This window comes from Rutidosis leptorrhynchoides, chromosome 1 (genome assembly GCF_046630445.1).
Source record: "Rutidosis leptorrhynchoides isolate AG116_Rl617_1_P2 chromosome 1, CSIRO_AGI_Rlap_v1, whole genome shotgun sequence".
NCBI classification, from domain to species: Eukaryota; Viridiplantae; Streptophyta; class Magnoliopsida; order Asterales; family Asteraceae; genus Rutidosis; species Rutidosis leptorrhynchoides.
In genome coordinates, this window is record NC_092333.1 from 62,075,922 (window position 1) to 62,148,010 (window position 72,089).

Genomic DNA, 72,089 nt, shown 5'->3' on the forward strand with positions numbered 1-72,089 from the left:
TTCGTATATACAATTACCTTTGTTTACTCTCGACGATTCATGAACAATTATATGTATGTATATATATATATATATGTACAAGTAAAAACGACTTTCCTATAGTAAAACCCTATTTGCTACAGTAAAAATTACTTTGTTACAGTAAAACACTATTTGCTACAGTGAAACCGTATTTTGCTACAGTGCTACAGTGAAAACGACTTTGCTACAGTGATTTGCTACAGCGAACACTATTTGCTACAGTAAACACTATTTGCTGCAGTAAAAATACTATTTGCTGCAGTAAAATACTATTTGATGTCGACGAACTAGCAAACAAAAACGAAAAAGGCGGCCATGCGATCGCATGGCACAAACCCTGAAAACTCATGCGATCGCATGAGCTACAGTAAATCGAAAAGTACTATAAAAGGCCAGTTTGTTCGACGATATAATTCATATTTTATTTTCATATGTAATTTAAATTTTAATTTATAATTATAATTATAATTTTAATTTAAGTTTAATAATAATAAAGTATATTCGAGGGTGTTTTAATTCGGGTTTCAAACCGCTTTAAGCTAAGGAAATATTGGGTATTGTTCGGGGTATTGTTCTTGAATCCAAGGCCAACCATACAGTCGTCTACCATCATTACGTCTACGCAATTTGCCAACAATATTGAGTCTCAATATTGAACTGTGAGTTATAGATCCCTTTTTAAATACTTTAAATATTTTTGGGCTGAGAATACATGCAATTTATTTTAAACTCGATAAGACACAAGTACATACTAAATTCTACACTGAGTTAAACCGGAAATCCCTTAGCTTTGGTAACTAGTAGCTGCCAGTACATAGGATATGGACTGGTGGGCGCGAATAATTGTATATGGATCCATAGGGCTTGACATCCCCGTCCGAGCTAGAGCGCTAGCCTTTTAACGGACGTATGTTATTTGAGTTTAAAACACGTTGGTTTGCGTGTATTAAAACGAATGGGGTAATTATCACTATAGCGTTAAGTTTAGTTACCAGGGTGCTCTGTTACGTAGAATCTATTGATAAACTTTTGATGAAATCTTGTGGTCTATCTTTATATATGTTTATGACTCAAGCAATTAAACCTATAACTCACCAATATTCGTGTTGACTTTTTAGCATGTTTTATTCTCAGGTCCTTAGAATGCTTATGCTGTGATGTGCTTGTTGCCTGCATGGAGTCCCTCATGCTTTGTACAAAGTTTATTGCATTCAAAATAAAACTGCGTTGTGTAATAAATAATTGGACTGTGATGTCAACCTGTAAATTAAAGACTTATGTATTTCGGGGTTTTGCTTATACCTAAGCACTCGCCCACATGTTTATAACTTTCTATGTTTAGAAAGTCACTTATTTTAATGAATGCAATATTTTATCAAAACGTATCATATAGAGGTCAAAACCTCACTGTGGAATCAATGATTAACGTGCCGCGTCAATAGCGATTTTGACGGGTCGTTACAGTTGGTATAAGAGCTTGAGGTCATAGGGAACCAGAAATTACATTAGTTTGTTTAACTGGTAATTGTTAGGATGCATTAGTGAGTCTGGACTATGACCATATCTGTTTTTACTAATTTTTGCTTATCATTTGGTCAAAAACATTATATGTGATATATTTATATGCTAACGTAATTGTTGTTTCAATTATGTGATAGATGACTTCTTCTAATCCTATCATTTTGTACGACTCGGAATCGGACACTGAATCTATTATATCCACAACTGAAAAGGGCGTTCCAATACCTATTATAGAAGAAATTGTGTTAGCCGGGGAATCTCAATTCCCGGTAAACCCAGAGGAGGTTCCAGCTCCACCCAGCTTTAGTTTTCCGGAGCCACAGTATCGTTGGCATGGACCCATGATCCCTGGAGTAAACGAGGATTGTCCATTTCTAAACAAATATGGACATTGGTCCAGATATACCGCCGACGGGCGGGTTGTGCCGATTACGCCTGGCAGATTTCGGTTCATGACCACCGGTACATATTCTTGCAGTTCGTCATCATATTCTCCTACACATGACTCAGACAGTTCGTCATCAGACGAGATCAGTAAGGAGGAGGATTTCGCTAATGAAATAAAAGAGATCACTAAGGAGAAATTCCAACTTGCTATAGATAATAAAAACAACCACAATAATAAAATGTCCTTAATTATTAAAAAAGAACAGGACCATTCGATCCGTAACCACCCTTATTGTATTAAACCCACTGAGGCAACGGGTACCTCAAAACTCCAACTAAAAATAAAATACACTGCCAGAATGTCTGTCGGACCATGTGCACACAAACAATTGGCAGAGAGAACCAAATGGGAAGAAGTTTCTGATAGTTTTGAATAAACGACCTCGCAACCATAAATCTTCCATGCGCTATTTTATTGCTTATATGTGCTACTCTATCTTGTTATGTAAAATAAGCATATGTAAAATATCAGTATTGTATGGTATTGTATTATTTTGGTTTATTAATAATAAATGCATGGAATGATTATTTGTATTATTACTACTTCTTATTATTATTATTACATAATAATATAGTAACTCGCTATAATTTTTTATAGTGGAATATTATTAGGATTTTAGTAGTTAATTACTTGTACTAGCTATTATGTATGAACTTAACGGGTAGGTAATACCCTAGAAATAATTATAAAATGCTAATAAGAAGAAAAGGCTTTTATAATAATTGGTTCATATTATTAATATGCTACGATTAACTATTGACAACTCATTTTACCTATAATATTCTATATGATTAAATTATCTCTGTTGTGTTTATTGAAGAAACATGTCTCAAATGTCGGATGCTGAGTTTGAGCAACTAGTCGAGAAACGTGTGAATGAAAGAATTGCTGCAGCCGAGGCAGTAAAAGCAACAGCCGAAGCAGCAGCCAAAGCAGCAGCCGTAAACACAAACTCACGAAACGGATGCTCATACAAAACTTTTCAAGGATGCAAACCACAGACGTTTAGTGGAACCGAGGGACCAGTCGGTCTAACCCGATGGTTTGAAAAGATGGAGTCCGTTTTCAAAATCAGTAATTGTGCGAACGGAGACAAGTTAAAGTATGCTTCGTGCACGTTGCAAGATGGTGCACTTACTTGGTGGAACAATTATGCTAAAGCAGAAGGAATAGATACGGCATATGATATCTCTTGGAAAGAACTGAAAAAGATGCTAATCGAGGAGTACTGTCCTCGAAACGAGATCAGAAAAATGGAATCTGAGTTACGTAATCTGAAGGTTATCGGCGCGAATCTCAATAACTATGAAAAGCATTTCATGGAACTAGCCTTGTTGTGTCCCGAATTGGTGCTAAAGGAGAAACGAAAGATAGAAATGTATATTGACGGTTTATCGATCAATATCAAAGGAAATGTTACATCGTCCAAACCAAATACGATGCAGGAAGCCATGACAATGGCACACCAACTCATGGACCAGATCACAGAGAGTTCGATTAAGGCACCAATTACCGAAGTTAAGACAACTGAAGGAAAGAGGAAATTGGAAGACTATAAGGGCAAAAGTACTCAACTGAAGAAACAAGAAACTTTTAAAGGTAAACAAGATGGGGCAACTGGTAGTCCAAACTATAAGGGACCCCATCCGTTCTGCAAAAGATGTTACACACATCATGCAGGTTATTGCCAAGTGGTCTGTGATAAGTGCAACAAGAAAGGACATGTGGCGAAAGATTGTTATGCCACCGTTTCTGAAGTAAAGACAAAATTGACCGATGTCAAGAAATGTTATGGATGCGGGAAGTCTGGTCACTTTATAAATCAATGCCCTGATAAGGAGAAGAACAAAGAACCCGCACGTGGGAGGGCATTTAATGTTAGTGCCAGTAAAGCACGTGAGGATCCTAATCTTGTCACGGGTACGTTTACCGTTAATAATCAACTAGCTTCTATTATGTTTGATACGGGTGCTGATAGAAGTTATATGTGTAAAGACTTTAGTTTTAAACTAAAATGTGCATCATTACCTCTAGACGATAAATATACTATTGAATTAGCTAATGGTAAACTGATAAAAGCCGATAAAATTTTCCATGGTTGCGAAATGAATCTCGCTGGTGAAACCTTCAAAATCGATTTGATACCCGTAGAATTAGGAAGTTTTGACGAAATCGTTGGCATGGACTGGATGTCCAAAACAAGAGCGGAAGTTGTTTGCGCTGAGAAAGCAATCCGCATCCCTCGTAAGGATGAAACGTCATTAATGATTTATGGGGAGAAGAGCAACTCAAAGCTGAACTTTATCAGCTGTATGAAGGCCCAGAAACTTATAAGAAAAGGTTGTTATGCTATTCTGGCACACGTAAAGAAGATCGATACTGAAGAAAGAAGCATTAATGACATGCCGGTTGTAAGAGAATATCCCGGAGTATTTCCAGAAGAATTACCGGGGCTACCTCCACACAGATATGTAGAATTCCAGATTGATCTCATACCAGGAGCTGCACCTGTAGCCCGATCTCCATATAGACTTGCACCTTCAGAAATGCAAGAATTACAACACCAGTTGCAAGAATTATTGGACCGTGAATTTATTCGTCCTAGTTTTTCACCTTGGGGTACTCCTATTCTGTTCGTCAAGAAGAAGGATGGATCTATGAGAATGTGCATAGATTACCGAGAATTAAACAAATTAACGATCAAGAATCGGTACCCATTACCGAGGATTGATGATTTGTTTGATCAATTGCAAGGATCAAGTGTTTATTCTAAGATTGATCTACGCTCCGGATATCATCAGCTGAGAGTGAAGGAAGAAGATGTTCCTAAAACCGCGTTCAGAACCCGTTACGGTCACTATGAATTTTTAGTCATGCCTTTTGGATTGACTAATGCTCCAGCAGTATTCATGGATCTAATGAATCGCATCTGTAGACCGTATTTAGACAAATTTGTCATTGTTTTTATCGACGACATATTGATTTACTCGAAGAACAAGGAAGAACATGAGCAACACTTAAGACTGGTACTAGAGATACTCAAGAAAGAAGAATTGTACGCAAAATTTTCGAAGTGTGATTTCTGGTTACAAGAAGTACAATTTTTGGGCCATGTTGTCAGTAAACATGGAATTAAAGTTGACCCCGCCAAGATCGAAGCCATTAGTAAATGGGAAACACCGAAGACTCCAACACAAATCCGCCAATTCTTAGGTCTTGCTGGTTACTACCGAAGATTCATTCAAGATTTCTCTAGAATCGCCAAACCCTTAACTGCATTGACTCAAAAGGGAAAGAAGTATGATTGGTCCACAGAACAGGAATCCTCATTCCAGTTATTAAAGAAGAAGTTAACGTCTGCACCCATTTTGTCATTACCGGAAGGAAATGATGATTTCGTGATCTATTGTGATGCTTCGCGCCAAGGTTTAGGATGTGTATTAATGCAATGCACAAAAGTCATCGCATACGCCTCACGACAACTAAAAATTCATGAAAAGAACTATACGACGCACGATTTGGAACTTGGAGCAGTAGTTTTTGCACTCAAAATATGGAGACACTATCTATATGGCACCAAGTGTACAATGTACACCGACCATAAGAGTCTTCGGCATATTTTTGATAAAAAACAACTCAATATGAGGCAACGTCGCTGGGTAAAGTTGTTAAACGATTACGATTATGAAATTCGTTACCACCCCAGAAAGGCTAATGTTGTAGTTGATGCCCTAATTCGAAAAGAAAGAGTAAAACCTCTTAGGGTTCGAGCTTTGAATATTACAATTCGTACTGATCTCACAAAGCAAATTCAAGCAGCACAGTTAGAGGCTTTAAAAGAAGAAAATGAAAAAGGCGAAATGAGCAGAGGGTTAGAAAAACAGCTTGAAGTAAAAGCCGATGGAACCCTGTATTTTGCTGATAGGATATGGGTACCAAAACATGGTAATCTAAGGCAACTAGTACTAGATGAAGCACACAAAACGAGGTACTCAATTCACCCAGAAAACGAGAAAATGTACCACGATCTCAAGAAGTTTTATTGGTGGCCTAATATGAAGACAGAAATTGCTACTTATGTAAGCAAATGTTTGACGTGTGCAAAGGTCAAAGCTGAGCACCAAAAGCCGTCAGGATTACTGCAACAACCAGAAATTCTGCAGTGGAAATGGGAAAGAATAACTATGGATTTCATTACGAAATTGCCAAGGACTACAAGTAGTCATGATACTATTTGGGTGATAGTTGATCGTCTAACTAAATCAGCTCACTTTCTACCAATAAAGGAGACAGACAGTATGGAAAGATTAGCACGCCTATATTTGAAGGAGGTAGTTTCCAGGCATGGTGTACCCATCTCTATCATATCTGATCGCGACACCCGATTCACATCACGTTTTTGGCAGTCATTACAAAAAGCATTGGGAACTCGATTAGATATGAGCACCGCTTATCACCCACAGACAGATGGTCAAAGTGAAAGAACAATACAAACATTAGAAGACATGTTACGGGCATGTGTGATTGACTTTAGAACCAGTTGGGATCGACACTTAGCATTGGCAGAATTTTCATACAATAACAGCTATCATACGAGCATCAACGCAGCGCCATTTGAAGCACTTTACGGTAGAAAGTGCAGATCTCCTATATGTTGGAGTGAAGTAGAAGAAAGACAACTTACTGGACCAGAAATTATTCACGAAACCACCGAAAAGATCATTCAAATACAACAGCGATTGAAAACGGCCATGAGTCGCCAAAAGAGTTATGCTGATGTAAGAAGAAAACCGCTAGAATTTCAAGTGGGCGACAAAGTCATGTTGAAAGTGTCACCCTGGAAAGGCGTTGTATGATTCGGTAAACGAGGAAAGCTAAGTCCTAGGTACGTAGGACCCTTTGAAATCACCGAAAGAATTGGAACAGTTGCTTATCGATTAAAGCTACCGCAAGAACTTAGTAGTGTTCACAACACATTTCACGTGTCAAATTTGAAGAAATGTTTAGCTGAAGAGGATGTCGTAATTCCTCTTGACGAAATACGAATCAATGATAAACTCCATTTTATCGAAGAACCTGTTGAAATCATGGACCGTGAGGTCAAACAATTATAACAAAGCAAAATACCGATAGTTAGGGTTCGTTGGAATGCAAGACGAGGACCCGAGTTTACTTGGGAACGTGAAGATCAGATGAAGCACAAGTATCCACATTTGTTCACTGATATCGCTCATGAAACAGGTACTACTCAAAATTTCGGGACGAAATTTTCTTTAAGGGGGAGGTACTGTGATGACCCGAAAATTTTTGACTTATTTAAACCAATTCTCTATACGATTTATTATTTTAACACGCTAAACAAAGTCTGTTAGATTGAGTCTCAAAATTTTAGAATTGTTTCATATATACAATTACCTTGATTACTCTCGACGATTCATGAACAATTATATGTATGTATATATATATATATATGTACAAGTAAAAACGACTTTCCTATAGTAAAACCCTATTTGCTGCAGTAAAAATTACTTTGTTACAGTAAAACACTATTTGCTACAGTGAAACCGTATTTTGCTACAGTGCTACAGTGAAAACGACTTTGCTACGGTGATTTGCTACAGTAAACACTATTTGCTGCAGTAAAACACTATTTGCTGCAGTAAAATACTATTTGATGTCGACGAACTAGCAAACAAAAACGAAAAAGGCGGCCATGCGATCGCATGGCAAAAACCCTGAAAACTCATGCGATCGCATGAGCTACAGTAAATCGAAAAGTACTATAAAAGGCCAGTTTGTTCGACGATATAATTCATATTTTATTTTCATATGTAATTTAAATTTTAATTTATAATTATAATTATAATTATAATTTTAATTTAAGTTTAATAATAATAAAGTATATTCGAGGGTGTTTTAATTCGGGTTTCAAACCGCTTTAAGCTAAGGAAATATTGGGTATTGTTCGGGGTATTGTTCTTGAATCCAAGGCCAACCATACAGTCGTCTACCATCATTACATCTACGCAATTTGCCAACAATACTGAGTCTCAATGTTGAACTGTGAGTTATAGATCCCTTTTTAAATACTTTAAATATTTTTGGGCTGAGAATACATGCAATTTATTTTAAACGCGATAAGACATAAGTACATACTAAATTCTACACTGAGTTAAACAGGAAATCCCTTAGCTTTGGTAACTAGTAGCTGCCAGTACATAGGATATGGACTGGTGGGCGCGAATAATTGTATATGGATCCATAGGGCTTGACATCCCCGTCCGAGCTAGAGCGCTAGCCTTTTAACGGACGTATGTTATTTGAGTTTAAGACACGCTGGTTTGCGTGTATTAAAACGAATGGGGTAATTATCACTATAGCGTTAAGTTTAGTTACCAGGGTGCTCTGTTACGTAGAATCTATTGATAAACTTTTGATGAAATCTTGTGGTCTATCTTTATATATGTTTATGACTCGAGCAATTAAACCTATAACTCACTAACATTCGTGTTGACTTTTTAGCATGTTTTATTCTCAGGTCCTTAGAATGCTTCCGCTGTGATGTGCTTGTTGCCTGCATGGAGTCCCTCATGCTTTGTACAAAGTTTATTGCATTCAAAATAAAACTGCGTTGTGTAATAAATAATTGGACTGTGATGTCAACCTGTAAATTAAAGACTTATGTATTTCGGGGTTTTGCTTATACCTAAGCACGCGCCCACATGTTTATAACTTTCTATGTTTAGAAAGTCATTTATTTTAATGAATGCAATATTTTATCAAAACGTATCATATAGAGGTCAAAACCTCACTGTGGAATCAATGATTAACGTGCCGCGTCAATAGCGATTTTGATGGGTCGTTACAGATATAGATAAAACAATTTGATTTTTGTGAAGAGTACGAGTGAAGCTATCACAAAAGAGTGAAATGAGTAAATGCAAGTTCATCTTAACCGGTGACGTAGTCACGGTTGATTTCCGACATTTAAGGAATTTAAAGGAAATCTTCGTAATAAGATTTGATTCTTCAGTAATTAATGAAATTAGAATCCTCTTTGGTTAAATGCGATGCTCTGTCTAGATTACTCTGTCTGATATTTCACTATAAATCCATTCTCTTCATTTCCTTTATATTTTAGAGTTCCATCCTTTTGTTTTCTCTTCCCGACTTCAAATAAAGCAAGTAATGGTCCAGAATTCGTAGGTATGGAGTTTCGAATGAATATGATTAATGTTCTAAGAAATAAATTGTAATAGCACGATTTTGATTGGTTAAATTACCAGAATTCAAGGGAACAGATAGAACTATCAAGAAAATATGTTCTTGATATGTTTATAGATTAGATAGAATGTAAGAGCCGTGTGACATGGCACATGATGATGTTATGATCTGTGAATCATCACGTTCCATTAGAAACTCAGCATGACTTACTGTAATATAATTACGTTGATCAAGTGTCATTATATTATACTAATTCATGCATCAATTCCCAACACTACTTCAAAAAACATTCATAATTTAAATTCGAATTTTTCAGAATTTAGAAACTAAAACAGTTTCCTTTCTGATGTAATATAGATAGCACGAAGAGATGAATAATTTCAGACAAGAATATTTATGAAAATATCCTCAGAATATCGAAGATATTTATGATGATATTTTGGAATTTCTAAGATCGAAAGTTGATGAAGAAAGATTTTTCCACAAGATTTAACATGAGTACGGAGCAAGATATTTTCTAAAGATTTCATCGGATACAGAATCATCTGGATTCTTTGAATATAGGGTTTGGCTCTTGTATTTGTCCTCGGTCTCCTTCATGGTTTGCTCAATCCGTTTTGCAGTTCCAACTTTTCTGAGCTTTGCCAACATACTATTCTTTTTCATTAAACTTCTGATGATTGGAGTTGTTTACAGTTGTTTATAGTTTCTGCTGCTTCATTCAGCTATTTTCAAAATTTGGAGTATCGATTCGTAGATTGAGTGCTTTTCGTAAGTTCACAATTGGAGTACGTAATTCTAAGAGAGATAGATGTTATATTTATACATATAACTGTTGATGTAGAAACGTTGCGAGATTCAAAATACTGATTACTAATTCCCGATAATTGGTATGACAATTCTCGTTACAAGATGTAGATGAGTACATGATAGAGTTTCAACGAATATAATGATTTTTCGAAAAGTCAAAGATCAATGAAGTTGCTGATAAGTTTACTGTTAATGTGGTGGGATATAAACGGTTCCCCGGTAATGATGACGAAGGGCAACTTATATATCAAGGTTATAATAAGGCTAATCCGAATGAAAGTTGAAGTTGATTTACTGAAGCTGTGTGATGACCCGAAATTTTTTGACCAAATTTAAACTTTATCTTTAAAATGATTTAATGTTTTCGACACGATAAGCAAAGTCTGTAATATTGAGTCTCAAGTTTTGGAACTATATTCATGTAATCAATTATTCTTTGACTGTTCTCGAAGATTCACGAACAATATATATATATATATATATATATATATATATATATATATATATATATATATATATATATATATATATATATATAACTTAAGGTGCATATATATATATATATATATATATATATATATATATATATATATATATATATATATATATATATATATATATATATGATTTCAAGTTATTTAGTAAACGATAGTAACATTTGATTATTGATTCGATTGATATTTAGATAAGTTAACTAACACGTTTAAGATGAACCAGTAAAACACTAATTTGCAACAGTATTTTCGAATTTCTACAGTACCCGAAAAGCTACAGTGTTTTCGAAAATCACTATCTGCTACAGTAAAAAAACTTTGCTACAGTAGCTTTGCTACATTAAAACACTATTTCAAAATGAAAATATATATATATTATATATATATATATATATATATATATATATATATATAAACAAATAGCGAGACGATGATTTATAGAAGTAAATGACCAAAACACTCGAAAGTTTAAGATATACTTTGAGTGGTATAGTTTATGGATAACTTAAGGCTATATTTTGACAAAGGTACGTGACACGAAACGTAAAATGCAAGTTTTCTAAATGTACGAAAGAACGTTCGAAAATTCGGAACCGGCACATAAGTCGAGTGATGACGTACGACTTATCGGAACTAAAATTTCAGATTAACTATGCACGAGAATTTAATATAATATATAAATAATTATATAAATTAAATATATTATATATATTATAAAAAAATATGTCGACGAGCTAAAAGATAAAAGATTGTGAGCTGGATCCTTGGCTCATGCGATCGCATGGCTGCACCACACAAGCCTCATGCGATCGCATGAGGTGGTTTGGTGGCTCAAGTGCTATAAATTCGATCGTTTTGCGTTTTGTTCACTTCACTTTATTATATATTACTCTGTAAGTTATTTATTTATTTAAATTATTATTATTATTAGTATTATTATTATTATTATTATTATTATTATTATTATTAAGATTAATATTATTATTAATCTTATTATTATTAGTAGTATTAATATTATACATAAAATACTACGACGAGGTCTTGAGCGTGTCACTTTCAAAATGGGTTTTCAAGCGGGATAGAGCTAAGAAAATTATGGGTAATGTTCGGGGGTATATTTATGAATCAAACCTAGTGTTTATCATCTCCGTTACGTCTACGTACTTTCCTACAATATTGAATCTCAATATTGATACGTAAGCACTCATATTTTATCTTTTATATATTAATTGTGTATCCATGTCTAGTGCTCGAGTATATATATTTATACATACGTGTATGCTAAATTTCGTTGTTAAACAGTTTATAATAGATCACAAATTAAATACATATATTACTGGTAAAAGGTATATGATATACATGTTTTTGGAAAGCTGGCGAAAAATCAATAACTTTTCATTTAGATATCGAATAGTTTCGATGAACGGATTAAAAGATATGATCAACTGAATTATAATTGACGTTTATTGGAATTGCTTTTGAATCTGAAATTAATATTTAAACAACTTATTTGTAAGATTGATAAATTGGATTTTTGAATATTACCAACTGAGTAAATGAATCCTTATATAAGGTACGTCTCGTTTTGTTGAACTATTGTCAAAATTGACTTTTTGAAACGACTTTGGATAACTTTTGTATGTCGATCTCGAGCATTAGGATTGTGACACACTATGACATGACCTAGCTTGATAAACATTTATTGACCAACATACGTTCTCTAGCTTGAGATCTACGGTTATTTGGTAATCCGAGTTTCGGTCACATTTTGGTGAACGACTTTATATGCTGCTAAAGTGAGTTTCATTTGCTCCCTTTTTAAATGCTTTTGCAATTTATATTTTTGGGCTGAGAATACATGCACTTTATCTTAAACGCAATGGATACAAGTACATACTAAATTCTACAGTTAGTTTGAACTGAAAATCCCTAGCTTTGGTAACTAGTAACTGCCGGTTATAAGAACTGGTGGGCGCGAGTAGTTATATATGGATCCATAGGGCTTGACATCCCCGTCTGTTCCAGGTATAGAAACCCTAGCCTGAACTATAAAACAGACGTATGCTATTTGAGTTTAGTACACGTTGGTTTGTGTGTATTGTACATGTTGGTTGCATGTATGTTAAAACAGGGGTACTTGGATATACGTTAAAGTTTAGTTACCAGGGTGCTCAATCTTGTAGAATATTTTGATAAACGTTTCTGGATGAAACAACTGAAATCTTGTGATCCACCTTTATGTACAGATTATGCAAAACATTAAAACTATGAACTCACCAACCTTTGTGTTGACACTTGTTAGCATGTTTATTCTCAAGTTCCCTAGAAGTCTTCCACTGTTTGCTTATATGTTAGACAAGCTATGTGCATGGAGTCTTACATGGCATATTTTTCAAGGAAACTTTGCATTCACCAAATCATCACCATGTATCTTATTTTGACTGCATTATCAACGGAATTACTATTGTAAACTATTATTTATGGTGATTGTCTATATGTAGAAATCATCAGATGTCGAAAACCTTTGATTTAAATATTCATTTATGGTGTGCCTTTTCAAAAGAATGCAACATTTACAAAACGTATCATATAGAGGTCAAATACCTCGCAATGAAATCGATGAATGACATGTTCGTCCCTATGGATTTAGAGCGATTGTCACAAGCTGTGACAAAATTGGCTAATTTGGAAAGGGATTACCAAGTTATTTTCAGTAATAACAACGCCAAAAGAGCTAGCACAGTTACGTGTTGAACGTTTACTCATGTTGCGAGTGTTTTCAGGTGCATAACTATATGCATCAATCTTTTCTCCCGTAGATGAAGTGTTGTTGGTTCATCCTCTCCATTGAGGTGTTTTCAAAAATCATGAAAGGTTTGAACGCAGATTGTAATCGTCAAGATGCAAATGAGGTTTAAGATGAAATCAAGTAGTTATTAAGGATGTTTAAGTTGAAATCAGGTTACAAAGGATATTTAAGATGAAATCAAGTGGCAAAGTTGAAGAATTATTTAGTTTCATATGTTATAATCAGTATTTTAATTCATTTTAATTGTCCATTGTTGGTAGTCCACAGTTATATATAATATTCGAATTAATTAATACGAATCGTGACCCATTGTATACATGTCTCAGACTCGATCACAACTCAAAATATATATATTATTGTAGAATCAACCTCAACCCTGTATAGCTAACTCAAGCATTACTGCATATAGAGTGTCTATGGTTATTCCAAATAATATATATAGATGCGTCGATATGATATGTCAAAACCTTGTATACGTGTCCCGATATTTAAAGTGCGTAAAATAAATAACAGAAATTAAATGACGATAAATAAAATTGCGAGAATATAAATTGCGATAAATAAATTGCGATAAATAAAATGTAATCAGTTAGCTAGGAACAGTTAGCGTGGATTCTTAACAAAAATTTTCTCATAGTTAATTTGTTTGTTTCTAACAAATTTTATTTTGTCCAATGTTTTCTTCATTATGTCACTTGTTGGATTCTGATAGGTCAAAATCCAAATATGAAATTGAATGAAAATGGTTATTCTGTGATGAACGGATTCGTACTTCTGTGGTTGTAAGTAGGATAATAATTGATTATTAAATCAGATTCAAAGAATGTACAGTGTAACTTATTAATGTGAAATCTAAATATTCATCGGGTATTACCTACCCGTTAAAATATTTTCACCATTAACAGTTTGTACGAAAGAATTTTTAATTACCATCTTTGTGAAAATATACTTACATATATATTTTCTTCAGATGTAATCATGGATTTAATGAGTTTATATAGTATTAAACTCATTTGGTTTACCGTCAAAACTAGAATACATAATCTCTATAACATTAGAGATTACATAATCGCTATGAAGAACGAAGATAATTGATGTAGAACGATACGTAGAATGATGATTATACTTCGAGGTATAGAATGAGATGTTGAGGCATGGATTGTTGATGGTACTGGTGCTGTTACTGATGGTACTGTTGGTGTCGTTGATGTTGTTGAAGCTGGTAAATTTTGTACCATATTCTCCAAAAATTATTACTCAGGCGCGAAGCTCGTTGACTTCTTCGATTACTCCGGGATGATTGTCGGTAAGAACGAGCGAATGAATAAGGTTTAGAATCTGAGATAGTATGTAATCATGATGAGATATTCGGGAAATGAGGGTGAAAATGGTATTCCGGGCTAGTTCACCGGTAAGTGCTTCAGGTTCTTCGCCAAGAGGTGAATTTGGTTGATGGAAAGGATCACCTTCTTTTTGTCTCCAATGATTAAGTAGGCTACGAACCCATCAAATGAATTGGTTGATTCATTCTGGTGACACTGCTTTCGGAGCTTAGGTGAAACTCCATATCGGAATAGCTGTCAGAAATCCAAGGAATTCGAACTGGTTGAGGGATTCATCTTGTACGATCAGATGAACGATTTTCGATAAGAAATAGATTATAGGATGTAGATTAGTACCCTGCAATACATAATTTACATATGCATATATAATACTAAAATCCCATAAGTTATGGAGGAATCTACAGAAGCTGTCAGGCAAAGATAACAATAACAGATACGCTAAGATATAAATTTATCTATACACTGTCTATGTAATAGAGGCAGTAAGATGTGTCTTAGACTTTAAGGATGATAAGCAAATAATTTTCGACACTAAATGATAAGAAAAACTTTTGACACACAGACACGGTCGAAGTCCAGACCCACTAATGCATCTAAACAACTATTAGTTAGACACACTAATGCAAGACCTGGTTCGCTAAGATCACCGCTCTGATACCAACTGAAATTCCCTGTTCATACCGATTATAAACGATTCACAATAGTTGATTTCATTGCGAGGTACTTGACCTCTATATGATACATTTTACAAACATTGCATTCGTTTTTAAAAGACAAACTTTCCTTACATCGAAAGTTGACGGCATGCATACCATTTTGTAATATATCCATCTATAAATGACTTAATAATATTCTTGATGAACTCGACGACTCGAATGCAACGTCTTTTGAAATATGTCATGAATGACTCCAAGTAATATCTCTAAAATGAGCAAATGCACAGCGGAAGATTTCTTTCATACCAGAGAATAAACATGCTTTAAAGTGTCAACCAAAAGATTGGTGAGTTCATTAGTTTATCATAAACATTCAATTCCATCATTTTAATAGACCACAAGATTTTCATTTCCATTTTTCATAAACATCATCTCATATCAGGCATTTCGCAAACTGCATAGAGATAAAAATCATTCATATGGTGAACATCTGATAACCGACCTTAACAAGATGCATATAGAATATCCCCATCATTCCGGGACACCCATCGGACATGATAATTTCGAAGTACTAAAGCATTCCAAATTCCAGAATGGGGCTTGTTGGACCCGATAGATCTATATTTAGGATTCGCATCAATTAGGGGTGCACTAATTCTCAAAATTAGTGATGTTCCCTAATTCTTAGATTACCAGGCTAAAAGGGACATATTCGGCTTCGATCCATTCAACCATATAATGTAGTTTCAATTACTTGTGTCTATTTCGTAAAACAGTTATAAAAACAGCGCATGTATTCTCAGTCCCAAAAATATATATTGCAAAAGCATTTAAAAAGGAAGTAATGAAACTCACAATATGATATTTTGTAGTAAAAATATGCATACGACAGAACTGAACAATGCAAGGTTGACCTCGGATTCACGAACCTATATCAAGTATATATATTAACACATATAATTAACATGTAATAATAATCAAACTAGTTTATGTATATTACTTTTTTAATTTAGTAATATATTTGTTATTTCAAAGGTTATATATATATTTACTTTGTATTTTAATATTTATACATATAGTTATACATATATATCTATATAATTAGTATTATATTGTTAAATCAAAAATTTGTTTTATGTAAATATTTATGTAAACAATGTTATTAGGATTAATATATAATGTATATGTAATATTAATATAGTTATAGTATATGTAATAAGTATATTTTTTTATACAAAATGTTTACTTGTTAAAATGATAGTTTGGAAAATAATGGTTTACTAATAATAATAATAATAATAACTTTATTAATAATAATAATAATACTAATAATAAAAATGATATTGTTAATAATGATGCTCACGTTAATTATAATAATAATAACACTAATAAAAATGATACTAATACTAATGTTAATGAAAATAATAGTACTTTGTATTGTTTTCAACATAATAATAATAATAATAATAATAATAATAATAATAATAATAATAATTAGAAAAACTACCTCAAAATAGTCGGATAAAAAAAATTCCTCAACCGGGGATCGAACCCACGATCTCTCGAATAAGCACGCACACGCTAACCACCTGCTCTGTCTGTTTATTTCTGAATTAATGCACCCATTTAATTCTTTTAACCCTTACTTGTCTGTTCTCATCTTATTCTTCATCATCAAACATCATTACTCATGATAAACATAAACATTGTGTATTTTTATCTTTTAATCCTCATCGTCAATATCATCACAGTTAACATAATCATCATCATTTAATTATCATCTAATCACAACTTATTCATCATCTAAACTTCATGAACTTAACATCATAATCATTTATCATGATCATCACGCTCGTTATTCATCACCATTCTCCACCTTCATAACCGTATCATTATCAACATTACCGGTCATCATCATCATCAATTTAACAACAACCATGATCATTGTCATCATCAAATAATCACTTCATAATTATAAGTTCATTCTCACGTATCATCTTATCCATACTATTGTATCCTTCCTCATCATTAAACTCATCATCATTCCATTCATTCATCTCACCTACAAGGAACCGAATAGTCCAGTCCAAGTTACCTAAGTTTACAGCCCAAATAGAAACCGAAGCAGGTAGCCTAAATACAGCCCAAGTCATCAACAGTTTAATGACTTCCAGTTGTATTGATCATAAATCAAAAGGGTTTGGCTTGGTTACCGTTCGCCGAACAAAACAAGAAGAGAAAAGGTAGCAGGTTTATGTTCAAGGTTTGACGATGGTGAATGTTAGTGTTCGTTTATCATCATCATTATCTTTCTCGTCTTCCATTAACAACGGAACATTTCATCAATAAGTGGGTTATGATTAGAATCAATATCGAGTTGCAGGTTATTTGTTCGAGTTGGGTTTACGAAGAAGAAAACAAGAAAGAAAAAAAATTAATGGTGATTAGTGGTGGACATGGTGGTTGTAGATCACGATGGTGGGTTTACTTGAATAAGATGGTGGCAGTTGGTTTAAGTAGCGAAAAGAAGCAACAGTAATAGCTGCAAATGGGTGACGATTTAGGGGTGGTTTACGGTTGGAAAACAGTGGAGGTGGTGGTGGCTTTGTGATGTTCTCTTGGACATAAACAGATACATAATAGAAACAATTAGTAGAATCGAGTGGTGGTAGTTACCTTAATGGGTTTTGACAATGTTTGTTGATTGGTGTTGGAATAGTAGAGCTGCTGTAACAGTTTCAATGGTCATGGCGGTGAACCATTATGGTGTTTGATGGTGGTGAATATAAACAGAGAGGTGATGGTGATCGAGTTAGTCATTCTCAATGGTGGTGAAAGGTGGTGATAGTCGGTGATGGAAGTGAAGGGTGGTTGTCATGGTGATTAAAAAAAAATGAAGGTGGTGGCTCATGGTAGGAGGTGGCGGTGGTGATGATGATTTTAGGCAAGAAGGTGATGATCATGATTTAAGAAAATTTGATAAATGATTGGATGATCTGTTGGTTTGGTTACTAGTAATAAACAAGTTGCAAGGTATAATACTCATAAACACAAATTAATGAGCTGGTGGATTATGTGGTCTTTATGTATGTTGTATATTGAAACATACAGAGAATATAGATATATAACCATGAATATAGTCCACTCAATTAGTTAATAAATATAATAATAGTTGTAATATAATTTAATAAAAATCATGTGATGAATTGGAAAGATGATGCTAAAAGAAAACATTATTAATTTTTGTGGTGGTGGTCGATTTCTATAAAAATAGGGAGTGATGCTTGTGATTCCGTACATCATGTATATGTATATATCATATATAGATTGGATTAATAGATGGTAGAATGAAAAGAACAAAAACAGTAATTATTGATTGATTCAATTATGCACAGTAATGTATAGTAATCTAATCACTTAAACGGAGTACAATATTTAATTCTACCGACAGTTTTCACGGACTGTGTATCATGCGAAATCAGTGGCGAATGAAAGTGTTCAGAAAAATCCCATATTTTTAAATTGACTTTATTTATTTATTTTGGTCATTATGGTATAAAATTTGATCCTAAATTTGCTAAATAAAAATTACATCAACTATCCCTCTCATTTCTGGGTAAAATATAAAAAGTGTTTAAACTTAACAAATAGTTCCTAAATACATTTTTAATAAGCCTAAAATTTATAGAACTCATTTTCGTAACACTGTTTATTTTAAAATTACATAAGTTTGAATTTATCTTGCTTAATATCAATCGAAACATCAAACGAGTGTTACAATCATTTAATATTTATTTTTAATATACTTTATTTATATATAGAGATATATTTTAAATACTAATTATAATATCCTATTTTCATTTTATTAATTTTTAATAACAATAACATATAATACTTCAAATTATATTTCGAATTATTATTTATATATACATATACACATATCTATTTACAATTAATTGTTCGTGAATTGTCGAGAGCAATCGAAGGTCAATTGAATATATGAACATCATTCCAAAATTTTCTAGACTCAACATTACAGACTTTGCTTATCGTGTCGAACTTATATAAAGATTAAGTTTAAATTTAGTCGAAAATTTCCGGGTCGTCACAATAATGACTAATGTTTATATAGTTATATTAATATATATTTGGTTAGTATTAGATTAAAAATACTTAATTTGTTATATATGAATGTTTATATAAAAATGTTAATATGATTAATACATACTTTTATGTAATATTACTAAAAGTATATTTTTATATACAAAATGTTTATTTGATAACATAATATCAATAATAGTAATAAAAGTTGTTTTTGAATATAATGATAATAATACTACTTATAATAATAACTATAAAAATAATGATTTTACAAATAATAATAATACTAATATTAAAAAAAAATAATGATGATAATAATAATAATAATAATAATAATAATAATAATAACCATGATTGTAATTATAATCATAATAATAATAATAAATGATAATCTAATAATACTTGTGTTAGTGATAATAATAATAAAAAAAAATGAAATACTACCTTAAAAAGCTTTTTCAAAAACAAAATGCCCCAGACAGGGCTCGAACTCGCGACCTATCATTAATCCACACCACTCCTAAACCATTCCTCCATTCTTGCTTTTCTGATAAAGTTCGTAACCCTCCTATATTTAACCGAAATATTAAACTGCTTTCATTTTCTCCTTCTTTTAAAATCTAATCGATTGAAAACACCCTCATAATTGGGCTTCGAAAAATAAAAGAAACTGAAATTTTGTGCAGCAATCCAACAAAATAATAAATGGGATGTTGGCCCAATAACATGTTGTAAATAAACTGATTGATGGGTGTTTTGGGCCTTCAATTGACGCAGACACATACACACGAATAGGGTACAGTCATCATTCCATCATCATCTTTATATCATTATACTAACATCGATATTATCATCTTCCTAGTCATCATCTTTTTTTACATTGGCATCATTAATATCACAGACCCTTCATCGTCATTCCATTTCTTTTCTTTGTTCACAGCTTCTTTAGCATACACCATCATCATCTCCTGATCCTTGCATTATTAGAATAGTAGCAGCGTTTTGGTGGTTCGAAAATGGCGTAGTAGCTGGTTGCATTTACATTTGGTGCTTTTGCAGCTGGAACAAGAACGACCGAAAAGAAGTAATAGAGAAACAAGGAGGTCGTTTAGAAATAAAAATAAAGGAGAAAGAAAAATGGTGAAATGGTTTTGTTGTGGTCAAAACAGAAACAAACAGTGATGTGTATTAAGTGGGTTTAATGATGTGATCGATGGTGGTGATAGAGATTATTAGTGTGGCGATTATGGTTAGTGTTTGGGCTGAATAGAAACAGAAAACGAGCAGGTGTTTTTGGTGTTCGAATGAAAACAGAATCATTAAAGGTTGTTGCCGGTGTGTGGTGATGGTTTTGACCGTGGGTTTGTGGTATTGATGGTAACTGTTTTGGTGATCGGGAAGAACAAAATGAAACAGGAAAACATAACAGAAAATAACAATGATGGTGGTGGTCGATTGTTATGTGGGAGAAGAAGTATGGTGAAGTGGGTTTTGGGTTTGAAGGTGGTGAAATGGTGGTGTTCGATTGCTTGCAAAACCGAAAGAAAAGAAAAGAAAAGGTCGTGGATTATGGTATTCGAACAAATAATAAACGGGAATAGATGTAGGAGTAATTGGTGATGTTGGTGGTGTGGTATCGTGAAGGTTGTCGAAGACAGAACTAGTTTTGATGGTGGTCGACATGGGTTTCGAATAGGGTGATCTGGGTTCTGGGTTTACAAGTAAATAAACGGCAGGATAAATAATAGGTAATGGTTTCGATGGATTGCAGTTTTACAAGAATGATGATGGTGAGTGTTGTAATATAGTGGGTTCTCAAATCTCTCCATACCTCCATATGTATATAATTCTTATATAATAATAATAATAATAATTAATTAATAACAATAATATAGTATTAGTATTAATAGCCAAAGAAGAAAAAGTTAACACACGTGACTTCCTTAGCCGCCTTATTTGTTTCTTTCTACCGACACTATTTTACGGACTATTATTTCGTATCCCGTTGATAATTAGTGGCGGATAAAAGTATTCAGAAAAATCCCATATTTTTAGATTAAATATCTTTATTTATTTTGGTCATTATGGTATAAAATTCAGTCATTAACTATTAAATAAAAATTACATTAATTATTCACTCCCAACCCCAAGTAAAATATGCTAAATGTAAAAATTAACAATTAGCTCCTAAATATACTTTTAATAAGCCTATAATTTATATCACTCATTTTTGGATCACCGTTTATTTTTAAAATAATATTAGTTCGTATTTTACTCATGTATTATCCATCGAATGGCAATTGAGTGTAACAGTCGTTTACTAAATAGATTCGAAATCACAAAATATATACTTAATATACTTTATTTATATATATAGATATGTTTTTAAATAATAATTATCATAATATCATTTTTATTTTATTTTACATAATTATTTTTAATAAGAGCAACATATAATATTTCAAATTAATATATATATATATATATATATATATATATATATATATATATATATATATATATATATATATATATATATATATATGTATATATATATATATACACACACACACACACATACATATCTATCTATAATTAAAGGTTTGTGAATTGTTGGGAATAGTCGAAGCTAAATGAATATATGAAACAGTTCAAACTTTTTGAGTCTCAACCTAACAGGCTTTGCTTATCGTGTCGAAATCATATAAGATTAAGTTTAAATTTGGTCAGAAATTTCCGAATCGTCACAGTACCTACCCGTTAAAGAAATTTCGTCCCGAAATTTGATTTGGATGGTCATGGCTGACAATAAATATGTTCTCATGACTCATATAAGCTAATAAATAGAATTTTATTACCATTTAGTAATAAGGATAAAATAATTCGATTATCCGAAGAGTACGAATAAAACTATCACAAAAGAGTGAAAATGAGTAAATGAAGATTTGACTTAACCGGTGACGTAGTCACGGTTGATTTCCAGAATTCAAGGGATTTAGAGAAAATCTTAGTAATAAGATTTGATTCTTTGATAATTAAGGAAATTAAGATCTTCTTTGGTTAAATGCAATAAGCTATTTCGATTTCTCTGTCGGATATTTCACTATGAATCTACTCCATTCGTTTCCTTTATATTTTGGAGTTCTATACTTCTGTTTTCTCTTCCCGTCTTTAAATCAAGCGAATAATGGTCCAGAATTCGTAGGTATGAAATTTCGAATGAACATGACTAATGTTCTAAGAGAGAGATTGTAATAGCACGATCTGATTTGTTAAATTACCAGAATTTAAGAGAAAAGATAGAACTATCAAAAAATTATGTTCTTGATATGCTTGGAGGTTAGGTAGAATGTAAGAGTCGTGTAACATCGCACATGATGACGTTATGGTCTGTGAATCATCACGTTTCATTTAGAAACTCAGCATGACTTACTGTAATATAATCACGTAGATCAAATTTCATTATATTATACTAACTCATGCTTCAGTTGCCAACACTACTTCAAGAACATTCATAATTTAAAATTGAAGGTTTACAGAATATAGAAACTAAACAGTTTCCTCTCTGATGTAACATTGATATTGCGAAGAGATAAATATTTTCAGGTAAGAATAGTTATGAAAATATCTTCAGAAATATCGAGGATATTTATAATAAAAGATACGATGATATCTTAGAATTTCTAATATCGAGGGATGATGAAGAAGAGTTGTCCGTAAGGATTTAGAGTCAGAAGTAAGGTATTCGTTAATGACTTCAGCAGATACTGAATCATTTGGATTCTTTGAAGGCAGATTTAGTCTTTGTGATTTGTCTACAGCCTCCTTCATAGTTTGCTCAATCTATTTTCCATTTCCAATACAAAAGTACATAACTCGAATCCTGTCTATTAATTTACTATGTAAAGTAAAGTGGACCCATCATGTAAGGGTTTGCCAAACATATCCTATTCTATCCTATCCTATCCTATCCTACTATACATTAAAAGAGAGTTTTTATTAGCTAATAAATTTTTCTAAAACTTACTTTAAAACCCTTAGATCAACAAATGACATTAACCTATCCCTTAATCCATGATCCATATTCATTCTCTTTTATTATTAGGTAATAAATCAAAAAAACTTTGATAGTGTACCTAAAATACCCTAAATCAAGGACAAAAAACACGGGGAGCTTCTAACAAAGAAGGGGTTACTAAGGTTGCATCATTCACGACACTGAGAAAAAAGAAAACCCTAAACAGTACGTTTTTTAATCAACGATTAGTGGATTGAATCGATTACCGATAGTTCACCGCCTTGTCTGTCAATCATTGATAAGCTCCGGTCGGTTTGCCCTTCTATGGATAAGCAGGTTAGAATTTTCAATCGCTCATAATTTACATGTATGATTTGTTGCTTTGCTCCTTCTTCAAATTCATTCTATTTGCTTATATTTATATTTATATTTATATTTATATTTACATGTATCGATTGTATGTTCCAATCTAGCCGTCTGCATCGATTTGTAAATCGTAAATCAATCACGAAATTTTGTCGATCTAAGTGCTTTTCCGGCAATTCATCTATTCGTAAATCATTGATAATCGATAGTAATCTTAATTGAGGTATCGATAATCATTATGGTTGTTAATTATTATAAATTCATGTCAATTTGTGTATTTTTTTGACCTTTGCTTGGTGTCATCAGGTTGTTTGGGTGCTTTTATTTTGGTCTCTAATGTGTACAGTATTTTGTTTGTTTGGGTGCTTTTGTTTGTTGTGTATATTACAAATCGATTAATGCGTACATTGAAGTTCTTAGTCATAATGACATTAGTCTTGTGCATCTCTGTGTCACTTAGGCAAGTAGTTAAGATTATTGATTATCAGTGTTCATTGGGTAAAACGAGTGTCGTATGATTAATTGTTGATAATCACTGTCTCTTGATATGTAAAAATGAAGAACAGGTATTGATTTTTTTGTTTTGTTTTTGTTTTTTATTTTGTATCAGTTGTGTTTCATACAGGAAACATTCGTATTATACCTCTACAGTTTATAAATCTGAATGGCCATTGTGTTTCACACATCTTTGTTGTGGATGTATGATGATTTAATGGCCATTGTATATGACAATATGGGTTGTATATCAAAACAAATATCAGACTATCAACCCAGAGGGTTGTATATATCATAACTCTTTCATTTTATATTCGTGCATTTTATTTTTTAATATTCGACTTATCTGCAGATTTTCTCTTTTTTACAATAAAGGAACACTGCAAAATGGGTAACTTTTAATACCATGTTTTCGCTAGCTCATACTTTTCTTTTGAAACTGCAGGCCCGCGAATCACCGGAAAATATGCATACGTGTATCAACTTTCAATTTAGGTTACTGCGATTCGAACTCGAATCACGTCAGAATCTCGAAAAAATCAATTGACACTACTTTTTGATTCATACAACGGTTCGATTCAATTAAACATATGCAGAAGGTACCAAATTCCAGTTTCTAGGTTAACTATTCGATATGTACCTAATTTTTATTCATATCAAGTTATCTTGGTTTTGTTTCAAATTTTTATACCATCCGAATGTCATACTATATCTGTTCAATATTCTATTATGTGGAATCGGACCAGCTAAAAAGAGTAACTCATATGGCAAAAATTATCAACATGGTACTTTGATAATGAGATAGTGTCTAATATATTGAAACTCTTAAGGAAACGAGTTTATCGTCTTTCAACCAGCTCAAGATTTTCTGCCTGGCTACTAAATTGTTTGTGTCTTTTGTAGCAGATGACACTTTGACTAATAGTAGCTAATGGACTTTATTGTAATGTGACACAGATATTAAATGAAGCTACAGAGAATATGCAGAACAAAAAAGGGGGGTGGTCATTGAGGATATTAGATATTGCCTTTCTGTTCATTACTTGACGCGTTAAATATGAGGTATGCAACTTGTTACCATCATGAATTTTTACTAGAAAACGCTAAAAGAAAGGTGATAGTAGTGGTTGTTGGTCTGTTATATGTACTACGCTTCTAAAGCCAGATTTGGAGTTTTAAAAAAGTGAAGTCGTCGTTGATTCTGCGTATAATAATAGGTTAAACTACCAAATGCATACAAAAATGAGAGCATCTATGTAAGTTTCTACTATAATTATAGTTTTGCTAATTGTTAATGAAGATAAAACTTAGTATTTATAGAACTGATTTGGAACTGGAATCTCGATTAAAGTTTTTGAAGTCATAAATATTAGACAGTCAAACAAATGATATCTTAATCATGGGTTGCGGCCATGATGGGTTACAAAAAGCCCTTTTGTTTTTTCTAATCGGGTTTTATAACCTTATTAACCCATTAGACGTAAAGCATGACCCTAATCAACCCATTTATAAATATATGGGTTGTATATATCATGTTTAGTTTGATTTCAGACTGGGTGAAGGGTTACATTTATTGAACCTGAAGCAACTAATGCAGTCGGAGACAAGAATTGAGAGAGGAATCTCAATGAGTAGACCCAAAAAGTTAAAACTTAAGACCTTAAGTATCCAAATTAAGAGATCATGAATTTGAAACTCAAGCTTATTATTGATCGATTAACAGCATGACATGATACTTTTTAGCGCACATCATCTTACCATTTTTACTATTTTCATAAAAAAGCTTCTGTACTGATGCATCTTACCGTATTGCCTACCCGAAAGGGGTACGCTTGGGAATCTGTAATTGAGACCCAACTTCATTCCCCATATATTTTATCTTAAATGAATACGTGAGGTATTTATAGCTTCGTTTTGCTTCTGTATGCATTGATGTTATTGCTACTAACCGATACGACATTTATTTTATTTCTCATATATATATATATATATATATATATATATATATATATATATATATATATATATATATATATATATATATATATATATATATATATATATGAGTACGTCTATCTTGGTTCAATCAATAGGTATGCTCGTGATCATTATGTAGGAATGGAAGAGCCTATCGTACGAAATTCCACACGCCATATTGTTTCTCGACTGGCCTACTTGCGTAACACAAGGATAATACCCAGGTAACTATTGAATATTTGGTTTGTTGATGAACATTATATCCAGATTCTCTTTGTAGTATTTTTGAAAGGCTAAATTCTTGCATGGAAACCCTGAATATGAAAAATTTCTGTAGGAATAGGAATACTAAAGGGGAAAATCTAAACGGGTCCTTTATAATTGTACGGGCTTGCTGACTGGCCATTCGAGCTAGGCCTTGACAGTCATAGTGTATAACAAGCCAGTTTGGCATGAGGTCATCAAACTAATGAGCTAATAAGCTCTCATATTAGTATTAGACCTTGACACATAATCTAATACTATGTCAATTTGGGCTGTGTTTTACACATAAATACATCAAACAAAGAACATAAAAATTTCAAAAATATTTAAATTTGACCGACTCAGACTGACTTTGACTCGACTTTTTGGTGTTAGACACTTAGACCTTCCATTTAGCTTTTATGGATGAAATGGTGGGTTAGTCCCCAAACCGACGTGTCGGCTGACTCAACCAACATTTACAGCAGTGATTTTATTTCCTACCCTAAGATAGTTGGGGGTTCATTATTAATCAAAAACAAAATTGGGTTCAACTGAGTCGGGAATTAAGAAAGGTGTTAACAGCTGACCAAAGTCAGAGCATTTGTGCTTCTTTTAAATAAACGCTCATATGACCAGTTATCTAACGTGCAAGACCTGCCGTGTTGCCACTAATAGTTTGTAACTTGATTGTTTTGATATATCCTCCTCATCTGTTACCTTAGAATTGGATTCATATGGTTTTTATGATTATATTTTCTCTTCGCCTTATGTTAACCCAATAAAAAATTATGATTTGCCCTTCTTAGATTTTCTTAATTTTGTGCCTCTATATCCGTTTGGTTAAACCCATTGGTAGTTAGCTTAGTAAAGTTATGGATCGGCACTGGATTTGATTTGGATCAATGATAGTTTATGTTTTTTATAACCATTTTTGTTACATATGGGATTTTTCAGTCATGTTAAGCTGTTGTTTCATAGGGTTGTCATAACGGGATTTCCGCATGGAGATGAGACTTGGGAAGATTATTCAAGCAAAGTCATTTTTGGCACCAGTTTATTTAATTAAGTAAGGCCACTTTCTTATCTTCCCCGTATGTATAAAGAACTGAAGTGTAGGCAAGGTTGTAAAACTCGCGACTCGGGGAGTACTCGGTCGGAGGTTTTTGAGGAGTAATCGGCGACTCGGGGAGAACTCAGAGGAGTACTCGGATGTTGACTTTTATTGACTTTTCTAATATAAATAAATATTTTTAATATATATTATAGATATATAATATATATATATTAGCTATAACCAAGTATTTTATAAATATATATGTTAAATATATAAAGTTTTGTTACATCTAAATTATTTTTTTAATTGAAAGGGTTAGAGTTGTATTTATTTTATAATGAAATTGAAAAAAAAACTGAACTTGAACTCTTGAAGTATTGAAATCTATAACAACTGAAGTTTAGGGGGTTTAAATGTAAATTAAAAATAATAATATACTCCTTCTGGATGTGAAGAGAGATAGATGCACGCTCCATTTCTCTTTTCTGAAAGTTTCTGGATTTAAAAGCAAGTCTATCTCTCTCTCCTCCCTTAAAAAGAAAGAAGATAAACAAGTTTCATTTGGTTTTTAAATCGTTCAGATCTACAAGAGTCTGGTTTCAAATCATTCAGATCGACACTAGCTACTGGAATCGTTCAGATCGACGTTAACAACACAAATCCGGAGTTCGAAGATTCCGATGGGAAACAACGATTCTCCGGTTTTGAAACCATACAAATCCGCAGTCGCCTCCTGTTTTCCTTCCTTATCTTTTCACGTTTCAGGCAAGATCTTAGTTTTCCGACGCCGTTGACCACCGTTTGACCGGCGTTGACCGAGTAATTGGACGAGTTAGACACCGATTACTCGTTTTGTTCTTCCAACTGAGTAATCGCCGATTACTCGGCCGAGTTGGCCGAGTTTTACAACCATGAGTGTAGGTGTTCTTTAGTTATTGACAGAGGATGAATATTTGAACCTAATTACAGAGGATTATACTTCTAACCAATATTTTCATTTCTTTAAGTTTTTTATGCGTAGGTACTTATCAATAAACTAGTGAAATGACCCGTGAAACCACGTGTTTGTTTAAACGAAACAGTTTAATGATATGTTTAAGGTATTAAGTGAACGTAAATGCTAAAGTTATTTAGTTTAATGACCCGTGGAACTACATAGTCCGACTAAGAAACTCGTCAGCTGAACATTTCATCAAACACCTAAAATGCATATTAAACAATCCACGTCCAATTATAAGTGATAATATTGGTTGTCATTTTATTTTAAAGGTGTAAATTAAAATATAAATGTAGAATTAGTTTCCTTCTACCTAACTTTTATACGTTCTCGTACTCAATTCAAAATAATTAATTAAAATTAATTAAATAATTTAATTTTAATAATTAAAATAATTATTAATAAGATTTAATAATAATAATAATAATCAATTAATAAGATTTAATTTTAATTCAAAATTATTTAGATTAATGACATCACCCACCATGCTTAGATTTTTTTTCTTTTTTTTTTTGATTTTTTCTTAATAAAGGAATTAGCCTAATAATGACATCATCATTTTAGCAATATAATAGAAACTATAGATACTTATAAATGTTTATGTTGCTAATAATAGTGGTTAATTATATGATAGTCTAGGAAAACAAATATCTTCTTCTTTGCTTTAAGTTATATTATCGAAGTATTAATTTAATGTTAAATATTTATATTTATGTTGTTTATAGTAGTCTTTAAAGTATAAGCTCCTAATCTCTACTTATGATTGATTGATATTGTATTATTTGATCATGCACATCAAGTTGCTGAAATGTTTGAATGAAACTAAATGTTGTTAGTATTCTGTTTTGTCAAATACAAATTTTAGCTTTGTCAAGAGTGTGTTTAGTCAGATTTTTTCAGTGATGGTGCTGGTGTTAAATTACATATGAATGTTAAATTTTAAAAAATGATAGCGATTGTATTTGTGTGGTGTCATTCTTTGTATCATCCATTTGTTAGTATTGAGGTTTGTTCAACATAAATTGTGTATGAGGTGTTTTAAGAGTGTTGGTATGAATTCTGTAAGATCATATTAACATAAAATTTGTTAGAATTGACCCTTTAGTATTGTTCTCAGTATACAAGATCATATATAGTGATAATATTTTGTGTTCAAATGTACATTTATGTATGTTATTCTTACTGTTATTGGTATGGTTATTGCATACCAATATTTAGCTCGATTGCTGTCAATGCGTGCTTAACCATTATTCATATGTATTATATTGTGTGACAAGGCCCATATATATGGCGTCCATGTCAACTTTTTATAAGGGACTTAGTTTGTGCCGTTTTTAATATAACATTTTCATGTATTGAACTTCATTATATATCATTATTATGGATGGAAGCTTGTCATATTCACAAGTACTGTTACAGAGGAGATAAAAGCGACGCCAACCTTTTGCCATTCAGGTAAATATCTTCCCGAGCTCATGTGATTGAGATCAAAGTTCATTATTTGCTATAGATAATATAGATGTATGACAACAATTATAAGCTTTTGTGAGAGTTCCATTTTTTGTGGATCATTGTCTTTATTTGATACTGATATCACGATTTCATATATTTGTCAATAGTGTTTTGGTTATGGTAGCAAAAGAGTCTTTGAGGTTTGAACATAGGTTAAAAGAAAGGGTCGTTTGGTAATTTGAACTCTTCATAAGTAAGTGGGTCAAAATTGTCAACCTCTAATGTCATGATTGTTTTATTAGTCAAATACTCATCAATTTTGGTTTGCTTCATTGTAGGAGTAAGGGCAAATATTTCATGGAATGAACATTAATTAATCAGGAATACATAAGAAGTATGATTCTTTCTTACTCTTATAATCTTATGTTGTATGACTTCTTTTTATATGGAATTAACTGGAAGGGTGTAATGTTATAAGCCATTACTACTCATATTCACACGCTAATATGGTGTATATTAGTATTAGTATTAGTATTGTCTTTTGTGGTTTAATGTTGCCTTTTGTATTTCCTTAAATGTTTTACAGTTTATTTTTCTTAAGGTATCACTAAAAAATGCAGTTCCCAAAGTATATAGCTTAGAGAAGACAAGTGGTGAATACTCTACTGGCCTTGAAGGCTTTTAGTATAGCTGGGAACCAAATAGAATTTGCAACCAAAATGGACCTAAATGGAAGTGTGCAATGAGAGTGACCCAAATGGGTTTGTGAAATCATAAGTTGGGTCAAGTCTGTGTTTATGGAGTGTTTTATAAAGATCAAACTAATGAAATGGACGATACAATGGTCGATAGTTGTAGTTATAGTAATTAACCATGCTAATTTTAAGGGGAAGTTCGCGAGTCATTGATTTAAGTAGTAAAGACTATACATTCAGGTGAACTTATTATAGGATTAAAAACTACGTTATCTTTTATTTCACATGCAAATCTAATTTTGTTACACTTGCTAAAATCTGTGAATTTTCTATCTATTATCTAACTGTATATAACTATGAAAGAAGCTTTTGATATAATGTAATCCAGGTTTGAAATTTCTTGTTGTATATACTACATTTTTATAAAGTTTAATGATAATGATAATACTATGTTTATATAGTTATTATTTAATCAATTTATTTTCATGTTGTATTTTAACAAACCCCTGCCTTATTTTCTTACCTTCAGAATGTGTGTATCTCAATTGTTGTGTTGATCATTATGTTTTAAACAATTGATAGCTTAAATATGCATTTACTGACTTTTAACATGTGAACGGGTATTCGTATACCTGAATAGATGGAATTTTTTCAAAAATTTGACTATCTTTGACCGAGTACTCTCCGAGTACTCCCAAAGTTGCAAAAACAGAGTACTCGCCAAGTAATTCCGATTTCTGCAACACTTTGAATTCTTATTGGTCAATATTATTGTACTTTCCTAATTAAAGTTTTTTCGGGCAATTAGATTGGAACGGATGGAGTGTCATTTAATGGAATTATAAAGTAAATCGATATTCATATGACACCTATGCTTGTGAGATCTATTTTGCTAATGTTTTGCATATAAAGCATGCAACATAGATTATTCTAATTTTCTATTAAATTGATAAATATGGGGGAAGTGTTGGGGATCAAGAGATTTTGAGTTCAGAAAATTAAAGTGTGGTGATGTTGACTTCCTTTGAAATGACATCAGATCAACTATCAATGCTTCTGTCAATGGGAGAATGGACAAGATAGAAGGTGTTAGTGAGTGTATTATCATGGGCATACCAATAACGATGAACAGTTGGAGCTAAACAAAAGTATGCCCATATGACCCGTATATTGTGTAAATTACAATTGTTCATCTTAATCGGTATATTTATTTTATTAATTACAAACGTGTGACTTCAATGTTTATTTTTTGGACACAATGTTAAATTTTTAATATTATTAACTATATATATCTTTTGATTTTTTATTTTGGGTTCCTAAATTTAATATAACACAACTAACACTACTACTTTAATTTATTACATTCATTATAAACATTACTCTTGATTAAACCCTTACAAAGTCCCGCGAATTCGCGGGTCTTCAGCTAGTAAATAATAAAAATCCAGTCTATTACGGAGTATTTACTAGTCACGTAATAATTCAAGGTGTCGCTTAATAAGCTACTAATATTCACCACGAATGTATACAATTTTTATGAATGTGTATAGCACTTTTGAACGTGAAATTACCAACTTCATGAATGAATTAATGGTTAACTTGATAGGCCATTGACCCTTTGATTTTTTGATCTTACTATTGAAATGCAGGAGTTCTTTTTTAAAAAAGCAAAAGAATAATAAATAAATAAAAAGTGTTTGGATATAATCGATCCAACAATTGAAAGTTGCTATTCAAGCGTTATTTTTTTTCCAGTGAAGATGCTTTGAGAATCTTACTTTTAGAGATGGGTTTATCATCTATAATTCGGCCCAACTTCCATTCAACTTCAAACTCAGAATGAAACCAGTGTTCACCAATATACAAATAAAAAAGTAAGCATTGAAATTGGCATACAAACGAGCCTTTAAGGAGAAAAATATTTAAAACTTAAAAGTCGTTTCAGTAACGTTACATATTACGAGTAGAAAAAAGATAACTAAAATACTGTATATTTCATTTTAATCTTATAACTACAAAATCTTTATTTCTATCTCACATAACATTTAAGATGTTATAACTGATTCAAACTTAGATTAATAAGATCTTACGATTTATATGTCTAAGCAATTGGTCTTGTTAGGAATTATGGATCCAAACAAGACATCATACACCCACGAACGACAAACGAATTAGCTAAAGCAATAAACGATAAATTAACGACACATGGATTTAACGTGGTTATATCCCAACTCCAAACACGGAGAAGGGTTTACTCCACGGGCGCAAACCAGAGAATTTTTCTTATTATTTTTGTGCACACAATTGCAATGAGGCTAGGAATCTATTTATAATGAAAGATTAAAGCTAGCAACTTGTTGAACAAGCTAACTTGTCCTTCAAGCCAAAGGCAATCCAAAAATAAAATACTTGCTCCTTAAGTAAACTTGGCTTTCTAGCTAACTTAATCTCCAACATAATTTGATTTCTTTCCTTTTGTTTAAAGTTTCCATATCTCAACAATCTCCCACTTGGAGACTTTGAACAAACCCCTACCAATCTTCAACAGAAAATCCAAACCACCTAAATTGTGTTTATTCAAAACCCACAATAACTCCAGATTAGCTGATTATCAACTCCTTTTGATACCGCCGAGTAAGCTACCCGAATCACGCCACACTTCACTCGTTAAACTATGAGCAAGTGAAGTCTTTCGACACCAAAAACACCGCTGAGCGATAATTCAATCTCTTAGTTACTAGCTTAGGCTATCTCGGTTTCTTTCACCGCCATCTTCTATCATGAAGATCATCTTCTTACACTAGAAGATCAATTGAAGTGAGCGAGACTTCAATCATAGGATTCTTTTATGAGACAACGCCGCCTCACCGATCGATCTAGACACGTCCAATCCCGAACACACATGTCAACGACCATCATCGTACAGAATTTTCGTCTATCTATGATTTCCTTCACCAACAAAAAAGGAACTCCAACAGACGCCTTTGTAGACTATTCTTCAAGATAGCCTAGTGCGAACGCCATCACCACCTTGAAGTCTACCATCTTTTCAACTTTCCGCTTTCTCGTTGGTACACTAACCCCCTCATAGCTCTATGAATTTCACAAACCCCATCTTCTCATCCCAAGCACGCTCCCACTGTACGAGTAAGAATTGTATCGCAGCTTCGAGAAGAAACTTTGTTCGTATCACCGGTTAGTCACAAATTACTTTGTCATCGGAGAGTAACAAGTATTCGAAGCCCTATTGTTACTGGAATTAATACACTACACTTGAGAACATTGGAGAAACAAGTCGCTCAACCATCTCCACAACCCTACTAGTTGTCTAACTCCACTAGCTCCATAACTTCCGTCGATAACCAAACTCTCGCCGAGTTTCCGACACCCTCAACGATCCTAGAAAGCTCAAGTTCTAGGACTTACAAGATTATCCGCCCCTATCCATCACCTAAAGATTTCTATTGATCACCCTCGAAGAAAACCGCCCCCTTTATTGAAACATCAACCAATAACCGAGAAACAGCCAGATGCGTTCTATCTGACACCCTTCGACATCAATTTTCTTAGTGACAAGGAACTCTAACCCGCCCGCATATTCCACACACTTTGGAATATCCAACCAAAAACCTTTGGTCGTCCCGATTCAAAACCGCAAGCATAAAAAAACTTCCCCAATAACTCCCACTGTCGATAATGACCTGGATGTAATCCCCTCGTTATCTAAACCCCAAACCCGAGAGATCACTCTCGTGAGATTATGTAACAAGCCAACATCCCAAAATATCCAGCTCGTATCGCCCGAAGTTTCCGAGACTAAACTATCTCGCACTCCCGTCATCAAAACTCGAAAAGTTCACCCTGAAAACTGCCCAGATTCGAAAAATCGTTTCTCAAAATACAATGGTCCAATCATCGCCAAATTTAAACCACCAGTAGATCCGGCTTGTAACGACCCTACTTTCTCCGTTATCTTTTACCGTTAATTATTTAACGACCGTTAACTGTTATTCGTGCCACGTCATTTCTATGACCTATATTATTATTTTGTAATAATATATTAATTATTATGTGTTAAATGAATATTTGTATTCATATTTTAAATCGTACGTTTCTACGTGTCGCGGATTTCTATCCGGCGAATCTTTTCGGTTTTCAAACCAACGGTCGAGTTTTTGGGATTTTTAAATCCTAAATATTTTAAATATGATATTTTAAGGTCATATGATTATATATAGTATTTATATATATTTTTCGTCGCGTATTTGTTATCTCTCCGAATTTTCAATCGCGTAGGCGGGTTTTCGCGTTTCGGGTTTCGATCGGGCGTTCGGGCCACAGGGAATTAACCAAATAGAAAATTTGGGCCATGAGGGCCCACCCCCATGACCCCATTCAGCTGAAACTCCCTAAGGGGAGTGTTAGTTTTGATTTCCCATTTGATTTTTGCTAAGACATTCCCTTTTCTCTCATTTTAAACCTAACTCATTTTTTTGGTGCTCTCTCCTTCCTCCTCTCCCATTTGGCCGTCGCCAACCATCACACCATCATCATCATCTTCATCAAAAATCAAGCATGGATCATTTGATTATACACACAAACGGATTCTACGCGTTCTTCTCTACACGATTACACCTCTTGATTCTCGATTAGGGTATAAACCCTAACCCTAGATTTTTAATTTTTATTTATTTTTCTGTATTTTAGGTTTATATTATTAGTATGATGATTATTAGTTGTTGTAATGTTGATTGTATGCTTAGAATTGCTCGATTGCATGTTTTTCGGTTTGATAAAAATTGGGACAGCAGCTTTTTCATGTGTTTCTGATATTGTAACTTATGTTGATCATAAAATAAAGTATATAAATGAGTTCCTCTCATCCAGACATTAATTTTAGACTCCGGATTCATGTCGTTTCGATTTCCGGAGCCCTAGATATGATCAAAGTGGTATTTTGTAAAGATTGAAATGTGATATTGTTATGAACCAGGTTTGGTCCGACTTTGTGACCATATTTGGTGACTTTAGGGTGTGTTAGTGTGTTAGGACTGATGGTGGGGCGAACTTTCATGTTCGGGTCATCTCAATCCGAGCCACGAATCACCCGTTACGTCTAAAACACGTTTTTGATTGAATTGAAGTTCCAAGTAGTGTATTGGCTGTATATCACGACTTGTGGGCTGTTCATGGTGTGTTCTTGAGTGTACCAAAGTATCGGGTGGTTTGCTTAGGCGGAGATATATGTAAGGCTCGCCGAAAACCGACACCCGGGGCTCAGGATACGACCCGATGAACTTTTGATTTAAAACTTTTGACTAATTATGAAACTTATGATATAAATAATGGATTTCATTATCATTTAATTACTTATGATAAAAAAAAGTAATTATTATTATTTACAACCTATGATATATTTATTATATCATTTAATTAATATTTATGATTCAATTAACATTTTAATTAAACATATGATTAATAATACTTTTATAAGTATTAAACTTATATTATGAGATTGCTATAATAAGACTTATAATAAAGATTAATTAATTATTTAATTATTATAAGGCTTAGTTATTATTTAATTATAATTTAATTATTAAATACTTATGATTTAATAATCATAATTAGAAACTTATGATATGATTAATAATTCATTATTAATTAATAATACTTATGATATGATTTAAAAATTATTATTAATTAATAATATTTACATTATGACTAATATTTAATTAATTAATTAAATACTTATGTTATATTAATTATATCATTTAAACTTATATTAACTTTAATAATTTATTTTAATTTAATTAAACTTATGTTATGACATAATTAGACATATTTAACTTTAATAAACGTTATAACTTATATTATTATTACAACTTACACTTTTAAAATTTACGTTGACTAGGTTTGACCAAGGTTGACTTTTGAGTTGACTTTCGGTTGACTTTGACTTTCAGTTGACTTTTGTTGACTTTCTAATTAAGGAAACCTTCCTAACTTATAAACTTTCCTAAATTAGCAACTTTCTAAATTTGGAAACTTTCCAAAAATAGAAACTTTTCAAAAATAGAAACTTTCCAAAAATAGAAACTTTCCAAAAATGGAAACCTGCTAAAAATAGAAACTTTCTAAAAATAGAAAGTGTGTGTCCGTAAGCTGTTCCAATCAAACCAATGCATATTGAGTATTGTTCTATGACTACTTGCAACATGTACAATAGCTATCATACTAAGACTTGACCTAAGTTAGTTATTTATATCGACCTGCTTTATTTATAGGTCAGCGTTGTGATCATTCCTGATCACTTTACTTCATTTGCTGTTCGCATATTTGTGTGGTTACTTCGTTTACTATTTAAGGTGAGTTATAGTCCCATTTTTCTATTTTAAATCTTTTGGGATGAGAATACATGCAATTTATTTTATATTTTGGACACATGTGGAAGTTGGTTTAAATTATTCATTGTGAGTTGAACAAAAATATTCCCTAGTCTGGTAACTGTAATCACTAGTTTCTACTGGTGAACGCGAATCCTATGGATAGATCTATCGGGTTTGACAACCCCATTTCGAGCTAGTCGCGCTAGCAATTTATAATCGGAATGTTTAGTACTTCGTAATTTGTTGTAGATACACTTGTTCGGTGTATATTTTTTTTATTGTGTTTGGCAAGGGTAAATAAATGGTTAAGTGGTTACCAGGTGGCTCACGGTAAATGGAATAATATTTTTATATGTTTTTTTTAGCATATAATTTTGTGGTCCAAAAGGGAGTTTTTATGTTTTCAAACATAAATTTTTATGGTTCAAATTAAATATTGTTTGCAATATTAAACCTATAATTCACTCAACATTTTTGTTGACAGTTATTCGCATGTTTTATTCTCAGGTTCATGATTGATTGCTTCCGCTGTGCTTAGAGAGTCTGCATATTTATGATGGCAGCTTTTGTTAAACATTAACTTGCATTCTATTTTGATACATTTAATAGTAGATGTTGTTGACTTTGTTTTGGTCAACTTTTGGTTAAGTAATAATGTATGGTTTTTCTAAACTTACATATTTTGGTAGGTTTCCTTTATAGGAAATCATTTTTAAATAAAAAATGCAAGGTTATTTATTAAATTCATATAGAGTTGTGATCAAGCTGTGGGACCAAGATAACGATGGTCGTCAAGTGTACTTTGACGGGTCGTTAAACGGCTGTTTTTCAATACCAGTAAAAATTTCAAATCAATCCAACGGTAGACGAATTTACAATGAATTTTCTACTTCTGTTGCGCAATCACAAAACCCCAAGAGTTTTCATGACGGCTGTCAACTTCGAAAACACATAACTCCAAATCTAACGGTCCAATCACTTTCAAATTTTTACAGCCTCTAGATCTACTTGTCGACCACCAACAGTCCAATTTTCAGTTCAATCCAACTGTAGACGAACCGGCAATGATTTTCCTACTACAACTGCGCAATAAAACCCCAACCCGAGTTGCTGCAAATTCGAAAAATCATATCTCCCAATTGAACAGTCCGATATCTACGAAATTCTGTCCACTGTTAGATCTATGAGTCGAAAACCCCCAGTTTAAATATCATGGCGATCCAACGGTTAACGAACCCGCTATGAATTTTCTTCTGCAGCAGTTTCTGAGCATCCGAATTTTGAAAAAAAAATCTCTCTCGCAACATAACTTATCGATCCGACCACCAACTCCGTTAACACTGCGAGCCACCGTAATAATCTATTAGTAACCATAGACAATTATAATAGATTATATCACGAGTACATAGACCATACCGCGAGTTCTTCGCGATCAACTAAGTCTCTAGATCTCGATCCATGTTGCACAAACCCTAGATCTGTCGTTTGTTCATGCTTTCAATTCGCCATCGCCCCCACTCGAAACCATGAGCTCTGATACCACTTGTTAGGAATTATGGACCCAAACAAGACGTATGATTTAATCTAATCATACACCCACGAACGACAAACCAATTAGCTAAAGCAATAAACGATAAATTAACGACACATGGATTTAACGTGGTTATATCCCAACTCCAAACACGGAGAAGGGTTTACTCCACGGGAAATTTTTCTTATTATTTTTGTGCACACAATTACAATGAGGCTAAGAGTCTATTTACAGTGAAACATTAAAGCTAGCTACTTATTGAACAAGCTAACTTGTCCTTCAAGCCAAAGGCAATCCAAAATAAAATACTTGCTCCTTAAGTAAAACTTGGCTTTCAAGCTAACTTAATCTCCAAGCTAATTTGATTTCTTTCCTTTTGTTTAAAGTTTCCATATCTCAACAGGTCTAAAGCCCTAAACAATACAAATGCATTACTCATAAACCAAACAAATTATTGAAACGTTATCAAACCGATGCTAACATATTGAAATTTAACACTTGAAACACATCGATCGAAACACCCCGAATTCTAAACGACTTTCAAGCCAGACGACGTCTCTATCACAACTGAAAACCGGTTATCCAAGCAACAAAATCAACAGAACCATTTGCAAAGAAGAATCCACGGATGATCACCTCCCAAACATTCTTAACCTCACAAAAATCAACAGAATACATTGAAAGTCGTTTACGTTTTTAAGTTACATTGACAATGCTTTCTATGCAATATTATGTTTCGAGTGGCGGTGAGGAAGGATGTTATGGTTAGGAGTGGTATAATGGTGGAGTACTATATATATTAAACATTTTACAAATCATGAACGATGTATAAATATCATTATCACTGTATTTTAAATGTTACTTTTTGTTTTATATCCTTTTATTAGATGTGGTATGGTTTATATAGAGCATTCATGCCTAAAGCTTGTTAAGGTCACCTTCTCTAACAAATAAACCATGAAAACCATACGGAACACGACGAGGCAATTTCACGCTAGCGATGATTTCTAGTGTTGCTGACTTGGCATCCATCACCAAGAACCTTGATTCATTATTGCTCTCATCATGCACATATGAGACTATGTATCCGTCGTCCTCATCTGCATTGGGGTTGTCGGGTTCCCTAGCCACAAAGCACGGTTCCCCACCGTAGCAACCCGGCCCAAACATCCGACTAGCAACTATGCATTCTTGTCTATCAACTTCCGATAATGAAACGTCAAGCTTAACAACACCCGAGAACTTTGGCATTGGGTCTCCTATTGCACAATACACATACCTGCACAAAATACTCGATAAAGGGATTGTAAATTGGAGTTAATTGCACCTAGTACGTATAGTATGTTTTGCAATTTGTGAAAAGCCAAGTAGACATTGACATTTTGACAATATCTTATAGGCTCCTCTAAAAATTGTGTTCAAAATCCACAAGTAGAACACTATGTCATACGGATTGGGAAGTTACGTTTTTATACAATCTCTTTATGAATCATGAAGTGAATGTTGCACCATGTACAAGTTTAAAGGAAAAGAAGTAGAAGATCCCAATTAAGGAGTACATATTACGGAGTATTACTTTTTTTAGAAATGTAAATGTAACCCTTTAATTTAGATGTGAAAAATACATTTCACATTGCACAATATAGTGACATTTTCTAGTGTATAAATTATATATTTGCAATCAATGATGTTTGAATATAGTGACGTTGACACTTAAAAATAAAACGTTTTTTTTTTTTTTTTAGCAAAACCCTTTTTATAAATATATAGTTTTTGTTATAATAATATATCTGTATAGCAAAATTCAAAAGTGGATGACAGTTTTCATATATTACTATATCTATAAAGACTTTGTTAAATACTGTCATCCTCCCACTAAACAAGTTGCCTACATAATATTACAATTTAGCCATCATGTATTACTATAAATAAGAGCATCATGTTTGATCATTGGAGATATAGAGAGAACACCATTTATTCAATATATATATACAGAGTATTCCTTATAGTACTTCTTCTTTATGTTATTAAATTTAAGTTTACAATTATAGATTAGACCACTAAAGGTAGTTATAAACTACTAAATTATAACACGTTATCAGCACGAAGTGCTCCGTATAATCAAGGTTTATATAAGCAAGCACAAGTCACTAATCAAGGTAAGAAATTCTTTAACGATATCTTCTATTATTTATTAGTAAGGTAAATATTATTATCATCATATGTAAAATTATATTTCTGTAATCCAACTTTTATTAACTTCACTAACATTTATTTTTATGTTATTTAAGTTATATATGGTCGGTTATACCGCCTGAATTATATTTATGTAATCTAACTTTTATTAACTTCACTAACATTTATTTTTATGTTATTTAAGTTATATATGGTCGGTTATACCGCCTGAATTATATTTCTGTAATCTAACTTTTATTAACTTCACTAACATTTATATTTATGTTATCTAACATTTATGATTACTTATGCAATTAATCATTATTTATTTCATGCATACTAATGTTTATTCTTAAAATTTATTATTTATGCATAATATGTTTATTCTCTTAATCTTCGTACTTATACTAAACGTATTTATACTAAATGTATTTATAGTAATCGTATTTATACTAATAAAAGAATTTTATTAAAATTATTATTAATACAACGAGTACGTAACAGTCGTTAATGTCAACTAACGACGTTACAACGGTCATATGTATATAACGGTTGTTAACGTCAACTGACGACGTTACAACGACTATATTTTTCAAATATAAAATAAACATCTCCGTTTTCACATTTTCATAAATCAATCTTTATTTTCTCAGATTACCACTCTCAAAAAGTTTTTTTATAAAGATGATTCACACAAGGATGATTTTTCCTATTGTATTGGTCATACTAACTATCATCATTGTTGCTAATTTACCACGGGATGAACCTATATTCTATCCTGCTCTTGTGGTTTTATCATTTGTAATCATGCCATTATTTTGTTATTTGCTACTTATGAATTTAAAATGATTCTAATTACATTTTATTATTTGTCTATAAATAGAAGTTGATTATGATTATGATTTATGTTGTTCATCTTTTTGATAATAGAAAATGTCGAATTTGAAAAGGCTTAAATTTTCTCCTTTAGAATCAAGTGGGAACAACTACTTAACATGGGTTATGAATGTAGAAAAACATCTCGAATCAATCGGTATTTTAGAAACCCTGAATGAAAATAATAATTGTTCCGAACAAGAGAAAGCAATAGCAAGTATTTTTCTTAGCAAACATATTGACGAGTCCTTAGAATCTACATATTATATGATCGAAGATCCAAGTATAATATGGAAAATACTCAAAGATAGATACGATATTAATTATCAAGAAATAATGGTGATCCATGAAAGAATAAAATTGAAGATGTTAGTAGACGCTCTTATAAGAATCCCGGAGATTCTTATTAATGATCTGGTAACGTGGATCATCAGTCTAGTATTTCTTGAATACATGAACATCTTGTTTAGCTCTACAAATAAGTCCTAAAATAAAAGAAAACGAGAGTGAATCTGTTAAAAAATCTTGATCAAATAAACCTTGAGCTACCTTGAGACTTGAATGGTTTGAATTTTCTAAGATGCCTAGCTTGTTATGTATCACTCATAAATAAATGGTTTTAGACCATAACGCATATATTTTATTAAGTGTTATCTTTTATGTACTTCAGATTGTAAGTTGTTTGCAGGTAATATAATTTGATTATCCTGCTGAAATATAACTCATTATTTGCTTAACTTATTTGAAGTTTTAGTATAAATCCTGCTGAAATATAACATCAATTAAATGGTAAAGACCTATATATTGCAGATAGTGGTAACATACACACTATGATCAAATCTAAGAAATATTTCATTGATTTAAATCAAATGAAGGAATTATAAATACTATATCAGGTCTTGCAAACTTGATATAAGGAACGGAAAAAGCAAAAAATTCATATTACCAAATGGTACGAATTTTCTGATAAACAATGCCTTGTTTTCTCCCAAATCAAAGAGAAATTTGTTAAGTTTCTCTGATATATATCATAATGGATATGATTATCAGTCAATAATATCCAGAAATGAGAAATATCTATGTAGCACCGAAAAGCGTATATGATGAAAAGCGCATATGATAAAAAGCGCAGCGCATATGATTAAAAGTGCATATGATAAAAAGCACATATGATGAAAAGTGCATATGATGAAAAGCGCAGCGCATATGATTAAAAGCACATATGGTGAAAATGATATATGATGAAAAGCGCATATGGTGATTAATGAAAAAGCATAAATGGTGATTAATGAAAAGCACATATGGTGATTAATGAAAAGAATATTGAGAAAGAATCACCAATGTTTCTTGAAAGAATTCAAGGTTATATATATGGACCAATTCATCCATCATGTGGACCATTTTGATATTTTATGGTTCTAATAGACGCATCTAGCGGATGGTCTCATGTTTGTGTGTTATCAAGCCGTAATATGGCATTTGCAAAGTTTCTTGCACAAATTATTAAATTGAGAAGACATTATTCTGATTACACCATTAAAAGGATGAGACTTGATAATGCTGGTGAGTTATCATCTCAAGCATTTAATAGGGATTGTTGTTGAACATCCAGTTGCTCATGTGTATACACAAAATTGGTTTAGCTGAATCAATAGATAAACGGTTGCAGCTAATAACTAGACAATTGGTAATGAGTACAAAACTCTTAATATTTATGGGGACATGTAAATTTACATGATGTGACATTAATTCGCATTAAACCAAGTGCAAGTCATAAATATTCTCCATTACCAACTTAATTTTGGTCGAGAGCCAAATATTTTACATCTTAGAACATTTGGTTGTGTAGTGTATTTTTAATTGCACCACCACAACAAATGGTTCCTCAAAGAAGGATTGAAATATATGTTGGATATGAAACATCTTCAATCATAAGATATATTGAATCTATGATGGGTAATGTTTTTACATCACGTTTTTGCTGATTGTCATTTTAATGAAAAATTGTTCCCTAAATTAGGGGGAGAAATGAAAAAAATAAATAAAATGATGTTTCATGATGTGAACATCAATTAAAGTATCTTGATCATCGCACAAAAGAATGCGAAATAAAAGTTCAAAAATAATGCATATGCAAGAACTTGCAAATAAATTACCTGATGCATTTACAGATACAAAAAAAAAAGAGTGACTAAATCATATATATACCAGCAGTAAATGCTTAAGCTAGAATTAAAATTCCAAAAGCTGGCAATAATGTCACTCATGAGTCTTCGCAATGCCAGAAACGTGGGAGACCAATTGGTTCAAATGATAAAAATCTTTGAAAAATAAAATTAGCTGATAATGAGGTAAAAGAAAATGTTTAAGAAGAACCACAAATCAATACTCCTTCTGCAGAGGAGATTGATAATGTCAATACAGAATTTTTAATCAATTATGTACATTCAAAAATATTATGGAACCGAAATGAAATAAAAAATCTTGATGAGATATTTTCATATAATGTTGCATATGACATCATGAATGATGATGATGATCCAGAACCAAAATCTATCATGGAATGTCAAAATAGACATGATCGGGATTATTGGAAAGGAGCAGTACGAACTAAATTTGAATCGCTTAATAAAAGAAAAGTTTTCGGATCAATAGTTATCACTTTTAAAGATGTAAAATGTATGGGATACAAATGAATTTTAATTCGAAAAGAAAATAAGAAAAATGAACTTACAAGGTCAAGCCAGACTTGTAACTCAAGATTTCTCTCAAAGACCAGGAATGGATTATGAGAAAAACTTATCCTCCTGTAATAGATGCAATTACTTTTAGATACTTAATCAACGTGGCAGTTTCTTAAAAAATGCATCTCATGGATGTTGTTACTACTTATATATATGGATCACTTAATAGTGATATATATATATATATATATATATATATATATATATATATATATATATATATATATATATATATATATATATATATATATATATATATATATATATATATATATATATATGTATGTATGTATGTATGTATATATATATACCTAAAGGGTTTAAGGTATCCAAAAGCATTTAATGAACCAAGGAAATGTATTCCGTTAAATCATGAAGGTCTTTATATGGGTTGAAACAATCGGGTCGCATGTGGTATACCCGATTAAGTGATTACTTGATAAGCAAAGGGTATACAAATAATCTTATTTGCTCATGTGTTTTCATTAAGAAAACAACATTCGAATATGTGATTATAGCTGTTTATGTCGATGATCTTAACATCATAGGTACAAATAAAGAGATTCATGAAGTCATTCAACTTCTAAAGAAATAATTTGAAATGAAAGATCTCGAAAAAACCAAATAATGCTTTGGTTTACAGATTGAGCATATGCCTAATGGTTTACTTGTACATCAAACAAATTATACCAAAAAGGTTTTAAAACGCTTCAATATGGACAAGGCAAAACCATTAAGTACTCCTATGGTGGTTAGATCACTCAATGTTGACACTGATCCATTTCGTCCCCGAGAAGAACATGAAGATGTTCTTGGTTCAGAAGTTCCATATCTTAGTGCAATTGGAGCTCTTATATACCTTACAAATTGTACGAGACCTGACATTTCTTTTGCAGTTAATTTGTTGGCAAGGTTTAACTCAGCTCCTACCAAAAGACACTGGAATGAGATCAAACAAATATTTCGATACCTCCGAGGAACTACTGATTTAAAATTATTTTATTCTAACGCTTCAAAACAAGATTTGGTTGATTATGTATATGCAGGTCATTCATCAAATCCCCATAAAGATAAATCTCAAACTCGATATGTATTCCTAAATGGAGGTACCACAAAATTATGGCGTTCTTAAAACAAAACCTTGTTGCAACATCATCAAATCATGACGAAGTGATTGCATTATATGAAACTACTCAAAAATATGTTTGGTTTGAGATCAATGACACAAATCATTATTGATTCTTGTGGACTAGAACGCTATAAAAGACCAACAACAATCTTCACCAACAACTATATATGAAGATAATACAGCTTACATAATACAAATGAAAGAAGAGTATCAAAAGTGACAGAACAAAATATAAATGCTGACGAGCAGCCAAATCCATAGAGGGTCTTAACGGTCATAATTTTGATGGAAAAGAATGGTATGTTGGTAAGGCTCAGAAAAGACTGAAAGGGAATAGGATTGAAACAAGGGTTTGAGCAAACCATGAAGGAGACTGTAGACAAATCACAGGGGCTAAACTTGTACATAAAAGATTTAGATGATACAGTTTCAGATGAAAACCTCAGATTCTTCTAATATACTCAAGATCTCGTAAAAGACAACCAGATTAAAATGAGATACGTTCAATCAACAATTCTACCGATCTTTATACCAAAGCACTGTCAATCGCTATTTTCAGAACACACATTCACAATGTTGGCATGAGGTAAGTTCAAGAGATGTGACGACTCAGCGATGTCTACTTGAGGGGGAGTCAACTCTATACTGCACTCTTTTTCCCTTGACTAAAGTTTTTATCCCACTGGGTTTTTCTTTAGCAAGGTTTTTAACGAGGCAGTACTAGTTGCTCTCTTATAAAAATTGTCATCCAAGGGGAGTGTTATAATAATATATCTGTATAGAAAAATTTAAAAGTGGATGACAGTTTTCATATATTACTATATCTATAAAGACTTTGTTGAATACTGCCATCCTCCCACCAAACAAGTTGCCTACATAATATTACAATTTAGCCATCATGTATTACTATAAATAAGAGCATCATGTTTGCTCATTGGAGATATAGAGAGAGCACCATTTATTCAATATATATATATACAGAGTATTCCTTATAGTACTTCTTCTTTATGTTATTAAATTTAATTCTACAATTATAGATTAGACTACTAAAGGTAGTTATAAACTACTAAATTACAACAGTTTTGACTTTTAAAAGGGACAATTAAATTAACGGGTCAATTTATTTATATTATTAGGTGTGAGTGAGTGACCAATGTCACTTTGGTTTTAATACATGATTGATTACTTTTTTAATTTGTCTCTTTTGTAACGTATGATTAATGTCAATTTTGTCTGTTGAGAACATATCACTACTAGAAAAGAGCTTTTTCGGACGACACCTTTCCGGACGACATTTATCATCCACAAAAGTCAGCTAAATGACAAAAAAATAACTTTTCAGTCTCGCTTTTTATAAGATGGTTGACCAGACTTTTCCGGACGACACCAAGTCGTTCGGAAAGGTGTCCGGCAGAATTTTTGGCTCCAAAAAATTTGGCTCCAAAAAAATTGGCGGGAGAACCTTTCCGGACGATTTATCGTCCAGAAAGCTTTCCGGGCGATTTTTAGTTCTATTTGTTTTTGTGTATTTATACATCTACACACAGTTATCAAACTCATCAACTAAATATTTAAAAACTTCTCAATATAAAAATGATAACGAGTTCAACGATTATCGTCTCATTTGACATGTATTACGGTAGTAAATTCCGTAATGAAAATAAAGAGTACGATTATACGCGTGGTTCGAAAGCTTCATTCGAAGAAATTGACATTCGCAACCTTGCTTTAGAGGATTTGTTAGAATTCTTGAAAGAAAATGTACCGTTTGAACACACTGACGTGTTGTATTTTGAAGATGATTGTGTTCCAGAATTGTTCGCTAAGTATCTTCGTACCGAAGAACAGTGGTGCGGTATAAAAGAAACCGTCAATTGGCGTTCCGGACGAATTTCTCTTTACTTACTTTTGGAAGATGAAGAAACTTTTATTATGTATTAGTTTAATTATGTCGTTTGTGTAATATTTTATTGTGTTTCAGTTTAATTATGTTGTTGTTCTAATATTTTATTGTGTTTTAGTTTAATTATGTTGTTGTTTTAATATTTTATTGTGTGGTATTTTAATTATGTTGTTGTAGTTTATTAAATGAATAAAAAATCGCAGTTAATTTCGATTTCTAACAAAGTTACTGAATTAAATCACATTATAACGACGAACATTAAATGAAAATCATACAAAGTTACTGAAAATAAAATCACACTGATAACGACAACCAAGTATGGTCATTTCATGTTTTGGAATATCCTGAGGAAGAGCTTCGAGGTCTTCACCGGGAAAATAGATATTTCTACCTTCAAATGGTACGCCCAATAGTATACCAAATGTTTCCCGCCCTAATGTAACGGTGTTTATGTGTCGGTGTAATGTAACGGTGTTATGTAACAGTGTTTATGTGTCGGTGTAATGTAACGGTGTTATGTAACATTGTTTATGTGTCGGTGTAATGTAACGGTGTTATGTAACGTTGTAATGTAATGTTGTTATGTAACGGTGTTATGTAACAGTGTTTATGTGTCGGTGTAATGTAACGTTGTTATGTAACAGTGTTTATGTGTCGGTGTAATGTAACGGTGTTATGTAACGTTGTTATGACACAGTGTTTATGTGTATGTGTAATGTAACGGTGTTATGTAACAGTGTTTATGTGTCGGTGTAATGTAACGTTGTTATGTAACAGTGTTTATGTGTCGGTGTAATGTAACGGTGTTATGTAACGTTGTTATGTAACAGTGTTTATGTGTCGGTGTAATGTAACGGTGTTATGTAACGTTGTTATGTAACAGTGTTTATGTGTCGGTGTAATGTAACGGTGTTATGTAACGTTATAATGTAACGTTGTAATGTAACGTTGTTATGTAACAGTGTTTATGTGTCGGTTTGATGTAACGTTGTTATGTAACAGTGTTTATGTGTCGGTGTTATGTAACGTTGTTATGTAACAGTGTTTATGTGTCGGTGTAATGTAACGGTGTTATGTAACGTTGTAATGTAACGTTGTTATTTAACGTTGTTATGTAACAATGTTTATGTGTCGGTGTAATGTAACGGTGTTATGTAACGTTGTTATGTAACAGTGTTTATGTGTCGGTGTAATGTAACGGTGTTATGTAACGTTGTTATGTAACAGTGTTTATGTGTCGGTGTAATGTAACGGTGTTATGTAACGTTGTAATGTAACGTTGTTATGTAACGTTGTTATGTAACAGTATTTATGTGTCAGTGTAATGTAACGGTGTTATGTAACGTTGTTATGTAACGGTGTTATGTAACAGTGTTTATGTGTCGGTGTAATGTAACGTTGTTATGTAACAGTGTTTATGTGTCGGTGTAATGTAACGGTGTTATGTAACGTTGTTATGACACAGTATTTATGTGTCGGTGTAATGTAACGGTGTTATGTAACGTTGTTATGTAACAGTGTTTATGTGTCGGTGTAATGTAACGTTGTTATGTAACAGTGTTTATGTGTCGATGTAATGTAACGGTGTTATGTAACGTTGTTATGTAACGCTGTTATGTAACAATGTTTATGTGTCGGTGTAATGTAACGGTGTTATGTAACGTTGTAATGTAACGTTGTTATGTAACGTTGTTATGTAACAGTGTTTATGTGTCGGTGTAATGTAACGGTGTTATGTAACGTTGTAATGTAACGTTGTTATGTAACGGTGTTATGTAACAGTGTTTTTTGCGGTTTCAAGTGAACGTTCTAGAGCTCTATTGGACCTTAACAATGACGGTAACACTTCAAGCGCCCGGTCAGACCAGAGCGGATCAATCCAATTTATCGCCTTCTACAACGTTCAGATCAAGCTTCCGAACCGACCATTACAACCATAACCCGAATAATCCATCGGGGATATGGATGGATGAAACTTTGGTTAACGGATATGGATATGGATAAAACTTTGGTTAATGGATATAGATATGGATATGGCATAATCCGATCCATATCTGATCCATCGCCATTCCTAAAATTAGGGTTTGTTTAGGGTTTAATTATTGTTTTGTTAGGGTTTGTTTAGGGAAAGGCTTCTTATAGTTGCCCGCCTCCTTGACAACTGCCCCGACAGATGGTATTGTTCATTGGGAGATCGTGATCATTTGTTCACTCAATGCTCGCGTATCACTCTTTTATGGCGTAGCTTATTGTGTTGGTGGGGTATCTCAACAACAATTCCTAATGGCATCCTTAATGTGCTAAGTTCCGCAAGCTACGATATTTGGTCGAAAGAGGTTAATGAGGCTTGTCTTACGACACGTTATGTTCTCTTATGGTCTATATGGAAGTGGAGAAACAAAGTAGTTCATTGTTTTATAAATGATGGTGACGATGATAAAAAATACAAGTAACTAAAAGATTTCAAATTGATTATATATAAAAAAAAATTAAAAATTTCACCAAAATATATATAAAATATTTATTAAAATTATATATTCATATAAAACACATATTTATATTTATTTTAATTAATAAACTTTTTTATTGTTTAAATAATAATAAGATATTTAATAAATATAAGTAAATATAAGTAAATATAAGTAAATATAAGTAAATATAAGTTTTAATTAATAATAAATAAAAATTTAATAAATATGTAACTTTTCACGGAAAAAATGGCGGACGTTATCTTTTCGTTTTCCTTCTTCACCTTTCCGGACGACTAGTCGTCCGCAAAGGGTCGCCCGGAATAAAAAAATACAGTAAGGACAGGAGCAGCTGCACTTTTTCTCACTTTTACCAAAAAACACATCTAAAATTACTCCGCCAATTTCAGGCGATTTGCTTAGATTTCAAGGTATTCAACACACAATCCAACATAATCTTCCATCTCAAAGTGCTAACAAGGTATGTCTTCTTTTTTTTTGAAAAGTTTAATTGTTCTTCATTTATTTTATATACACAATTACATGCTTCAATTATGTACTCCATTTTTGTTATTGTATGCACCAAGAACCCTTTAACAAAAAAAAACCCCTTTTGAAATCTTGAAATAAATTAGGGTTTATTTTGATTCACGCTTGTTAATTTTGTAAGTTTTTTTGTTAAAGATTGAATCTTTGTATTGTTGAAGCTTGATTAGGCTATTGAGATTAAGATTCTTTGTGGCTATATTATTTTATTTCTTGTTTTTCCTTTATACAACATATTTTTTTTTTCCAGCTTTTTGATATGTTAGGGGCATATTATTTTGTTTTATTTTAATCTATTATGTTATGTTATTTTTACAATTTTCTACAATTTTGATGTTGTTTTATACAATTTGTTATGTTGTTTTCCATAACAAATGTGCTTTTTTCCATCGTTATGTTGTTTTATACAATTTTCTATGTGATGTAGATTATGTTATGTTGTTTTCCATCGAAAAGAAATTAAGAATCCTACGAATCCTTCACAGATTATTAGTGCTTTTTCTGTTTACATTTTTCTTTATTTTTTTCTAGTTTGAGATTATGATATTGAGGTTCTTGCAGGGCTGTTTGATTCATCTCTTGAGCATGAGTTTATTGGGAAGAAGATTGTTAGTTGCATTGATATGGCTAGAGATGGGATTCATGCTGTGTTGGTTGTCTTTTCGGTTTGCAACAGATTTACAGAAGATGAAAAGTCTGTCATAAGTAGCTTGATTACACTTTTTGGAAGTAAGATTCTTGATTACATCATAGTTGTTTTCACTGGTGGAGATGAACTTGAAGATGAGGACTATACTTTAGATGATTTTTAAGTGATTCTTCTGAGTCTTTTAAGGTGAAGCAAATTAATAATTTTAGTTATTGTCATTTTGTATTATTATTATTATACACTTATTAATCTTACTTTGATATTTTGATGCATTCATGCTTTTGTTTAATCTAAGCTTTTATTGAAGTTACAATATTGTACTAATTGCTCTAGATCTACTGAATTTGATTTATTATTACAGCAAATCTTGAGTCGATGTGGGGATCGATATCTTGTTTTTTAATAACAAGACAAAAGATGAAAGTAAACGACTGGATCAAGTGCATAAACTACTTCATTAAGTACACATGGTGCAGTTAAAGAACAATGGAACTCCATACCGTAATGAACTGTTCAATGAGTTTAAGGCCATACTTGTTACTAGTTACTACTATTGGATGCACTCAAGCTTATTACTTATACAATGACTGTGCACATATCATTTTATTTTTCTACAGAAATATGACAGAGAAGGTGACCAGAATGCATTGGTACGAGATGACCAATTCAAGCGTATATTAAATATGGTATCTATTGTTACATGGTTATTATAGTTTTTTCTGGACGTTATGTCCAAATTTGGATAGTATGTTAAAATGTATATATAAAGCTGGAACAATTATTAGAAGAAGAGCGAGCTGCTCGTATAGAGGCTGAGAAGAAAACGGCGCCTGTTCAAAAGAAGTCAGAAGAGGAAATGCTAAAGATGAAAAAAGATATGGAAGCTGCAAAAAAGAGAGTAAAAGAGGAAGAACAGAAAAGAAAGAAACAGCATGATGCTCGAAGGCAACAAGTAGACTGTGTTATACTATAAACGATCGCTCACACTGATTGTCGTTTGTTTGATACATTGTAGTTTGTTGCACGAAGGCGTTTAGGGTTAAACTATTTTTTGAATGTTTGTTTGATGGATTGTAGCTCGGTTTGAATAATTATTGTAATTGTTGGATTTATTTAATATTATTGTCGGTTGTTGAATGTCTAATATTTCTGTAAAGCAAGTTTTAATATTGAAATGTGCCGGTTATACGGCTGAAAAATATACAACAAAAAATTATTTTAAGAAAACAACAGAAGCCTTTCCGGACGACTAGTCGTCCGGAATGAGTCGTTCAGTAAAAATGTATCGAACATTTAACTTAATTAAAAAAAAGAAAATGATTATTTTATTATTATTTCTTTCCGAACGACTAGTCGTTGCAAAATGTCGTCCGGAAAGGCCGTCCAGAAACACATTTGAAAAAGTCAATGTGGGCCCCCATGTCGTCCGGAAAAGTCGGGCCAAGCCGTCCGGAAAACCTTTAGGCACGAAGCTTTCCGGACGATTCATTGCGGACAACTAGTCGTCTGGATTGACCTATGTGGACGACTTGTCGTCCGGATTCGTCGCTCGGAAAAGTCGATTTTCTAGTAGTGTATTGCAATAATACTAGTACTGTATTAAATTATAACGAAGAAAATAAAAGAGTATCATTAATTGTAGAACATATTTCTTTTCCTCGTACTACTACAGCTAATATTACTATCGTTTCTTTCGTATTTAAGCCAAACATACTATCGTTTCAATCCACCATAAATACATGCAATGACACTATATAGTTTTCGGGATCAAATAGCGTGTTACAGTTTCGTTTAGCTGGTTGTCTAGTTAAGATTTTGGGTCGGTTTTATACAAATTTGATTCGTTTTCTTAATATTTGTTGTTTTCTTACGTTTTGTGTGTTTTGTTTGCTTGCTTCATTTAGTTGAGGTCGATTAGTCAGTTTAGACCCCGGTTAAGCTCGTTTGTAGATAACGGTTGCTCTTGTAGTTTTGTTTTCTAATTTCATGTATAGCCGTTTTGTTTCGTTATATGTTGTTAAGTTTCTTTCATCTAGATGAAAGTTGTCTTTGTTTTATTGTATTCGTTATTTTTGCCGGAAAAAATTCTACGTTGATATTCAATATGCGTACACTTTCTTGCATTATGTCATATTAAGGTCATTAATTTGTCAATGATCAATTTTAGGGTTAAATAATAATTCAAAATAGACAAAAGTTGAAAGCTCGTTAGATTTGTGAGAGATAAGGTATGTTCCTAACAAGTTGAGTTGTCTCTACGTATTGAGTTATTTTTTGAATCGGGAGTTTATGGGTTAAAGTAAGTAATATATATATATATATATATATATATATATATATATATATATATATATATATATATATATATATATATATATCAAAAAGTTTTTCTTGATTGTGGTTGAAAGTTATTTATGGATTGTTATATATATAGGTTATATGTATAGATTATAGATTATATATATTATTTACAATTATTATTATTATTATTACCTTTTATGTAAATCCAAATTAATTATTACTACTCCGTATTACTCTACCTTTAATGGAAATCAACGTAGCATATCAATGGTTGATTTGCTCCCTAGCCTCATCATCAACTTGTATTTATTAGAAGGTAACTTGATAAATAATAGTATTTTTTTATTTATTATACAATTGTTAAATTAATATTATATATTTTTATTGTTATTTTAAATTATTTTAGTATTATAACAATAAACTAAAATTTTCTAGAAAACCCATTAGGGTTTAGCTTTTAATATACAATTGTTAAAAATGACAACCAATTATATCGTAAACTTATCTATAATTCTCTTTAAAAATTGGCAATCAGTTATATTGTACATTTTGCCCATATCAAATATGTGCTTACAAAATGTATGTTTAAGTTTTTTCTTAAAAGAAATTGCATTGACTTTTGATATGAAGAATATATATATATATATATATATATATATATATATATATATATATATATATATATATATATATATATATATATATATATATATATATATATATATATATATATATATATGGAAGTAGTTTGAATTTACAATTTAAACCCTTAAAATATTTACGAACATACAAATATAACTATTATAATATTAATTATACATGAGGACTTCACCGAGTACCCTTATATTGCTGAAATGACTAACAACCTTTTTAAAATTAAACTCGCGGGTTTTATTCAAAAAATAATTGTATATAATAATTGTAAAATATTTTACCCATGTCCAACGCACGGGCTCTGAAACCAACACTACGGGCTCTTAAACTCATAAGAATAATTAAAACGATATTAATGGTGAGAAAAAATAATTTTTGGAAATTAAGTTACTAACATAATTTTTAAAATTTGTCAACAGCACAAGCTCTTAAACTTAAAAGAATTTTTAAAAAACACCACAGACTATTAAATAACTATTATACTTATTCTATTTTTTTAATATCGTTATTTACATACCAATATAAGCTGCAATTTACATTTTTTGCACGGTTTTTACACCCGTGCAACGCACGGGCTCAAAAATCTAGTATATATATATATATATATATATATATATATATTTAATCAAGAGTGAAGCACTTTTTTGGGGGGAAGTAATTTTTTTCGTTTTTTTTTTTGAAATTTTTTTTCAGGCATTAAGATCACATGAAAAAATGAACATTTAAAAAAGATACTTTTTGATAAATGTTATTATTTTGGCGGTAAAACGCTCGAAGAAAAAAATGAAAACATTCAATGCATTGAATGTTTTGATTCTGAGTTTTTTTTAAGGGGTTAGAAATTAGGGTTTAGAAATTATGGTTTAGAAATTAGGGGGTTAAAAATTAGGGTTTAGAAATTAGGGTTTTGGGTTTAGAAATTAGGGTTTAGCGTTTAGAAATTAGGGTTTAGATTGAATATTTTAACACGAACGGTTTAGAGTTTAGGGTTTAGGGTTTGGAGTTGAGGGTTTACGGACCTTTTTTGGTATGATTAGCAGATACGTCCGTAGGAGTTACTGTTCATTTTGTTCATTTACTTGATGTTTTAAGATATGTGGTAATATTGCTTACATACCTATTCTTTGTAGCAACATAAGCCGAGTTGATCACACCGAATTCTAAGTTCCTAGATGAAAGAGGGTGTCTCGACACCATGCCGGTTTTGAGATCGATCTTAATTTTTTCCACCGATCCATGTATGAGATCCATCCTTCCCAGTGCGTGCTCGACCGATATTATGTTTGGTGCGATCATAACCACCGTATCCCCATCATCCTCGTCCCATGCATTGATGACATGGACAATATTTAGTCCCGGGACATTAAACCACATAATTTGCGACTCGTTCTTGGCGTACCTCGGAAGAACCCCTAACCTCGGCACTTTCTCAGGGTTAGCATTAAAGAGTGACCATCCAATAACCGTCTTCCTCATGCCCAAAATGATTTGGTTTTCTGGAAATATTGCATTGTTTTTTGTGATACCAAAATCATGAAAGAATGATGGACTTTTTGTTGAGAATATTGGGATATCATCTTGTTTTTCTCCATGTTCATTGAACCAAAAATATGTCACATATGGACGCATTGGACCGTAGCGAAATGCAAAGGTTTCTTTTGTTATAGGATCGGTTTTAGGGTGAGCTGTCATGTTCATAAAAAGTTTACCATCAAAATCTTCACGACCAACAGTGATTATATCACCGTTTGAGTCGAGTTTAATTGCATAAGGGAGATCAGACTCCCACAAAGCGTAAAGTTTATTACCGAAAAAGGTCAAATTAGTATTCGCTAAGCCAAAACCTTTGTGTGGATCAAATTGGCGCGTTAAGAAGTGATGAGCTATGACTACCATATAAGTAATAATGGTAGTCACACTATCGAAACCGGTAAAGAAAAATGGAATAATGGGAAACCCTGCATCCTTCTCTAATTCGTACTTGTTCGTCTTCACATAACGACTGCATAGCGTAGCATTCCCTTGGGATATACGAATCGCGTGGAGCATGCCGTCTCCATCAAATAAGTGGTATGGACCATTTGGTACAAATTGTGGGTTCGGACCGTTGCGAAAGTAGGCTCCATCAAGTGCGCTTGGAAGTGTGCCTTGAATGAGGTCACATTGAGTAGGAGGAAGTTCATCTATAGGTGAAAAGTTACCAGACTCAACGTTTTTTGGGTCACATGCATCAAAGATTTTAGTTGGTACTGGTTCAACCGGGACTTCATGAATTTGTCTAGCCCGTTTTGAGACGTTAAGTATAACATGTTTTAATTTTTTTTTCGTTTCTTATAATAGAAGCCCTATAGGCAAAATGTTGAAAGGATGCAAAAAATGATGGTGCTAGAGGGAGCATGATATGATGAGTAGATAAAGAAGTCATACGTATTTGTATTAAAGATGTAGAAATTAAAGGAATAATAAAGGAAATATGTATAAACTTCACGATTGTGCCTTCATGGAACAAAAAGAACGATTATATATAAACAAATACGGAATGGAATGGTGGGACCAATGATTTCTATATAGTTATATTATCACGTTTTTTTTAAAAAAAGTTCAATCATCAAACACTTACGTCTAGAGTTAAGCCCTTACAATTCACTTTCCCCTTTGAAGAAGAAACCCCAGATCCAGATTTTCATCGATGAATTAATCGATTTGATAAATGGATATTTCATTCTACTTTCTACTTTCTACGTTCCCCTCTCTCTCCCATCGTCACCTAAAACTATCAATGGTTTAGTAGTATAAACTGTATCGAATTGAAGTAAGCTAGTGATCCAAAAAAAAAAAAAAAAAAAAAAAAAAAATCTCGAGGAACTTTTAGGGAGGGCTTGAAGAACAGGAAAGAACAGGAAGGAGTTACGGGCTTAGATTACGACTCCATTTCCAAGATCATATCCACAAAAGCTACAATGAATTAAGGAATCTAATCAACAAAAAATCGATCTGTGTTTTATTCAAATCAACAAAAAATAGCAAGTCATGGCCTCTCGGATGGCGTTTAATATTCCAACCTCGCCTTTTACTCCGGCCACTGTTGGCCGCCGTCGTCGTATTCATCCACTACCTGCGCAATCATCTCGTCAATATAACCATCAGAATAATCACAATCCCCCATCGACTTTTCCTAATCCCTCGGCTGATGAGGTGTGGGTGTTGGTTGAAAGAAGGCGAAAAGCCAACAAAAAACTCTTTACTAATCACTCGTTTGCAAGAAACCTGATCCACCGTTTTGGTAATCCAAACACACATCATCCGGTATACAAACAGAAATGGGTGCCATCTTCATCGGCTAACCCTAACCCTAACCATACAGAGAATACTACAAACCCTAATACCACAAACCCTAAACAAGCAACCAAACCTACAAACCCTAAAAGTGCAGCCACTTTTCCTAACAACATTGCACTGAACCAACAATCTAGCTCTCGTGTTCACGAACCTTTCTCCCCAAAACATGTCCCGGCATCAGCGCCTATCACATCGGTTATGGTTTTCGGATTCCCAGATTCATGGAGCAAGATTGATCTCCGTTGCTTCATTAGCAGGTATGGGAATGTACACGACATCTTCATACCCTTCACGAAAAGATTAAGAAACGGTAATAAATTTGCTTTTGTTAAATTCATTGACGTTACTGACCTTAACTTCTTGCTTAAACGACTAAACTCCATAAATCTTGGTAATGGGTGGCTAAAGGCTTATAAGGCCCTTGATCGAAAAGCTTCTGCCTCGAATGATAAACCTATACAACCCCCTTCTACAAAACCCGTTTCATCGTCTCTACCTAATCATCATACCATTCCGAATAAGGGGTTCACTGATGGGCGTCCGTTTAACAAGGTGGTTGGGAATATGGACGGATACACTAGTGATATCACGAAAGAACTAACTAGCATCGGGTGGTTCAATCGTTGGGACTGCAATGGTAAATTTAGAGAAATCTCCGTTGTGGATAAACATAATGACACTGAAATCCTGAATAAAGCTATTATCGGTACCATCCTCAAACTTGAATATCTTGAACATATCTTATTTTTGTGCGAAATGGAGAATCTGGATAATGTTCAGGTAAAGTATCTTGGTGGGATGGAAGTTATGTTCATCTTTGAGTCCGAGGAGCAAGCTTCATCTATTCTTAATGCGAAACACCATTGTATCCACAAATGGATGACCAACATTAGTAAATGGGATGAAAACCACTCATACCAAGGTCGAATTACATGGTTAAAAATCACGGGTATTCCTGTCCAGTTTCGGAACGAAAACACATTTACTGCTGAAAGGACCCGTTCATATACATTATAAATGATTCACAATAGTTGATTACATCGCGAGATATTTGACCTCTATATGATACGTTTTACAAACATTGCATTCGTTTTTAAAAGACAAATTTTCTTTACATCTAAAATTGACGGCATGCATACCATTTCATATTACATCCAACTATAATTGACTTAATATTAATCTTGATGAACTCAACGACTCGAATGCAACATCTTTCAAAGTATGTCATGAATGACTCCAAGTAATATCCTTAAAATGAGCTAATGCACAGCGGAATATTTCTTTAATACCTGAGAATAAACATGCTTTAAAGTGTCAACCAAAAGGTTGGTGAGTTCATTAGTTTATCATAATCAATCATTTTCGTAATAGTAATAGACCACAAGATTTCTGTTTATAAATATATGTACACTCGCAAGTGTATAAAAGTATTCTATAAGTTGTAGGCACCCGGTAACAAGCCTTAACGTTCATGTTTTACCCTCTGAAGTACACCAGATCAGGTGTGTTTAATATAACCTCGAAGTACTAAAGCATCCCATAGTCAGGATGGGGTTTGTCAGGCCCAATAGATCTATCTTTAGGATTCGCGCCTACCGTACATAGACAAGTAGTTTAATGTTACCAAGCTAAGGGTATATTTCTAGTTTAAACCCACATAGAATTAGTTTTAGTACTTGTGCCTATTTCGTAAAACATTTATAAAACAGCGCATGTATTCTCAGCCCAAAAATATATATAAAAAGGGAGTAATGAAACTCACAATACTGTATTTCGTAGCAATTATGTATATGACGGAACTGAACAAGTGCAGGGTTTGTCTCGGATTCACGAACGTATCAATATTGTGATTCAATATTGCAGGAAAGTACGTAGACGCAACGAAAATGATAAACGTTAGGTTGACCTCACGAGCAATACCCTCGAACAATACCCATAACCTCCATAGCTATAACCCATAATTTCCTTAGCTCTATCCCGTTTGAAAACTTATTTTGAAATCGTCTGAATATAACTCCGTCGTAGTATTTTATGTATACTAATAATATCTTGAAATAATACTAAGTAAATATATATATGTAATTCGATTGCGAGAGTTTAGAGAAATATATTTTCAAGTTTCTATGAAATAATGAAACCTATTGAATTCTATTTATAATAGATTTTTGAATTATTAAAGTGAATTATTAAAGTATGAATTATTAAAGTGAATTATTAAAGTATGAATTATTAAAGTGAATTATTAAAGTATGAATTATTAAAGTGAATTATTAAAGTATGAATTATTAAAGTGAATTATTAAAGTATGAATTATTAAAGTATGAATTATTAAATTATGAATTATTAAAGTGAATTATTAAAGTTAAAGTAAAGTAAAAGTAAAGTAAAAGTAAAGTAAAGGTAAAGTTAAAGTATAGTAAAAGTATAAAACTATGTACGTATAATACGCGAATAAATATATTTAATATTAATTTAAATCGTTATATCATAAAACATTTTAGAAAAGTAGAATTATATATATTCATAATAGGTTTCAAGTTTTTAAATTACAGTCTGTTGGTGAAGCATGGGATAAAGTCCAAAGGTTTAATAAACGTATGAAATCATCTTAATGAAAAATGTCGAGTTACTTAACTTGTCGATATCCAACATCTAAGTTATTTACACTCCACATTCTTACTTATAGATCACTTTACCATTTTCCGAATATTGTCAAAAAGAACAGATTTCTTAAATCACAGTGGACCTCATAACATTGGCCCATAATCATATCATCATGTATCTGATAATTCAATCATTTGATATTTTCTCTTAATTCTATCGATAAATATATCGAAACAAATACGTTCATGTAAAGTATCATATATATCAAATACTTTGTTAATGTTTTCAGTTATTATATATTATATATACATATCTATATATACATAATTGTTAGTGAATCGTCAAACACGGTCAAAAGGTAATTGATTACATGAATGTAGTTCTAAACTTTTTGAGATTCAACATTACAAATTCTGCTTATCGTGTCGGAAACATATAAAGGTTAGGTTTAAATTTGGTCGGAAATTTCCGGGTCGTCACAGTACCTACCCGTTAAAGAAATTTCGTCCCGAAATTTGATCGAGGTCGTCATGGCTAACTTTAAAAATGTTTTCATGACGAATATGAGTTGATAAATAGAGTTTTATCATCATTGAGTAATATAGATAAAACAATTTGATTACGCGAATAGTATAAGTGAAGCTATCGCAAGAGAGTGAAATGAGTAAACGTATATTCGTTTTAACCGATGACGTAGTTATGATTGATTTCCGGAATTCATGGAATTTAAGGAAAATCTTTGCTATAAGATTTGGTTCTTCGGCGATTAAGGAAATCATGATCTTATTTGATTAAATGCGATAATCTGTCTCGATTTCTCTGTCTGATATTTTACTATAAATCCACCCCCTTCGTTTCTTTATTTCCACAGCTCACACCTTCTAGTCTTTCTCCCCAATTCATACTTTAAAGCATTCGTTAATATGCTTCATCCAATATTGATTCTTGATATACTCTTAACTTTCATATCTGTCATTCTTCTTTTTCATCTACCACCGGAGGAAGTTATTTTCTTCTACCATTACCTTGGGGTTATTGTGTTTTTCATTCTCCCGTATCTTTATATTGCTATACGCATTGATATACAAGGTTTATAATTTCGGGGTTGTTATCGGGCTTTATATTCTCCATTATATTTCGGAGCTTCATGCTTTCGTTTTCTCTTCCCGACCTTAAGTCAAGCGGATAATGGTCCAGAATTTGTAGATATGAATTTTTGGATGAACATAGTTAATGTTCCAAGAAGAAAATCGTAATGGCACGATCTTGACTTGGCAAATTACCAGAATATCCGAAAATATAGAGCTATCAAGATCATATGTTCTTAATATGTTTGGAAATTGGGTAGAATGTAAGAGTCGTGTAAATAGTACATGATGACGATATGTTCTGTGAATCATCACGTTCCATTAGAAACTCAGTATGACTTACTATAATATAATCACATTGATCAAGTGTCATTATATTATACTAACTCATGTTTCAGTTCCCAACACTACTTCAAAAACATTCCTATTTTAAATTCGAATTTTTTTTTCTTCAGAATTTAGAAACTAACACAGTTTCTTTTTATGTTGTAACGCAGATATTGCGAATAGATAGAAGATTTCGGATAAGAATAGTTGTGAAAATATCTTCAGGAATATCGAAGATATTTATAATAAAAGATACGATGATATCTTAGAATTCTTAACATAGATGGATGATGAAGAAGATTTGTCTGTGAAGGTTTAGAATAAGAAGTAAGGTGTTTGCTAACGATTTCAGTAGACACTGAATCATTTAGATCCTTTGAAGGCAGGTTTAGTCTTTGTGATTTGTCCACAGCCTCCTTCATGGTCTGCTCAATCTGTTTTCCAGTTTCAAACCTTCTCTTTTTCTCAGCTTTACCACCATACTATTCTTTATCATCAAACTTTTGACTGTTAAAGTCGTTTACAGTTTTTGCTGCTTCATCAGCATTTTTCCAATTTCGAAGAACTAGTTCATAGTTTGGGATGTTTGTCAGAAAATTCACATTCGAAGTATGTAAGTCTAGGAGATAGACGTTATATGTATACATATAACTTTTGATGTAAAATTGTAGCGAAATTCAAAATACTGATTGCTAATTCCCAGTAGTTGGTGTGACAATTATTGTTACAGGATGTAGGTAAGTACATGATGGGGTTTTAATGAATAAGTATAGTGGCTTTTCGGAGAGGCTTAAGTCGAAGGTTAATGAAGTTGTTGATAAGTTTACTGCTAATGTGGCGAGATATGAAAGGTTCCCCGGTAACAATGATGAAGGGGTAATTGTTATAATAAGGTTTATTCGTATAAACAAATGAAGGTGATTTGTTGAAGCTATGACAAAATTGTCTATTTTGGAAAGAGATTGAAAAATTATATTTGGTAATAAATATCAAAGGATCTGACACGGGTACGTGTTAAACTATAACTTTGGTTTCGAGAGCTTTTCAGGTGCATGACAGTGGGTAATGTGTGGTTGGATCATCATCTCGCATGTCTTTAAGAATTTCGAAGTGTTTGAACACATATTGTAATTGTTAATATACATATGATGTTCTAAGATTTTGAATGATACAAATATTTTTGTGAGTTCCATGAATAGAAATGAGGTTCTATGACAGTTTTGAAGTCAAAGTATAGTTTTGAAAGATGTATGAATCTAAGAGTGATGATTTCGGTTATATCTTGAATCGAATTCTGAGATTTCGAAATCAGAATATGTAATTAGATTTTGAATGAGTATGGTTGTTTTGATTTCTATAAAAGAATGTATATTGTTGTGAAAGTAGGGAGTATAATGGATGACTTGCTGAATCAGATTCGAAGAATGTAACATATTAATTGTGAATTTATATATCTCTCGGGTATTACCTACCCGTTAAAAAAAATTCACAATTAATATTTTGTACAAAAGAATTTTATTACAGTCTTTATGGAAATATATATGTGTATATTTCTTCAGATGTAATATAGATTTAATGAGTTAATATTAAATTAAACTCATTTGATTTATGGTTAAGGCTAGGATAGATAATTTCTAAACTTTAGAAATTACATAATGGCCGTAGAATGTTTCCCCAATGAAGTTATGAATCAATACTTCATCGTTGTGGTATTCCTTGGTATCTACATGGCATATGACGTCGATGCTCGTGGGACAGATTGTGAAGTTGAGGTTTGCGATGCGGTTGTTGTTGGTGGTGGTAATGGTACTGTTGATGTTGTTGATGGTGGTACTGGTTATGCTGCTGGTGTTTGTAACATTTGCACCATATTCTCCAAAGCCACTACCCGAGCGCGAAGCTGGTTGACTTCTTCTATTACACCGGGGTGATTGTCGGTTCAGACGAGCGGATAGATAAGATCTAGAATTTGGTGTAGTATATAATCATGACGAGATACTCTGGAAATGAGAGAGAAAATGGTGTTTCGGACAGGTTCACCGGTAAGTGCTTCAGGTTCATTGCCAAGAGGGCAATGTGGTGGATGAAAGGGATCACCTTCTTCTTGTCTTCAATGGTTAAGTAGATTACGAACCCATCCCCAATTCATCCAGAATAGATGATGGCTAATTGGTTGATCCATTTCGGTCACGCTGCTTTCGGAGCTCATGTGGAAATCCATATCGGCATAGCTGTCGGAATCCGAGGAACTCGAACTGGTTGAGGGATCCATCTTGTATGATCAGGGAAAGATTTTTTTTTTTTATGAAATAGATTGTAGAATTTAGATTTGGTATTCTTCAATACATAATTTACATATGTATATATAATACCAAAATCCCATAAATTACAGAGGAATCTTTGAAAGATGTCAGTCAAAGTTCACAGTAACAGATATGCTAAGATAAGAATTCATCTATACACTATTATGCAATAAATGTAGGAAAATGCGTCTAGACTTAAGAATGATAAGCAGGTAATTTCCTAAGGATGGTAAGTAGATGATTTTCGACTAAAAATGATAAGCAAAACTTTTGACATGCAGACACGGTCGAAGTCCAGACTCACTAATGCATCTTAACAACTATCAGTTAGACACACTAATGCAAGACCTGGTTCGCTAAGACCACCGCTCTGATACCAACTGAAAGGACCCGTTCATATACATTATAAACGATTCACAATAGTTGATTACATCGCGAGATATTTGACCTCTATATGATACGTTTTACAAACATTGCATTCGTTTTTAAAAGACAAATTTTCTTTACATCTAAAATTGACGGCATGCATACCATTTCATATTACATCCAACTATAATTGACTTAATATTAATCTTGATGAACTCAACGACTCGAATGCAACATCTTTCAAAGTATGTCATGAATGACTCCAAGTAATATCCTTAAAATGAGCTAATGCACAGCGGAAGATTTCTTTAATACCTGAGAATAAACATGCTTTAAAGTGTCAACCAAAAGGTTGGTGAGTTCATTAGTTTATCATAATCAATCATTTTCGTAATAGTAATAAACCACAAGATTTCTGTTTATAAATATATGTACACTCGCAAGTGTATAAAAGTATTCTATAAGTTGTAGGCACCCGGTAACAAGCCTTAACGTTCATGTTTTACCCTCTGAAGTACACCAGATCAGGTGTGTTTAATATAACCTCGAAGTACTAAAGCATCCCATAGTCAGGATGGGGTTTGTCAGGCCCAATAGATCTATCTTTAGGATTCGCGCCTACCGTACATAGACAAGTAGTTTAATGTTACCAAGCTAAGGGTATATTTCTGGTTTAAACCCACATAGAATTAGTTTTAGTACTTGTGCCTATTTCGTAAAACATTTATAAAACAGCGCATGTATTCTCAGCCCAAAAATATATATAAAAAGGGAGTAATGAAACTCACAATACTGTATTTCGTAGCAATTATGTATATGACGGAACTGAACAAGTGCAGGGTTTGTCTCGGATTCACGAACGTATCAATATTGTGATTCAATATTGCAGGAAAGTACGTAGACGCAACGAAAATGATAAACGTTAGGTTGACCTCACTAGCAATACCCTCGAACAATACCCATAACCTCCATAGCTATAACCCATAATTTCCTTAGCTCTATCCCGTTTGAAAACTTATTTTGAAATCGTCTGAATATAACTCCGTCGTAGTATTTTATGTATACTAATAATATCTTGAAATAATACTAAGTAAATATATATATGTAATTCGATTGAGAGAGTTTAGAGAAATATATTTTCAAGTTTCTATGAAATAATGAAACCTATTGAATTCTATTTATAATAGATTTTTGAATTATTAAAGTGAATTATTAAAGTATGAATTATTAAAGTGAATTATTAAAGTATGAATTATTAAAGTGAATTATTAAAGTATGAATTATTAAAGTATGAATTATTAAAGTGAATTATTAAAGTATGAATTATTAAAGTGAATTATTAAAGTATGAATTATTAAAGTATGAATTATTAAATTATGAATTATTAAAGTGAATTATTAAAGTTAAAGTAAAGTAAAAGTAAAGTAAAAGTAAAGTAAAGGTAAAGTTAAAGTATAGTAAAAGTATAAAACTATGTACGTATAATACGCGAATAAATATATTTAATATTAATTTAAATCGTTATATCATAAAACATTTTAGAAAAGTAGAATTATATATATTCATAATAGGTTTCAAGTTTTTAAATTACAGTCTGTTGGTGAAGCATGGGATAAAGTCCAAAGGTTTAATAAACGTATGAAATCATCTTAATGAAAAATGTCGAGTTACTTAACTTGTCGATATCCAACATCTAAGTTATTTACACTCCACATTCTTACTTATAGATCACTTTACCATTTTCCGAATATTGTCAAAAAGAACAGATTTCTTAAATCACAGTGGACCTCATAACATTGGCCCATAATCATATCATCATGTATCTGATAATTCAATCATTTGATATTTTCTCTTAATTCTATCGATAAATATATCGAAACAAATACGTTCATGTAAAGTATCATATATATCAAATACTTTGTTAATGTTTTCAGTTATTATATATTATATATACATATCTATATATACATAATTGTTAGTGAATCGTCAAACACGGTCAAAAGGTAATTGATTACATGAATGTAGTTCTAAACTTTTTGAGATTCAACATTACAAATTCTGCTTATCGTGTCGGAAACATATAAAGGTTAGGTTTAAATTTGGTCGGAAATTTCCGGGTCGTCACAACTGCCATCGCAAAATGGTGGGGCGAACCTATTGACTTCTCGAATTGTTCTTTAAAAGGTAACCAAAATCTCGTTGTAGCAAAAGTATTAGTTAAGTTACGAGATGCACATTTGGCACATGACATTGTGCGTGTCACATCCGATAGTTCCATCTTTTTTGGTTATGTAATGGAAGAAACCAATGGGATTTTCGAAGTTAATGTTAACCCAGATCACGTGGAAAGCGATGGAAGTGATGGGATATCGGAGTCTGAGTTACCAGGTAATGTCGAATATGCAAATTTTGATGATGAATCAAAATCAGACTTCTCTGATGACTTCTTTAGTCATAAACCGAATTTAAAGACTAATGAGGTTGAACCAGGTGATAATAATTCAAAATGTTGGGTGGCTGAAAGCTCATTTGTTGGTCCTATTAAAGAACATGTGAATGGTACATCCTCTGTTAACAATATCGATAATCATTCTGTTAATGAACATTCAAATGAGGTGGACCAAAAAATGAATGATATGGGATTAGCCCAAATGTCTGCTGAAGGGCTGGCCCAGAGGGCTTGCGGTGATATTACAAGTTCGGGAAATGTTACTGTCAACGATAATTTTGTGTTGGAACAAATAATATTCGATAATGTTCCAAAAGGTGGCGAGAACATCGCAACTGTCCAGCCCAACAATTCTCACGGGCCTGAACTTCAAGACGGGCCTCCTCCCATTCCTAAGTTCACACCCGACTCACCATATGTGTCGTACGTTGAAAAAAAGGAAAATTCTATCCCTAATCCTACAGGTGATAACGATAACATTCAAGGTAATGCTGTGGGACATGTGGATGTTGACTGCCCTCCAGGTTTTCAACCGACCCCACGATATACGAACGAATTACATAAACGAGATAAAGAAAGTGACAACGAGATCAATGACACCATGAATAATAAAGATGTCAACTCCAACACTCCAACTGATACTAATTGTGTTCCAGCCCAGGCTGAGCCGAATGTTTCTGTCATGGGTCCTGTTGATCAAAATCTAGCAAACGACTGTAATGGGGGTTCCAATAGGACCGATTCAATTAATTCTGAGAAGGAATGTAAGGTTTCAAGGATCAGAGCTCCAAACAATCCTGATTCTAGTAACGAACAATCGCTATCTAATTGTAGCTTGGGCTTAAAAGATTTTGGACACGACATTGGGCTTGAGTGGATCGGGGCTCCGTCAGGGAAGTAACTTTACCCTTCTTTAATTTTCTCTTTATTTATGTGTTTAAAATGAAGATAATATCGTTAAACGTACGTGGGCTCGGGAAACTTGAAAAAGAAAAATTTAATTGGATTAAAAAATTAATTCATTTTCATAATCCGGACATTTTTGCAATTCAAGAATCCAAAAGAAAAAGTGTTACTGATTTTATGATTGAGTTGTTATGGGGTAACAAAAATTTTGAATATATCTTTAAACCATCGGTGGGGTTATCGGGCGGGTCAATTTTAATTTGGAACCCTACTAGATTTTGTGTGTCCGGGGCGGTTGAAAGAGAATTTTTCTTGGGTATACGAGGTCGATGGGTGGGCAAAATGGCGGACTCCATTATATTAAACATTTATGGGCCACATAATGATCAATTGAAACAAAAATTTTGGGATAGTCTTGACAATATTATGCAGGTGGATATTGATGATTGGGTTTTCTGTGGCGATTTTAATGAAGTAAGGCGAAGAGCGGAAAGGAAAAATTGCGAATTTATCGAAAGTAGAGCAAAGATGTTCAACGATTTCATTGACAAAGCTAATCTCATTGAAATTCCATTGGGGGGAATGAAGTTTACTAGGATTAGTGACGACGGTTTGAAATATAGTAAACTTGACAGGTTCTTAGTCTCGGAAGCGTGTTATGCATCATGGGATGGAATTTCTGCATGTACTCTCGATAGGGATTACTCCGACCATTGCCCCATCGTTTTGAAGGATATGAACAATGACTTCGGGCCGAAACCTCTTAGGATTTTCAACAACTGGTTCGAAGAAGATAAATGTGATGATTTGATATAAGATGCATGGAAAGTTACCATTTGTAATCCAAGGGCTGATTGTGTATTTCGTGATAAACTTAAGAACGTAAAAGGGGTGTTGAAGGAAAAATGTAATCCTAAATATAATAGTCTAAATGCCGAAATTGACTCACTTCATAAAGAAATCTCTGAGTGGGAAAACATCATCGGTACTCGTGACCTTTCGGAAGTTGAAATTGCATCTTGGTTAGATTCGAAAAAAAAGTGGCTTAAAAAGATAAGGAGAAAGTCGATATATTGAAACAAAAGGCAAGGGTTAAATGGGTTACGGAAGGGGATGAAAATAGCAAATTTTTTCATTCGTGTATTAAAAGGAGGCAAAACAAAAACAACATAAGGGGTATAAATTCAAATGGCTTATGGATCGAGAACCCAGAGGACATCAAAATGGCGGCATTCACATACTTCAAAAATCGTTTTAGTGAACATAATTCTCGTACCTTCAAAATTCGTGGCCCCCTGAGCAAACGACTTAATGATGAGGAGGCATCGAACCTTGAATCTCCTTTTACACTCTCTGAAATCCATGTTGCTATATTAGAATGTGGGGGTGAAAAGGCCCCCGGACCCGATGGTTTTAACATGAAATTTTTCTCAAAATATTGGGACGTTGTCAAAGATGACCTTCTCGCGGTATTCACTCGTTTTTGGGAGGTTGGTGAGATCTCTAAAGGTTGTAATTCCTCTTTTGTTGCGTTACTCCCGAAAAAAATGACCCACAGGGATTTGGTGATTATCGTCCTATCAGTTTAATCGGGAGCCTTTATAAAGGTCTATCTAAGGTCTTGACCAAAAGGCTACAAAGGGTTATTTCTTCGGTTATCGGTTTCGAACAAAGTGCTTATATTAAAAATTGTTATATTCTTGATGGCGTGTTAATTGCGAATGAAGTCCTTCATGATATCAAAGTAACCAAAAGAAAAGGCTTCTTTTTTAAAGTTGACTTTGAGAAGGCTTTTGATAGCATTAGTTGGGACTTTCTAATGGAAATCATGGAGTTAATGGGATTCGGTCTTCGATGGAGACAATGGATCTTCGCAAGTCTTTCTTCCGCTTCCATTTCGATTTTGGTTAACGGTTCCCCAACTAAAGAATTTTCTATTCAGAAAGGCGTGAGGCAAGGGGATCCCCTCTCCCCTTATCTTTTTATCATGGTAGCCGAAGGTTTGAACCATCTAATTAAATCTGCTGCACTTCATAGCCGATTTTCTGGGATCCCAATTGGGCGGAGAGAATTACGGGTCACGCATTTGCAATACGCGGACGACACTATATTTTTTGGTGAATGGGATAGGCGTAATGTGCAAAATCTTACTAAAATTCTTAAGTGCTTTGAATTGACATCGGGACTAAAAATCAATTTTCATAAGAGCTGTGTTTATGGACTCGGGGTCTCAAAAGTTGAAACGGAAAATATGGCGGCCTGGCTTGGGTGCGCAGCAGGTACACTCCCTATTACCTACCTTGGGCTTCCACTTGGATCGTCGATGAAACTCTCGAAGTCATGGGATCCGGTATTTGACAAGTTTGGTAAGAGGCTGGCGGATTGGAAAGCCAGATCCCTCTCGTATGGTGGTAGACTTACATTAATTAAATCGGTATTATCTAGTCTACCTCTTTATTTCTTTTCGCTTTACATATCCCCGTCTTGTGTTATTGATAAACTTGAGGGGTTGAGACGTCGGTTTTTTTGGGGCGGATCTTCCGAGGTCTCAAAAATGGCATGGGTTAAATGGGATACTTGTCTTAAGCCTCGTGAATTTGGTGGGTTAGATATTGCCCCTCTTGCGTTTAAAAATCGTGCCTTACTTGCAAAATGGTGGTGGCGGTTTAAACATGAGAATGACTCACTTTGGGTGTCTATTATTAAAAATATTTACGGGGAGGACGGGGGCCTTAGCACTTCTTTTTCTCCCCCTTCCTCACGAACTTCTTCTACTTGGGCGGGTATCCTTAAGGTGGGTAAAAATATCTTTAATGCAAACTCCGCTTTCGCTAATTCTTTCAAAAAAAGAGTCGTAGATGGGTCTAGTACATGTTTTTGGGATGAATTATGGCTTGGGGAAATGGTTCTTAAAGACAAATTTAATAGGCTTTATAGACTGGACACAAATAAATTTGCCACAATTCTTGAACGGGCGAGATGGGAGGGCGGGAACTTTCATGCCACGTGGTGTTGGTCCCGCGATATCTCGGGGAGATTGGTCGGGGACCTCACCACTCTTACTAATCTTTTATCTAGTTTTGTCCCGTGTAGCTCAGGTAAAGAAGAATGGTCATGGTCTTGGAGTAAGGATGGCTCGTTTTCGGTTCACAAGCTTACGGATATTCTGGTCCGGAGCAGCCCTGACATCGCAACCGTGAGCATAAAGTCGCTCCGCAACAAACTGGTCCCCCTAAAAGTTGAGTTATTTATTTGGCGTACTCGACACAAAAGGTTACCTACAAGAGTTGAACTCGACAAGAGAGGTATGGACTTAGGCACGGTACGTTGTCCGATTTGTGACAATGGTTTGGAATCAGTAGAGCACTCCATCATCTTATGCACGTTCGCTTTTGACATTTGGAATCGTGTCTATGATTGGTGGAAGCTCGGCCCTTTTACAAACTTGGGTATAAATGAATCTTTTCTTGGAAATGGATATAACTTCAACTCCGACTTGGGAAAACTGTTGTGGCAAGCTACGGAATGGGTTACGGGATACATGATTTGGAAAAGTAGGAACGCTTTCACTTTCACTAAGATAAAACCGACATGCGAAATGGTATTCAAAGACATCCAACTTAAATGCTTCGAATGGTTCTCTAATAGGATCAAAGGTACCAATATTGAATGGGATGTCTGGCTTGCAAATCCACAAGGTTATGATTCGCTAGCTTTATCGTCTAGGAGATCCGGGATAGGTTAATTAATTGTTCTACACGCAGGTTTTTTGCCCCACTCCTGGAGTAGTCGTTTTGGTCGAGAGAATTTGAGGTGGATCAGGGGGCTTTGTCGTTGAATTGCCAACACTGTGCTCTGTCCCCACTCCAGCTTGTTTAGTTAATTCTTCTCAAGTCCAATCTCGACCTTAATGATAATGAACGGACTACGGCGTTTTCCTGCACACTTGTGGAGTCTTACTATCTCGGTTATATATTTGTCGTTTTGTTTTCCTAGATGTAGTTCCGTTTTTGTAAGCGTGACATTATTGTAATTATTTCGTGTTGATATATATAATACATACTTTCTTTGCCGTTAAAAAAAAAATAAAAAAATTATCACGTTTTTATTTATTTTAAAATTTTCAGGCCATTTTAGATTTTATTTAGGTCGTGGGATAAGTTTTGTCGGCTTTGAGGAGTTTTTAAAGACGGGTCACTTTTTCTTGAATTGAAAATTGGAGCGATTTACATTGTGGTTTTGCACATTGGTTGTAAACTCGTTTCACTCTTATTGTCGCGTTTGTCGTATCAAAGTCGAATGGGTGTGGACATCAATATAGTGAATTACATATTTACATCGGCTATATATTTTGTAGAAGTGTTAAGTAGACTGTTAAGTTATTATTCTGTATAGAAAAAGGACAAAATTAAATTATCGGCTTTCATCTTATTTCTTAAACAAAAGCTTAATTAACTACGCATAAGTTTTAGTTCTTGTACCATTCAACTATTATCATCTTTATTCTCACTGTAAGTGTGTGAAAGCCCCAATATGGGCACAATCTTCGAAAATACATAATATGGACACAATCTTTGCAACCGTTTTAAAACGAGTTTTTTTTTTTTTTTTTTTT

The 72,089-nt window shown here is 32.9% G+C and overlaps 2 protein-coding genes and 1 long non-coding RNA gene across 8 annotated transcripts; 2 read left to right on the forward strand and 1 right to left on the reverse strand.

Moving 5' to 3' along the window:
• Window positions 1-23,628: 23,628 nt before the first annotated feature.
• Window positions 23,629-31,026, forward strand: LOC139860549 (uncharacterized). 6 transcript variants are annotated; one of them, XR_011763215.1, is made up of 8 exons: window positions 23,629-23,781; window positions 24,752-24,905; window positions 25,264-25,368; window positions 26,400-26,507; window positions 27,508-27,595; window positions 29,972-30,035; window positions 30,371-30,426; window positions 30,619-31,026. It is a non-coding gene; the product is annotated as an uncharacterized lncRNA (long non-coding RNA). The 6 variants fall into 6 exon arrangements; XR_011763213.1 differs by having other exon boundaries at window positions 30,653-31,026; XR_011763216.1 differs by lacking the exon at window positions 30,619-31,026 and adding an exon at window positions 30,200-30,285 and having other exon boundaries at window positions 30,371-30,598.
• Window positions 31,027-39,530: 8,504 nt separating this feature from the next.
• On the reverse strand, window positions 39,531-57,024 carry LOC139874696 (probable carotenoid cleavage dioxygenase 4, chloroplastic). The gene is made up of 4 exons (XM_071862122.1): window positions 57,017-57,024; window positions 56,835-56,909; window positions 55,210-56,370; window positions 39,531-39,926 (listed from the first exon to the last, which is right to left on the reverse strand). Exons 1-4 carry the CDS (start codon window positions 57,022-57,024, stop codon window positions 39,566-39,568), a joined length of 1,605 nt encoding a protein of 534 aa, XP_071718223.1. The 3' UTR covers window positions 39,531-39,565.
• A 10,792-nt stretch (window positions 57,025-67,816) lies between these two features.
• On the forward strand, window positions 67,817-68,290 carry LOC139874761 (uncharacterized). The gene has a single exon (XM_071862183.1). It carries the CDS (start codon window positions 67,817-67,819, stop codon window positions 68,288-68,290), a length of 474 nt encoding a protein of 157 aa, XP_071718284.1.
• Window positions 68,291-72,089: the final 3,799 nt, after the last annotated feature.

Bases quoted from the DNA above. Each gene is read 5' to 3' on its own strand.
- LOC139874696 (XM_071862122.1), bottom strand. The intron at 56,371-56,834 runs GTAGAAAGTAGA...AAAACGGGCTAG, and splicing joins GATGGGAGAGAGAGGGGAAC to ACAAATTCATGAAGTCCCGG. The intron at 39,927-55,209 runs GTATGTAAGCAA...TATTTTGTGCAG, and splicing joins TATGTTGCTACAAAGAATAG to GTATGTGTATTGTGCAATAG.
- LOC139874761 (XM_071862183.1), top strand. From the start codon at position 67,817: ATGGCGGACTCCATTATATTAAACATTTATGGGCCACATAATGATCAA.